We start from the raw sequence: 72,089 nt of genomic DNA, 5'->3' as shown, positions 1-72,089 counted from the left end.
TACTTATTTTTTATAACTACTTGTGTGGTGTCCCTTTGTAGTCTCCTTCACTGTGTTACTGTGTATGATCATAAATGCTTTACACACTGCCTCTGAGATAAGCCTAACTGCTCGTGCTACGTTACCACAGGGTTGAGCAGGGGTTATCAAAGGGTGTAGCCCCCTTACTCTGACTTAGGAAGAAGGGTCCCTACTTGGACTGTAGCCAGCCACTGCCAACTAGAGACCCCCATTTCTAACACGTGTAAATTGATGCCTTGCATTACTCTGTGGCAGGTAGGCATTCCATGGGTGGAGAGTGGGTGTTCCCACGCATCCACCAAAGGATGCTGGCGCATTCCCAGATTTATCGTTAGTGGTAGACTTGGCAATGCGTCAAAATGCTATGCCTCCCCAGGTGAGGGGTAACAAAAAGAAATATCTGTTTCTCCTCGTTTGTTCCTCTTTCTATGTCCTACATTCTGCAGCACACATAGAAAGAGCAGAGTGCCTCTCAGGATACCTTCCTGCACAGAAACAATGCTGCTTACAGTGCAGGCACTTGCGTAACATGACGGTAGCCAAAAATTTGCGAGCGCTAGGTAAGGAAAGAAATGTGCCGTATAATGTAAAATATGGGACATTCCTGTCCTTTTCTTTTCAAACATCGCTGCAAGGTGGCTTTCTACCGTGTGCCGCATGAAAGATTGCTAAATCTGCCCCTTGATAACTCACATTAGTAGTTCCCAACCTGTGGTCCAGGGACCTCAGGGGGTCCGCGATGCCTACTTAGAATGTCCACGGCTGCTCAGAAAATTCAATAATATTAACAGACTGCTAAAGTGTACATAAATAGAGAAGTAAAATCTCAATTGAAAAATGTCAACTATTCTATATATGTGAAGGAATTGAAGGCTAAAAATAAAGTTGGCATTTCCAGGTGATTCAAGGGAGCAATGCAGTGTATTGAACCCAAAATGATATATGGATGATTTTTGTATATTGTTTTGCCTTTCAAGTCATCGAAATTGCTTATGCTGCAGTGTCGGCATTGAATGAATGAATGAATGAATACTCATTTATATAGCGCGTGGTTACCCGGAGGCATCCCAGCGCTTCAGTGTACCAATTCATCACCCAAGAGATTACAGAAACAGGAAGGTTTTTAGCATCTTTCTAAACCTAAGATGGTTCTCTTCCATCCGAATATGGTCCGGCAGGTTGTTCCAGAGTTTAGCTGATTGGACAGAAAAACGTCTGCCACCCATGCGAATTCTCCTTATTCGAGGGACTGCCAGGAAGTTCTTACTACTGGATCTAAGGGTCCTATTGGTTTGGTAAGGACAAAACAGAGATTGAGTTAGAGCGGGCCCTGTCTTAGTCAAGGCTTTATGTACAATAGTCATAGCCTTAAAATCGACCCTTTGTTGTATTGGCAGCCAATGGAGTTGCCTGAGTGCTGGTTTGGCAGAAGTTCTACGCGGTATCTTTAAAAGCATCCGAGCTGCGCAATTCTGAACCGTCTGTAAAACCCTGAGTGTCCCTAATGGTGCTCCTAAATATATTGCGTTAGCATAGTCCAGGCGAGTTAAAATCAGGGCCTGGACTAATATCTGCCTTGCTTCAAAAGGAAGCAATTCAATAATTTTTCTAAGGGACCTCATCAGGGCGTAGCAGTTCGCTGCAACCTTCTGAGCTTGCACCAAAAAATTAAGTGCTGGGTCTAGCCAAACCCCTAGACTTTTAATTTTCTTTTTAGGGGAAGGGGGGAGACCCAAGGTGGTAGGCCACCATCCGTCGACCGCGGAGGGAGCATCATGTCCCAACATCATGATCTCCGTCTTTGTTCCATTAAGTTTCAAGAAGGATGCATCCATCCACTCACGAACCTTACTAAGACAGGAAGAGAGTTTATCATAGGATGACATCTGGCCAGAGAGGGTGATGATAAGCTGCGTATCATCTGCATACGTCACTAGTTGCACTCCCCAAGGTAACACCACCTCAGCCAAAGGCCTCATATAGATATTAAATAAGGTCGGGCTGAGGGATGACCCCTGGGGAACGCCACAGTGAAGATGCACAGGTGGAGAAGAGATGTCATCCTCAAATACCGAGAAAGTCCGGTCCGAGAGGAAGGATAGCAGCCATTTCAGCGCGGTACCAGTGACACCCACATCACCCATCCTTTGGATCAGAATAGAGTGATTAACGGTGTCAAAGGCCGCGCTGAGATCTAATAACAGTATGGCTGCACAACTGCCTTCATCTACAATCCTTCTTGCTTCCTCAATAACTGCCACCAGAGCCGTTTCAGTGCCTTGTTTGCACCTGAATCCGGTCTGGGTAGGATGCAGTAAATCCTGGGTTTCTAGATGGTTGGAAATCAGGGAATTGACATATTTTTCTGTAAGTTTGCTAATTGTGGGCAGCAGAGAGATAGGGCGATAGTTAGCCCAGTCGTTAGGATTGAGGTTGGGCTTTTTAAGTAGTGCCTTTACTCTAGCATGTTTCCAATGAAGGGGGACTTCCCCCGCTGAGAGTGAAGTATTGATCACCTCCTTAATCACCGGGGCCACAACATCAGAGACCAAGTTGAGCATGGTGGGGGGTGCCACATCGACCGGTGAACCTGATTTAAGGTTACTCAGAAGTGATTGGACCTTGGGGCAATCAAGAGGGGGAAATGTCTCAAGGAGATTCAGCTCAAAACTCGGGGCGAGGTTGATATACATGGAGTCTCATGGAAGGTAGAATAGATGTCTGTTATTTTTGATACAAAGAAATTAGCCAGTTCCCTGCAACGAGTAGATGCAAGACTGGGGTCAGCAGTGGAAGTAGATGGGGTTGCTAAAGACTTGAATATTTTAAAGATTTCCCTGGAGGAGCTGGAGGCAGAAGTAATTTTTTCCTGGTAATATTTGGATTGAGTGGATTTAATCAGATTTTTATAATTACGAAGAGCAATCTTATAGATATCCTTACTAGTTTTTTGGAAGTCTTTTCTCCAGAGCCTCTCTTTCTGTTTACAGAGTTGTTTAAGGGTTCTAAGCTCTGGGGTGTACCAGGCTTTTTTGTTTGCTCCGATACGATGAGAAAGCTCAGTCTTAGGTAGGGTCTGGTCTAGGGATTCCTCTAGCCAACGATTATAACAGTCGTTAGCGTCGGAGGGGTCATTGTGAATTTCAGGTACAGTTTCTAAAAGATTGAGTGTCCATTTCTCAGTGACTAGTTTAGACCAGGGTCGCCTAGTTTTTTTTACAAAACAAGCCTGGCCTGTCTGTTCCTGGCGGGTAAGGGAGAAGGACAAGAGTGAATGGTCCGACCAGGGAATTGAGGTGGATTTTATAAACTCGAGCGCGCTTAAATTAGTGTAACAATGATCCAATAAATGTCCTGCCTTGTGTGTAGGGCCATGGATAATTTGTCTAAGTTGGACTGTGTTTAATGCTGCCAGCAGATTCTGACAGATGGGGGTATCTGATTTATCTAACTGGATGTTGAAGTCTCCCAAAACCGTAAAATTGGGGGAGTTGCAGGATAGGTTGATGACTGAGCTTAACAGATCTTCGCAGAACTGTCCTGTCGCCCCTGGAGGTCTGTACACCAATAGGCCTGAAAGCGTACATGTAGGGGAAAGGGTGACAGAGAACATCATACACTCTGCCCCAGGGATACAAACTTTCTCTGTTCTACAACTTATAGATTTTTTGTGCACAATGGCAATCCCTCCTCCTCTTCCATCAATCCGATCTTGCCTCACCATGACATAAGTAGAGGGGAGGGCCCGAACAACATCAGGGTCGGACCCATCGTTAGTCCACGTTTCTGTGAGGAAAAGAACCTCAATGTCTGTGTCCTCCAGTAACATGGAGATCTCTAGGGCATGTTTAGGTAGGGATCGGCAGTTCAGAAGAGCCAGTAAATAAGGAGGTTGCTCAGAGGACCTGATGTCTGGGGTAAAATGATAATAACACCCTGAACAGGAATCGTGATGCTTATCGGTATTTAACCGGATACAGGTCGGTCCGACCTTACCTCTTAAATGCAGGAGATGATTTCTGGCGTAAGCAATCATAGGTCTGTTTCCAGGTGGAGAAGCAGGGGGGCCGGCCCCTGGGCCCGGCGCGGCCCGGACGGGCCCAGACGGGCTTGCCTTTGGCGCGCCTTCGGCGCGCCACCGGCGCGCCCGCTGCGCCCGCCCGCTGCGCGGGCGAGATCCTCTGTTCATTTTGTAAGGAAAAAAAAGGCGGGGAGGGTGGCCTGACAGCTGGTGCGGGGATCGGATTTCCCTCCCCTAAGATGGCGTTCCTCCCTTCTTTCGCCGCTCTCAGAGCCTAAATCGTTCTGGGCGGGTACCAGGGTTCGAGGCCAGTGAGTGCCACGAGAATCCTTGATTTTATAAAAACACGTTACAACACAGTAAAATATTCCCCAAGGATTCAGGCAGTTAACAAGCGAAATTTTAAAATACTAACCCCCGGCTTTCCGCCTCAGGGGACAACAACTTAGCACACAGGTCTGAGTGGGCGCGCTGACGCTGCTTAAATAGCCGAGCAGGAAAGCGGCTGACAGCTGGTGCGGGGATCGGATTTCCCTCCCCTAAGATGGCGTTCCTCCCTTCTTTCGCCGCTCTCAGAGCCTAAATCGTTCTGGGCGGGTACCAGGGTTCGAGGCCAGTGAGTGCCACGAGAATCCTTGATTTTATAAAAACACGTTACAACACAGTAAAATATTCCCCAAGGATTCAGGCAGTTAACAAGCGAAATTTTAAAATACTAACCCCCGGCTTTCCGCCTCAGGGGACAACAACTTAGCACACAGCACACACAGCCCCACATAATGATTCAGTGGGGGGTACCGAGACTACAAGTGGGCGTTCACAGAAGTTAAAAGGTTTAATACCACTGTCTAGAATGCTCGGCCTGACCACTGTGTGTGCCTCGAGCCACACCTGTGACTACTGTGTTCCTGACTGCTCCTACTGGTCATGACACTGGGGAACATCCTTTACAACGCAACTTTTACCACGCAGAGCCTTTACGACGCAACTATTACAACGCATGTCATTACAACGCATTGTGCTGGGGGCGCTCTAGGATAGGGGATAGTTTAATTTACTATCCAACACCTTCCCTACTATCCACGGGGACTGGAGTTGGAATAGTAAATTAAACTATTCACTATCTAGCACCCCTCAACACTATGCGTTGTAAAAGCATGCGTTGTAAAACTTGCGATGTAAAGGTATGCGTGGTAAAAGCATGCGTTGTAATGTCATACATCCCATGAAACTACCCACTTGTGTTGTGTATGACTACCATGCTTCGGGCCCCAGGTGATCATGCAGGGATAGCAGAGAATCAGGGCAGAGCACATTAGGGGGCTCTGGGTGGCTCATGACACTTTGCTTTCATTGGGTAAAGGTCTTGAGGTGAAACTGAGGGGCCTAGAGATCGTATTATTTCTAATATTTGACGTGTCTTTTAGATGAAAGATGGCGAAAATGTTGCCCACTTTCATTAAAACAAAACTAGAATGGTGTTCATATTGGTGAACTCAGCGCATCCTAACATTCAGTGCCCGCGCGCATCACATCATTCGCCACATGCACCGCACCATTATTCCCCAAGGGGTTAACTACGTAGCGGTACCTAGCACCATGTCATGAAGGTGGGATTCAGTCAGTTCCGGTTTTTCAGCCAATAGAGCTGAGCAAGCCGGGGCTTATATGCCCAGACCTATAATGGGCCAAGAAGAAACTACAAGTCCCAGCATGCATAGAAAAGCTACCGAAAGACTAGAACTGGATAAAAGTTGCTTTCAGAACATGGACTTCGCAGGCAACAGCCTTTAACATACTTACATAACTGTCAGCTATCTACCTTCAGCAGAAACATTATGTCTATGTATGTCCTCACTGTGCATAAACAGAGTTCATTCACTAGGTGATGGATCGCTCTTTCAAAAGTTGCTAATATCTAGTTCTGAGAAGCCAAGGGATAAGAAACTAGATCTGAAATAATATTTTGAAAGTCTGGAAACTGTTTTGCTTCCTAAGGCCCCCATCCTCTCGTGTCATTGTTGCTTCCACCTGGCCCCCTTTAACATCTAATCGAAGAGAGTGGCAGGCTCGGTAAATGTGCTCCTTGGGGCCCCTTCCCGGCTACATGACAGTCGGGTATTCCCCACAGAAATAATATCATTACATTGAAATACCTTATCTAATTGTTATGCTCTTTCTTGCGTTATGGGAGGCTTAATAAATACTTCCCTGCGGCCAGATTCATTTGCCGTAACGTTCTCAATTCTCAGGCATACGTTATTCAATTATGTAATGTTGTCATGTGAGAATGGGGATTTGGTCTAAAACAATAATCAGCAGAGTTTTGCCTTTCACCTATTTGTATTGAAAACATGAAAGATATAAATCACCTTAAAGGGGTGAATCAAAAACAGATGCACGGTATTAGCCAGCATGCGTTCCAGGCCTCTGAACTGCAATATATGTTCTGTGAAGTCACATCCCCAATGATATAATATTCTTGAATCTTTTCCAGTAAACAATATTGGTCCACTTAGATCAAGCCGTGAATTATCAATTTGTTGACTCTGGCCGGATCAGTTCTTGATTTAGCAACTACAAAATCATCGAACTGTGCACTGAGGGTGGACTTAATCCGATTCCGCGTAGGGCGTGGTACTCACTGGGTTAACTACTGCGGATATTCCAGACTTCAATTCCTTCTTCCTAAAAGCAGGCTTAAAAACGTGGAAATGGTTAAGATGCTTCTACCAAGTCATGTTGGAAGAGCTACAAGGGCCATTAAGATTAGACCCGTTCTCCAGTTTCACTTGGGTAAACTTTATAACTTTCTGATCTAAAAGTCATTTTCCCCCCTAAAATGAGGTTGAAGGGGCACAGCTGTGCAAAGCAAGCAGTTTTGGGTTGCAAACTATGACTCACAAACTCACAGGGCTGGACTGGCTATCAGGCATTCGTTCCAAATAAACCATACAAAATGAAGCGCTGCAAGTAAGAATGTGGCCGGCAGGTTCCAGGAAAAAAGCAAATGTCCGCCACAGTGGTGAAACCGGCCCTTCTCCTGCCAGCTCACTGAAATACATGGTAGCCAGTCTGGCCCTGGCATGTGATAGCAAAATGGCTTTTTATTATTTAGTCTCAGCGGCTCCTCTGCTATGGCGTGAAACGGCATGAAAGGAAAAATAAAACGATAATAAACACTCGTTTTATTTTTTCTTTCCTGACAATTTTTGTGGGCGGGGCCTGAGGGGTGACAGCCACTGAGTGGAGTGGTAGGAGCACTCCCTTCACTGCGCATGACAGTTTGGCCGGCTGTCCCAGGCCAGCCAAACCGTCATGCGCAGTGAATGTTCTCAACATCCCAGCAAGGCAGCTGGGTTGGAGAGAACAGGCACAGACTCACAGTCTGTCCTGGAGCGCAAGTCGAGGGCACTCAGGCCAACCCTGAAGCTGCTCTCATTTTTTTTGTTGTAAACAAACTTTATTAGGTTTAGCAAACATGACATATATATTCTGCAGACATACTTTTATCTCCCTCCCCTGCTGAGGTGCGCAATCATATGAACATAGGATCTGTGGCCCATTAATATAGAATTTCACTTCTACTACCCTAGTGTATAAAGACCATGCAATAAAGGGAATAATCTCTAACAATCCAAATATCCATATAAGGTGCATCATTAACCCTAACAAACCTTAATCTAAATCTAGCTACCCCCCCCTCCCTCCAGACATGTCACATCCCATGCTACTCTATACTGATCAAGAACTATGAGCAGTACGCAGTTGGTGGTCTTCAATATTCAAACAGTACGGGCTTGTACGGACTACTACTATAGACTCGCTCAGCGTATATATGTTCGGTGCGATTGCATACCTACAGCTACTCTGTTTCCGGTGCTCCCGGATCAGTGTCCTCCTTTCTCTCAGTCTCACGGTTTTTCAATAACCCCTCCAAGTGTTCCCACGCCCTAGCAGCCTCAAGCGTTCTCTCACCTCCCATTCTTTTTGCCAGTTGTAGTCTAACTATTCCATCACACTCCGCCCATTTAATAAACTCTCTCTTCCAGTGTTCTAGGCTCGGGCCCCACTCGCTTTCCAATGCATCGTAATTTCCCTTTTAGGCAACACCAAACCCATATTTATGAACTTACTGGTGATCTTGGTCTTAGCCGTGTGGGCGAACCAGTGCAATATACGAGTCCCCAATGCCAGCTTCAGTTCTCTGTCCGTCACCGCCTTTAATAATTCAAGTAGTCCATTCCAATATCCAGCTAGCAGTGGACACCTCCAAATCATGTGGGGGAAGTCCGCTTCTTCTCCTCGACACCTCGAACAGTCGTCAGAATCAGTGTTGAAATATGTTTTGATTTTCACCGGCGTGAGGTAGGCACGGTGCAGAACATAGAAATGAAGCAACTGGAAGCGGGCATTTCTGGTGCCTTTCCAAGCTTGCTTCACCACTACAGCTCAAGCTCTGGCCGGTATCTCTCCTCGTACATCTGCTTCCCACTTTTGCTTAAGTGGGCACAAAGGGGGCAACTTCCGACGAGTCATAGGCTTATACAGACATGTGATCGCCTTGAATTTCCCCGCTGCTGTCACTATATATTGACACCCTAATGAACTCTTGGGTTCGGCCTGGCCCTCTTTCCACTGCACTCGAATAGCCGCAGGGCGCGCTGCATGGAGCAAGAAATCCCCCCTCTTAGGTCAAATCGCTCCTGTAGGACACAAAAGAGCAGCGCAATTCCATCCTCATAGAAATCCCCAATTGTAGATAACCCCCTCTTAGTCCAATCATTCAACTCCCGCCAAGAACCCCCATGAGGAAACACCTCACACATAGAGAGCGGTATATCAGGGGCCAACAGCACTTTCAGACCTGCCCTCTTGCGACTCCTCCTCCAGCATTGTCGTGCTGTTTTAAGGTCCTCAGGGAGGGCACCTATCCATGTGGGAAGGTCCAGTACTATCTGAGTGAGCTGCTGCAGTTCCAAGTCTCCCCCGCTCTCCCCCTCCGCCCCTCACAGTTTCATCGGCACTTGTTGCGTCAGCCAATGCAACTGTGCAGCTAAGTAACAAGTTCCGAAGTCGGGCACCGCCCATCCGCCCTCTGACCGTGGACGCATCAGCACTTTCAGGGAAACCCTCCTTCTCCCGGTGCCCCATAAAAACCCAGTGGTCAGGGACCTAAGTTGTTTTAATATCCACTCAGGTATCCAAACCGGCAGGGTTCCAAAATAATACAGCAGTCGGGAAAGTGCCACCATTTTAAGTAAAGACACCCGCCCAGCCACCGACAATGGCAGTGTGCTCCAAAAACTGCCCGCTAATCCTCTCACCACTCAAACGATGTTGCCCTCCAGTATATCTGACCTACAATGAAATACCTGGACTCCCAAATAGGGGAGGCACCTACATTCCCTTCTATTGCCATCCATGGGAAACAGACAGGATTTAGCCCAATTGACTCTAAGGCCAGACATTTCCCCTAGTTCATGCAGTACCACGTTTGCTCCTAATAATTCACTCTCTGCATCGTCTAGAAACATAAGCAGGTCATCCGCGTACAGGGCTATATTATGAATTTGTTCCTGTATCCTCAGTCCCTTAAAATGTCTCTCAGACCTAGCTTTCACTGGCAATGGCTCGATAGCCAATGTGAACAGCAGAGGGGAAAGGGGGCATCCCTGTCTTGTGCCCCTGGACACTCCGCAAGTTTCAGATATCACCCCACCTGTCCGGACCCGCGCTGTAGAGGACTTATATAGCAACGCCGTCCATGCTATGAAATTTCCCCCCAACCCAAATCGGGTCATGACGAGAAAAAGATAAGGCCATTCCAAAATGTCAAAAGCCTTCTCTATATCAACAGCAAATATCGCAGCGGTGGCCTTGGGGTAAGTGTCCTCTTCGTGTATTAACAGCAACCTCCAGACGTTTAGGGCTGTATTCCGAGTAGGAATAAAGCCAGCTTGGTCACTATGGATAATAGTTGACATGTAGGGCAACAGATGGGTGGCGAGGATACGGCTCAGTATCTTATAGTCCGTGTCACGCATGGATAACGGACGATACCCCGTTCTGTCCCATGGTGGCTTACCAGGTTTCAGAAGCGGGATAATAACTGCCTCTCTCGTGGACACAGGGAGATGGCCCAGGTGTCTCGCCCTATTATATAAAGTCACCAACCTCGGCGCCAATTGCTCAGAGTAGGTAGCATAAAACTCTATTGGCAGCTCGTCTGTTCCCGGCGTTTTGTTCCATGCCATGTATTTGATGGTCGCCCCACTTCTCTTAATTCAATATCCCTGCAGAGCGCCTCAGCTTGATCAGCCTCCAGTTGTGGGAGCTGGAGTTTGCTCGTAAATCCCTCTAAATCATCCCCAGCCTTGTCTAACTTGGTCTTATACAACTCCTTATAGGAGTCCTAAAATAATTTGTTTGTTCCTGAGTGAAGCAGGTGCCCCCCTGGGTGTCACGGATCTCTAAAATCGGTGACCCTCTGCATGATGGGTTGGCCAGCCAGGCCAGCAAGGCTCCCGACTTATCCCCCTCGACATTTGTGCGTGCAATATGCGCCTTATGATCAAAGCATCGTAGGTGCTCCACCTGTCCTGCCATTTCCTGTTGTCTATTAGGTCTTTCGGGACGTATTTTCTCAGCATCTCACAAGCGTTTTCAGCCTCATTCCCCTCCTCCAACAGCACTTTGTGCACTCCAACCGCTTCAGATATGCAGTGCCCCCTGAGCACCGCCTTAAAGGCGTCCCATACCACTAATGGGGTGGAGGCAGTCCCCTCATAATCCCCGAAATAGTGGGTAATGGACGTACCCACCACATCCCTAAACACTTGGTCCTCCAATACCACCGGGCGGAGCCGCCAGGTATGTATCCAGGCCCGGGTCCGCGACCAGCGCAACTGAAGAAATACGGGACTGGGGTCCGATACCGTTCTAGCATATTCACTACTTTGCACACCAGCATGTACGTCCGGAGTACATAATAATTCGGCCAGGCGCACATGAAGGTTGTTCAACGCCGAGAAATAGGAACACCAAACCAGTAAGATATGGCGCCAATTTCGTGGACAAGTGGCAAAAAAGTGGGCTGCTCCGTATTGGGAGCAGAGACACTACCTAGAGCAATGTCACACCCATCTAGCCTCCCAAGAACCAAGACAAACCAACCCTGCATAGAAAAGGCACCCCCGCTCTTATCCAAATCAACACTCCCCTGGCAAAGGCAGAATAGGTTGTATAGTATAACTGACCCCGCCAGCGCTGCTGCAACGCTGCCCCCTCCTGTGCCTGCAAATGAGTTTCCTGCAACAAAGCAATATGAACTCCTTTCCGCACTAGATATGTATGAAGCTTTTGTCACCGCCACATAGTATGCATGCCCGCACATTCCAGGATATACACTTCAGATCATTTGTAGAACCCATCGCAACTGCATCTGGAAAGCAACCCTGTGAGCTAGGCTAGTGACACGTCTGACCCTGTTAACCCCTAATACTGAAAAACAATCCCAACTCCCCCACCCCCGGACAGCTACTACAACACTAGTACCCATCCAAACCATAAAAAACAACACACTCAAATGTCCTCTGACGGATTCAGAGGCGCAGGGGATTGCAACTGGCACAAAGAAATCCCAATTAATACACATCAGCCTCAATCAATCTACGTCAGTCCGGGTCTATCACCCCCCATGATAGCAGTACCAGTCCGCGGTCTCCAGCTCCCCCAATCCAGCTGTCCTCGACTTTAGACTATGTCATCTGCCGACTGCGGTGTCACCACTGGCATCTGCTCTTCGCCCGTTAAAGAGGAGTTTGATTCCGGCCCAACGGATCCGTCTGTGATATTGCCCGTCTCTTCATCCGACATAGGTGCTAGGGCTTGCGACAGTTCCACCACTGCTGTTATAGTGCTGCCCCTCGCTCACTAGCCGTTTGTGTAAGCGTGGGCTTCTTCTAAGTCCTGTGTACGCCGACGTAGCTGTGCAGGCCTATTGGCTCCCTGGTCATGCACCTCTCCCAGGGCACTGCCTCTCGGCATTTCCTTCCTATAGTTCTCTAGCCAGTCCCAGCGTCCTGGGAAGAGTCAACATAGTTAGTATTCCCATCCAGAATAATACGCAGCTGGGCTGGAAACATCAGGGAGTACTGGAGGCCCTCATCCAGCAGAACCTTCTTGACCACTAAGTAAGAGGCGCGCCTCCTTTGCACCTCCCTCGTATAATCTGAAAACAACGTGACTTTGGCATTGTCCACTGTAAAGGGGCCATCTGCTCTTGCCTTTTGCAAAAGTAGGTCCCTATCCCTGAAATTAAGCAGGCAGGCCACCACCGGCCTCTGGGGCCTCCCAGGGGCCAATGGCCGGGCCGGGACTCTGTGGGCCCACTCAAGCGTATAAAAAGCTGTGAGTCTTTCCGGAGCGACCACACTTCTGAATCAAGCTTCCAAGAATGACACCATATCGCCCCCTTCTGATCCTTCCAGCAATTTTACGACCCTCACGTTGTTCCTCCGATTACACCCTTCTGCGTCTTCATCCCTGCGTTCCAGTGCAGATACCCTGTCCGTTAAGACTTTCTCTTGCTGCGCTACATCTTTGTGCGCCGGCGCCGTTTCCGTGATGTCACATTCGATTTTCTTAACCCTCTCAGAAAGTTTCTTGTGCTCGTTCCGCAAGAGGCCAAGCCCTACTGCAACCATGCTAATGTCCTGATGCAGGGTCGCCTTTGTGTCTGCTATGGCCGCCAGGATCTGCTGTAGTTGCCTCTGCACTGGGTTTGGATGGAATTAAAATGGATCTGTATTTTTTCACCTAGTTACGTAGCAGAATTGCAGGGACCAGTGGAGGAAGTGGAAGATCATTTTTCATATGTTTTGCTTTTCTTCCATTTGTTACACAACTGACTGTGGTGATGTTCTCCAATGATGATAGACTCCTATATGCGTTGCATGAATCTGAATTAAGCTTGATGGTTTTGGCCCACTGAACAATAAAATTCAGTCTGTATTTCCGAAGAGCAAACAAATCTACTAATAATTTAATTTCCACTAAACTTCAGCACAGGTCATTTTAGTCCTTACATAATTGTTGTTGATTCCCTAAAGACTTGAGTACATTCACTATTCGCCAATGGCAGCAGGTGCATAAGAGCGTCAGGTAACTTACCACTGCCTGCTGTACTCCTGGTGTCTCATGCTGCGTGCAACATCTACTGACTCACCAACATCACTAGATGCCTCCTCCTCTTATCCAAGCAGGGGGGCTACACATGCAATGGAAGTGTACAGGTCTGAACTACAATCCATCTACAGAATGCAGAGCCACTACTTGGCAATATGCAGGTGGATTCTGTGTTGCACAAGTGTCAGTGTCATACCCCTCTCACACGCACACTCCATTGTGGACATCATGTGTCTGCCTGAGTTGCATTGCATGTTTTGCTAAATGGTACTAACACCAGATGCTTATGAAACCGCCAACCAAATTAACTAGAAGCTGGACAGGGCAGTAGGAGCAGAGTCAAGGAGATGAGAGCCAACCGTAAGCCCTATCCTAACATCTGATAGAACTGAAGTGCCAGCCTTATCAGAAGCTGAAAGACCTTGAGGTGGTTTTTCTGCTTCTTGATCCTACCTCAGCTGCTAAGCTTTCCAGTCAGTTATAAGGTTGATTGGATCTCTCAAACAGCTACAGAGCAATGACGCTACTGAGATCAGCGAATAAGGGTGGAAGAGTGGTCTTGCAGAACAAACTAGACTATCATAAGGGAATGCCAACGTTTGTTGGATTATAAGAAAATGTATGAACTGTTAAAGGCAAACCCTACCCAGGCCTTAAGAAACAAGATCAAAGTACTGGTCGACTTTGCAGAGATGAGTGGTCACATTTCCAAACAGGAGGCGGATTACTTGGTAACAGAAGAAGAGAAAATCCCCTATTTCTACACGTTACCCAAGATACACAAGAACAGAACCCCTCCTCCGGGCTATCCTATCGTCTCGGGTATAGGATCCCTGTTGGAACCAGTATCATGGTTCTCTGACTTTTTTATGAAACCGCAAGTACCGAACACCACGACTTAACTTAAAGACACTAAGGGCCATATGTTGGTGGGGTAATACAGGCCGGTAATGGTGAAATTCGGTAAATTTCACTGTTACCGACCGGTATTTAGGAATTTCAGATGTAGGTGGCAGGATATAAGGTTTTAGAAATTTACCGATTCTGTAATTTAAGGAATGGGTAAATTACTGAATCCTTAAAATACTGAATCGGTAAATTACTGAATCCTTATATCCTATGTAAGGAGCATTTTTCATTTAAGGATTCGTTATTTACCACCAACTACAAGTTGGCGGTAAATATCGAAAACCTTTAAAAAAGCAATTTTGTGCTTTTTTAAATGTGCCATGTGGCAGACATACATGCTCCTATGGCATGTATGTGTGCCACATGTGCACACATGCATGATTCAGGGGTGTAACAAGGTGTCTATGTGACACCCTGCCACCCTTGAATATGTTCCCCTATTACCGATTCGGTATTTACCGAATCTGTATTAGTAAATGGCTTCCCAATCATTCCTATGGGCCTCCAGGCCTATAGGAATGAATGGGAATTACCGAATCGGTAAATACCGAATCGGTAATAACGAATATTACCGATTCGGTAAAATTTACTGATTTTTTACCTACATACTATTTACCGATTTTCAATTACCGAATCAATAAAATTCGGTATTTGAGAATCGGAAAATCGTGATTACCTACATATAGGGCCCGATGTAGGTAAACTCCAATTTACCACTTCTTAAATACCGAATCATACCGATTCGGTATTTGAGAAGTGGTAAATTGGAGGGGGGGGGATGTGGGTATTTCAGAATCGGTAAATACCGAATCTGTAAGATTCGGTATTTACCGATTCTGTAAATACCGAATCGGTATCCCCCATTGATTCCTATGGGCCTTGAAGCCCATAGGAATCAAAGGGCATTACCGAATCGGTATTTACCGATTCGGTAATTACCGATTTCTGCAAGGGTGCAGGGGGTGTCACTTTGACACCCCCTAGCACCCCCAATACAGGCTTGGGTGCCATGTGGCAGGCATACATGCCCTAGGGGCAGGTCTGCCTGCCACATGGCATAGGTGTGCATGCACACATGTGCATGCACACCGGAATCGGTATTTTACCATGAAGTTGTATTTCATGGTAAAATACCGATTCGGTAACACCTGTGGGACTCAGAATAGTCCCACCTACATTAGGAATTTACCGAATCGGTAGAATTACCGAATCGGTATTTTACCGTTTAGGTAATTTTACCGATTCGGTAAATGTGCAGTTACCTACATATGCCCTTGGAAATGGGCACCTACATACCAAATGGCCATTTACCGGTCGGAAACGGACGAAATCGCCGTTTCCGACCGGTATTGGCCACCTACATCGGGCCCATAGTGATTACCTACATATGGGCCTAAGAGCCTTCTGAACAGCCTTAAAAAAAATCAATGTGGACAGTGTTTCGACCCTCCTAGTGAATCTCAACATTGAAAGTCTGTACACTAGCCTCCCACAAGATGACACAATTGAGGTCATCAGCAGAGCTTTAGCTGAGGCTACCTGGGAGTTTCAGAACCCCAAAGCATTTATCATCGAGTGCGTGAAACTAGCGCTTAAAGAAAACTTTTTTAATTTGAGGGTGACCTGTTCCTCCAAATAAACGGGACTTCAATTGGTAGTACATTTGCCGCGAGTGTAGCAGGATTGTATGTCTACGACTTTGAGAAAAAAATCATCCTTCATGACAACAACCCCTTTGGCAACCAAATTACCTTCTGGAGAAGGTACATAGATGACGTCCTGCTAATTTGACAAGGAACCAGTGAAGCTCTTCAGGACTTCCTGGAATGGATCAACAGATGTGACAAAAACCTAAAGTTCACCCACTCTATTGATGAAAAGGAAATGGTTTTCTTAGAAATAACCATCACGAAAGAACAGGGCAGATTGGAGACTAGAATGTATCATAAAGACACTGCTAAAAACAACCTGTAAAACTTTGATAGTTCCACCCCAGAGTACTAAGGGAAAATCTACCTTATGGACAATTCTTCCATCTGAGGAGGAATTGTAGTAAGTTAGAGGACTATCAGAACCAAGCAGCAGATCTGTCTAAAAAACTGGTGACCCGAGGCTACCCAGACAAAATACTAAAAAAAATTCAAAAACTGGCTAGGAACCAACCACAGGAGGCACTTCTTGAAAACAACCCAAGGACCACAACTGAAATCCAGCTAACATGTATGACAACCTTCAGGACTATTTCTAACTTAGTGACGAAATCCATAAACAAACACTGGAAAATTTTGCAGACAGGCAACAGAAAAAATTATTATTTAATTTATTTAAAAAAGCAAGAAGCTAAAGGGACTTCTCAGTCTCCACCATCTCAAAAAGGTGGACATTAACCAGATTACTTCAGTACTCAACGCCTGGGTCCTCCCCAATGTGACTGGACACTATCCCTGCGGTAACTGCATTGTCTGTCACCTCACGGCCCCCAGGAAAAGACTAGACTTAGAACCGAATAAGACCTGGACACTAATGGTGCACACCAAGTGCAACTCAGCCAATGTGGTATACTTCATAACCTGTCAGTGTGGACTGAGGTACACAGGGATGACAAGCAGAAAAGTGAAACGATGCATCTGCAAGCACCATAGTAACCATAGGTGCAAAAAAACACAACCAAAATGACAGAACATTTCCTACAGACAGGTCACACAACCAATGATCTAAGATGGACAATCATAGAACAGATCAAAACCTCAGGGAACACACAGACTTTCCTCTTAGAAAAAGAACAGAGATGGATATATAGGCTCTCAACTCACAAGCAAGGTCTTAACGACAATATCCCCTGGAACTCATTAAACCGCAGATAAAGCACCAGGAACTGGTTCTCTTACCTTGATCATACACAATCACCCCATTGCGCATGATCTTGCCTTGGACAAGGTCTAACTCATTTTGAAGACCACGCCCATCTGAATAGAGGACAGAGTGCAACCAAACATAGATGGGAGGTGGGTGGACAATTACATTTATACCCTCAGCTATGTAATGGTCATGTGATCATACACATAAAGTTATTTGAACATGGGTTCCTATTCCCCTACCTGAGGGTTGATAAAAAATGTCTGTGTACAACTAAGAGAGGTTGTGTTAGTAACAGAAAATATTCCACACTCCTAGTTACACGATTTGTCCATTTTCTATTTATCTTAGGTTGGTTGTTTGTGAACAACTATCAAACGTCGGGATAAGCCCGCCATATGAATAAAGTTTTTTTAACAATAAACAGCATCCAAGTACATCTAGGGTTAACTTCTCAGACATTGAAGCTACCGCGCTGCGGTCATTACACGCCGGGTGATGACGCACACGTGACTCAGCCTACACCAAGGCTTTTAAGAAGCCCGGCCGGGGAGGCAAACTATCCTCGGAATCCCAGGCCAGGACGACAACAGGTGCAACAAGCGGGCACTGACCTTGATGAAATAAGTAGGGCTCCGGCCTGGCCGCACGCCAGCCTACAGGAACGTTTTAGGCTTACCTGATGCCTCTTACCTTACTTCTAAAGTTTTACAATAGGCAACACCCCCAGGCAGGATCCATGGGGTTCCCCATATTTGCGTCTTAAGTAAGCTTTCCACAATTGCGTGTCTCCATGTTTGTATGATTAGAAGACAACAACATAGTTTTACTATGTTTTTTTTAAAAAACACACTTCAGTTTTTACTGATCACTTTCATCTCCTTGATCACAACAGGGGAGTGTGGATGGAAACATGGAGTAACTTAGCATTTCGCAGTTTTCTCCAGAATACACACCGCACAGCATTTTCTCACTTGTGTGGGTGGAAGCATGCGCATGACCTATGACTGAAGAGGGCCACTTGCAATCACGGATTGAGGGACACGGGTGATGATATATGTCTGCTTAAATCCAAGCACGTGGATCTGTATTTATCACCAGCTGCGCTGATGAGTTGTATTACTGATGTGGAATGCGTGAGTTCCCTTCTTGAATGTAATAATCTCATGTAAAAAAAATTCTTTCAAAAAGTAATCTTTACGAGCAGAACCGTAAGTTTGCAGTTAGTCTTGCACAACGTGTCTGCACCTTAGCGAATAAACACCTGACTGTTCTCACTGGTTCTGAAGAAAGCCTTGCGACAATGCTGGAGAAGGCTGAAACATGTAGACCTCGTCACAAGTACACCACGGATGTCTATGGTCAATATAACCACATAGGACATCCACCTACTTTTTAATCTTGTCCTATGACCCCACCATTAAATTTCTAGGTTTCATAAAGACAATCTTAAATCACTTTTCACTATTCACTCACTTTGCACACAAAAAACCTGCTCTGCTGTAATCAGGTGTCGCAGCACATCCGGGAGGCGTTCGCCCCTCGGGTGGGAACCCTGTGATGAAGCATGTCACCAACTATGTTGGTGAGTGAGGGTTCTTCTTAAAAAAGGAATTGCTTTCTTTTTCCTTAAATACAAAGCAGTAATCCTTCCTGGAATTGCTCCTTTTTTGTTGATTGCATTAATTGTTATAGGGGACCAGGAGCCGTTCCACTATACCCTTTCTCTCTTTGTGTTTAGGTATAATGAGCCAGCAAAGCAGCATCCAACCATATGTTGCAGTAATCCATGTAAGTAAATGATGAAAGTGGCAGATTGATATTTGAGCATTGTTAGACCTGCATCCTTGGTGTTGGTTTTCCCCTGACTTTTTGCCTCTGCCTCCTGTATTTTTTGCTGTGTGCTGGATTTCACCTTTGCTTGTCTAGATGCTTTGGGCCAATCAATGCCAAAGTGCAAGTACTCCCTCTGTAAATTGTGCATGTGGATTAATGTTTCCATGATTGGATTATTTAACTTACTACTAAGTCCCTAGTACAGCACACTGTGTGTGCCCAGGGCCTGTAAGTCAAATGCTGCTAGTGGGCCTGCAGCACTGATGGTGCCACCCACACAAGCAGCCTTTCAAAGGAGTCTCAGACCTGCCACTGCAGTGTCTATGCGAAGTCTCTACTGTCATGTCGACCTGGCAAGTGCACCCACTTGCCAAGCTCTAACTTTCCCTTTTATTACATGTGAGTCACCCCTAAGGCAGGGCCAAGGTACCACTGTGGGCAGGGTGCACTGTATGTGAAAGGTAGGACATGTACTGATGTGTTTGACATGCCCTGATAGTTAAATGTAGTGTATTTCGTTTTTGACTATTGAAAGGCTATCTGTCCCATAGGATAGAATAGGAGTTTATTTATAACATCTTATAAGTATAACTTCCCATTGGGACAAGATAGAAAGATGGAGTTTAGTATACCTGAACTCAGAATAAAAAATGCATCTATTAGTAAAGATGATTTTTATATTGTGTGTTTGAAAATACCACTTTTAGAAAGTGCTTAGTCATCCTGTGTGCCTCTACTGGTTTGTGGATTGACTGTCTGGCTTTGAAGTGACACGAACTGGGGATGAGCATTCATGGTAGACAGCCACGGGGGGTTTAGTTGTGTCCTCCCTTTCCTGGATGAGAGAGGGCTGGGCTAAATAACCCTGGCTGTATTTAGAGTAGGGGGAGGAGTTTTACTTGCACCTGAATGGGCCTGGTCTGCCTTACACAATGCTGTCTCCACCTCCTGCCGGGAAGCTGGACCAGAACTAGTTTTGACTGAGCACAGAGCCTCTCTGCCACAAGAGAACAAAGAGAAGTTTAGTTTAAATATTGGTGCCCAGACCCCAGAACTTAAGAATACTTCTGGACACAAGAGGAACCTCTGTTTGAGGACCCCGCTGGAGGAATTGCACACAAAATGGGAGGCTGACCTGGGAATGCCTATAGAGCCTAAGCCTTGGGAAATGCTGATGGAACGGGCATGGAAGTGTTCCCGAAACGCGCGATTTCAACTCATCCAATTCTACGTGTTTCATCGGGCGTACTTCACTCCCTCTAAACGTAACACATTTTTCGGCTCCCACATGTTAGGGTTTGCTCTAAACAGAGAGCCTGTCCCTTTTCTTTCCATTAAAGTAGCTTATCTGTGTCCCTTATCGTGTTCTTAGTATGATTGATCCATTAGTGCTTGTATTGTTTTATGTTAAGTTATTTTATTTATTGGTGCCCTTGTTGCTTTCCTGGTTCCGTGCAAATTGTACATAAATATGCACCATTTGCTTTAAACTGTGCTTCAAGACCTTTGGGTGTGGTACAGGCATCAGGATCTGACTCAGCATAAGTTGGCACCTCACGTGTAAACGCTTCTCCCGTTTATACGTGTCTGAAAACCGACCCCACCCTCCTGCGCCTATAAAAGATGCTGCTGAACAAGGAGAGGCGCTTGTGTTCGTTTGTTGTTGCACGCTCACCTGCGGTCCAGCAGCATCCTAGGCGGCGCTTCACGACGGAAAGCATCTCCCGCAGCCCGTGTTCTTGGATTAATTTCTTGGCGACTTTCCTCGGCTGAGACGGCTTCCGGCAGCGCGTGGTTCGTCCTCTCCAGTCCTCCCCACGTCTTCCAGCGTCCTCCTCCAGCTTCCCTCTTCGTCTTCTCCCATCCAGTCTCTGATCTCCTGCAACCCGGAACCTGTAAGAAACAAAGACAAAGGCAAACCGGTAACATTTCTTTTGGCGAGTGCACTGCCTAAAAGAAAGTACATTTGGCTAAACAGACAAAACTTTATTTCGGAGTACATGTTATGCGTTTAAAAGTGTTTTCCTGCAAAAGCAACCAAAGACATTAACGAAGGCATAAAAAAGAAAGGCACGAGTTCACAGCCACAGTTTGGAAAAGACATTGATCTTGAGTAACATGCTCACACCTTGTTTTGGACTTTGATTAGTAGTTAAGTGAGCTCATCTCGAACTTTTAGGCTACTGAAGATTTGTAGAAGCAATATAACCTTGAACCCTCTAGGTATCGACAAAGACTCAGAGTCATTTTATAAAACTCAATCTCTTTATTTCATGATTGTATGCATCATGTTTTGTTCTTTTCTCCTTTTGTTTTAGTTTATGTTAGGTTTCTAGGAAGAAACAGCTAATTCATACCACAATAATCTGACTGGTGATTTAGGAAACATCAGCGTAGAGAGGAATTCATTTGGATAACATTGTTTCTTGTCCAGTTGTTGGCTCATTTTGCTTACTGTACTTAGAACATCCAGACAGATCAGTAATTGTATGTTTACCACTCTTTATTTAGAACCTTTGTTCTTCCCTGAAGACGATTCGTGCTCGCAAGTTGACAGGTCAAGAGCTAGGAAGAGTCAAGAGGAGCAGTGTTCTCTCTTTTCTTATTTTATCCACTTCCCCCTTCCCTTGGGCTTCTGCTTTTTTTTGCATTGTGCTCTAAGCTATGCAGAGAGAGTAGAGGTCTGAGAGAGTGTACGAATAATCATCTCGTCTTCTGGCAAAACAACTGGATGTGCAGGTGAGTGGGGTCTAACAGAAACACAAGCCACAATATCCCTGTTTTGCCAGACGATGGATGTTAAGGGAGACCCAGAGAGTATCTTTATTGAAGATATGGCTTAAGCGTCAAATGAAGACATAACAGAAAATAAGAAGGTTACGGCTCTTTTACAACAACTACAAATGGAAATTAAGGAATTCAAACAGGAGAATGTTTCATTAAAACAAGACTTAGAACGTTATAAACCACAAGACAACCCTTGGGGTAAGGCCTTTCCCTCTACTTTTCAGGAATCCAGGAAATTGGGAGCCAGGTCCAAAAACATTAGTCCAGAGTCCTCTCCAGTGGAGATCACAGTTACTTTATTTATTTTATGCAATTTGTTGAGCCCACGTTTACCCAAGGGTGTCTTGGCGCTTTGACAGAAAAGAATTGAAGGTTGGGCCCGGGAGTAAAGGGATCTAATAATTGATTAGCCACGTCTTCAACTGCTTCCTGAATGATAAAAATGTTGGAGCGTTTTTTAGATGTCTTGGCATGGTGTTCCATAATTTAGCAGCAGCTACTGCAAAGGATCAATCTCCCCAAGTTGCTTTTTTAGTTTTAATTACTTTTAGAAGATTTGCATCAGCAGATCTAAGATTATGTAGTGGTCGATAGGGATAGAGGGCATCCTTAAGAAAGGCAGGTGCTTTTTCATGAATGCTCTTGAAGGCAATGCAGAGGGCTTTGAATTTGATACGTTGTCTGATTGGCAACCAATGAAGCTTACGGATGATATTGGAGGTGGGCTTGAATTTTGGTATACCTGTGACGAGTCGTGCGGCCGCGTTTTGGACCAGCTGAAGTTTGTTGACTACGTGTTCTTGGGCGTTAAGCATGAGTGCATTGCAGTAGTCGACTCAGGACATTAGTAAGGTAGAAATCCAGGTATTTATGGTATTTAAAGGAAGATAGGGCTGGATTTTTAAAATAATTTTAAGTATGAAAAAAGAGGCAGAAACTATAGAGTTGGCTTGTTGAATAAATGAGAGTTTGTTATCAAAGATAACACCAAGATTTCTAACCTTGGTGACAGGATTGGGCGGGGCCAAGATCTTGTGGCCACCATATAGAAGACCATGCAGGGGTGAGTTTCCCAAACACCATCACCTCGGTTTTATCCGAGTTAAGTTTCAGACAGTTTGAATTCATCCAATTACATATGGCAACCATTCCTTTTTGGAAGTTATTGGCAACCTCCATTCCATTGTTGTTAATAGCCAGGACAAGCTGTGTATCGTCTGCGTACGATGCAACTGCTAGACGATGAGCTTTGATGATCCTCGCTAAGTCTGTCACATAAATGTTAACTGTACCCCACGCTGTACCATTGGCGGCACCTGAGCGTTTTTATGGGGATAGTAATAAATTTCACATGTTCTTGAACCAATGTCAATTGCATTTTGTCTACAAGCCACAACAATTTCTGAATGATGCTACCAAAGTGGCTTTTGTGCTTTCCTATTTGGGGGGCACAGCTGCCAATTGGTCTATTCCATACGTGGATAGAGACGATCTCATCCTTCATGATTGGCAGTTGTTTAAAAGAACGGTGACTCGACTCTTCGCTAAACATACATACATGCAGGCCAGCAATAATGAGCTCTTAAATTTAAAACAAGGCTCAAAAGATTTATTAACCTATCTTACTGTATTCAATCGTTTGCTAACTGAAACACAATGGCCAGAGGAAAAGCGTACATCCTTGTTTTACAGGGGGTTGAGAGATGACCTCAAGGATGCGCTTTTCTCACATTGTAGATCTCCCTACAGAGTATTCAGAGTTTGTGGATCTGGTAGTCAAATTGGACCATAGGTTAGGAGAAAGAAAGGGTGATAAGGCGAAATCAGACTTGAGATTTGCATTTGTAAAGCATGACAAAAAAGATACCGAGCATAAGTTGCCAGATCCAGAACCCATGCAGAAAGGAACCATCAAGGGTCCCTTATCCAAGGAAGAGAAAGATAGAAGGAGAAAGCTTCAGTTGTGCCTCTATTGTGGTAAGATGGGGCATTTTTCTAAAGATTGTCCAGTAGAACCGAAAACACCCCAGAAGGTCAATGCTTTACAGGACACTTCCTTTGACACAAAAAAGAATAACCTCGATAAAGAAGGAGGTCCCTTGTTCGAGGAAAGGTTGGAAGCAGGCCTCACACTATGGATCCTATACTGTACCTCATATTCCGCGTCATTTTTTAATTCAAGTCATTTTAATTGTATTGGCTCAGTTACGACATTCATTGCCTGTATTGCTCGATTCTGGTGCCACAGGGAATTTTGTAGATAACAAACTAGCCAGAACCTTAGGGTTGCCCATACAGAAAAAGAGTTGTCCGGAATCGGTCTGTGCAGTAGATGGCTCGGAAATAACCTCAGGGTTAATAACTCAGCACAAGGCACCCCTCGGGCAGTTCTCCTAGAACAACAAAAGAAGGAGAAATCAGAATGCCTACCTGTGGTTATGACATACGATCCGTTGGCCTCGAAGGTGCGTCAAGCCATTAGAAAACATTGGCACATCTTGTCCACGCAAGAACACAAAATGCCCCCACCACGTTTTGCATTCCGGAGAGCCCAAAACCTCAAGGATAAATTGGTCCATACAAGGATGATAGAGAATTTACCAACAAAAACCAATGTCCCAAATGGACATTATCCTTGTGGGAATTGCTCGGTATGCCACCTCACGAAAAAAAGCACTACAGTTGTGTTAAAATCAGGGAAGACATGGTCGTTGCACCACTTCAGCAACTGTAATACTACAAATGTTGTGTATAGATTGAGCTGTGAATGTGGCCTTGAATATATTGGATTGACAACGCGCAAAGTCAAGCTCCGTATTCAAGAGCATCTGAGCACGATACGACAGGGCAAACTGACAACCAAGTTGGTGGAGCATTGCCATCGCAACAAACACTCGTTCACCTGGGTGGTGTTAGAACGAGTAATAGGCGATACACAGACCATGGAAAGGCGCCTTTTGACTAAGGAGGCACGTTGGATATACCAAGAGCGGAGTGAACAACAAGGATTAAATGAACTGCTAGAATGGAACAAGTTGCGCTGAAACATATACTTAGATGTTCCTTGGCCCAGCCTTATGATGGTTTGTTAACTGCAAAACATGACAAATTTCTGAGTCCCGTTTCACTTAGGTCGTTGACCTGTTTATAATCCCTTTAAAAACTGCTTAGCAGTCAGCTGTAAAGTTTCGTATAAAGCTTTATTGAAATTTGACATTATAAATATAACACAGTCCACAATGTGTACAATTACACCGATTGTAGCTATTTATAAATGCCGAGCTCACAATGAGGGATCACCTATATTTTAAACAAAGTGAATCCAGGTACTTCTATTGACATCCTAGTTAATACCCTAGACCATTCCAATATGGCCGACCGATTGCATAATACGACCGATACCATCTGTAACAATTGTAATTCACTTTAATTACTAACTCCTACTCAGAATAACACCCAGTGTTATGTGCATAAACACCGTGTTCGGTATGTAAATATCTGAATTGACGGGAACACACGGACTCTATTGACATACGAACCACATGACTCCGTGAGCCAATCACGATCCAACTTCAATGACCAATCACGGCCCGAGTTAGGACGAACCAGGAAAACAAATAGCGCACACCTTAATCGCTCGGCGTTCCGGTGCTGAGAAGACGCCGAACGAATATTCTCCACGGGTAAATGCCGAGAAAGGGACAAACCTTGACGGAATAGAAAATCTGGTGAGGCTAGAATTACTATAACTAATGTCCACCCCGGGTGGCGTCTCTATTTTGTACTTCCCTTATTAGATAAAACATAAGGGAGGAAAGACCATACTTACCGATCGGAAGTGGGTTCATAACGTGGCTGTAATGGTATGAAAGCAAAAACCAAAAGCTAGGTAATTGGCATTCCGTTTTGGCTGGTGAAATGCAATATGGCACGTTTGTGTTTTTACACAGATCAATTAGGGGCAGTCTCCCTTACACACAGTTTCTTTTGATTTACAGCACGCTAAACACAGTATTGCTGGCAGTGGCTTTTCAATAATCTTTGCCCTGAAGAAATTGCCTGAATTTTTTACCAAGGCAATGAAACATGTCGGCAGCGAGTTGAATGCGAATCGATAGGTAGTATTCGCTTCTCTCTATTTTATGTTTATATGTTTACTGTTGGCACACAAGAGAATACAAATAAAGGAGTTCATAATCTTGTATGCACAGTATTTGTTGTGTTATATGTTGAACGTTGTTAGTCCTTGTCACATATAAGTTTGTGTACACTGCACCATTCACTGTCTTCTTTTCTTTACTTTTGGGAGTCGGACACGTTTACGTTAAGCTAGTTGACACCGATGATGAGAACAGGGCCATCCTGGTGAGTACCAACCAGGGGCCCCATTGGTGGTGCGCCCGTGAGGTGTCCTCTAGCTACTCACACCTTTTTTTCAAATGTTGTCCCTCTAGTGAATGTTGGTACTGTGTTGTCTAATGTCAGACTGATCAGAGGTTGGCTATTTTTACCCTGTGGCAATAGTCTTGAGCATGACACTTATTTCTGTAATGAGGAGTGTGAGTGGAATGATCTTTTGACAATCCATATATGCCCTTAGATCTATAATAATCATTGCCCTCAGGACTAGGTCTTTGTGATTTTTGATTGATTGAGTGGAGGGCGACCTAGTCCGACGAGTCCCTCTGAACTCCTAGTAGATGAATATTTAATAACTCAGCAGACTGGACCCCTCATTATGGTATGTCAGAACGGACATACGGAAACAATTTTCTTCGATTTAATTGACACCCCTACTTTTGGTCTGATTTTAGGAGTACCTTGGTTAGTCACGCACAACCCAAAAATAAACTGGGTTAGCAGAACAGTGACTCTGGACTCAGCTCATTGTAAGATAGGATGTTATCAAGAGGCAGTTGACGACCTCTCGACAGTTGTACACTGTGCTAATGTTAGTATGACATCAGATGTAACGCTTCCTCCAGAATACGCTGACTACAAAGACGTCTTTGATCCTGTTAAAGCTTGTGTGTTACCTCCACATAGGACGTACAATTGTCGGATAGACCTTATACCAGAGCACTGTTGCCTAATAGCAGAGTGCATGCTCTTACTGAGGAAGAGAATAGATATTTAAGAACATATCTTGATGATTTGTTGCAATCTGGCTTCATTCGTCATTCTACGTCCCCAGTCTCTTCTTCTCTGTTTTTTATACCAAAACCTGATGGCTCTTTGCGCGCCTGCATCGACTTTAGAGGGCTTAATAAAGCCACCATTAAGAAGAAATACCCACTCCCGGTAATACCTGTCCTCTACGACACTCCTCTGTGTACACTAAGTTAGATTTAAGAGGTGCTTGCCATTTGGTAAGGGTCAAAGCGAACGACGAGTGGAAGACGGCTTTTAAAACTTCGGGGCCTATTACAATTGCACTTTTTCCGCATCCTCTGGCCCGGCGGAAGCCACCGCCGGGCCGGAGGATGTGGAAAAACCGCAGCGGACCCACCAAAGACCCACCGCCACATTAGGATGGCTGGAGGGTCCTGGTATCCGTCCGCAGCTTTTCCACCGCGGTTGGCTTACAATCGCGGCGGAAAAGCTCTAATATGGTGGCGGTGTCTCTCAGACACCGCCAGCCATATTAGGATGGGCTTTAAAAAATGCTTTTCCGCGGCAGGTGAGTGGGGTCTAACAGTCCCACACTGCCTGCCTGCGGTGCAGACTGGAAGATGCAGCGTTCATGCACATGTTCTGGGATTGTCCACTGCTTCAGGGGTACTGGGGGAGGTAATGGCCAAATTGACTGAGGTAACGGAGAGGGTCCTGGAGCGTACTCCAGCGGTGTGCCTGCTGCATTGGTTTCCCCATACTGCCCGTAACAAAACCACTAGTAGGTTTCTGGATTTGGGGTTGGTTCCAGCCAAGCATGAAATCACTAGCCACTGGGAGGCAGTAACAGCCCCCAGTACGGCGCGCTGGCTCAGAGACTTTATCAAGTGGGTGGATTGTGAGGGGACCCTCCGGCTCCACCTAGCAGCACCCACCTAGCACAGAGATCTGACAATGACAAACTGTGGGACATGGCGAGAGCCTGGGTGGCGCTGACAGATCTGCTTAAAAACCCGATTGACGAAGAGGACTGACTCTTCCAGCCCTGAGCGCCCCCTTGGCTACATGGGAACTTAGCCGTCGGTGGAGGAGTGAGAATTTGGGCAGAGAGATCACTTACGTGGATGCATCCTCCCAGATGGGCCATGGGCTACGGCCATAGGAATTAAATGGAGTGTGCTGAACACATACTGAGCAACAGGCACGATGTTAAGGTAGCGACATGTCTGGGGGAGGAGGGGGATGGGGCAGGGGGTGGAGGGGTGGGTGGGAAAGGAGCCCAGGGATGGGGATCGAGTTGGGGGGGTTGTTTTCTTTGTTAGCTGTTCTGAAGAAAGGATGCAGACAGTACTTGTGTAAGCGAGTAGCAACCCGATTGAGCCCTGCAGGGCCATGTCGCATGACAGTTGAGGTATGACTCTTGACCCAGACTTGGCTGTATCCCGCATGCTGTTAGGGCAGGCGGACTAGAATAGCCAATGCGAGGCGAGGTAATGTTATACTGTGATCAAACTGGTTGGAAGGATCTTGCAGGACTACTGTACATTGTATGATTCCATGTTTGAGCTGTACGAGATTGGTAAGAAATATCAATAAAATCTGTTTTAAAAAAAGAGGAACCTCTGCCAAGGAGAAGAGCTGGGAAAGCTGAAGAAGTACTGCCCCTTTGCTGTGTGCTGTCTGGGGTTGGCCTGCAGTGGCTGTTTCTACCAAGGAGAGAACAAAGACTTTGCTGTGTGATGTGTATCCTGCTTGAAAAAGATCTCCAAGGGCTTGAAGTAGAGCTTGCCTCCTGTTCCGAAGTCTCAGGGACAAAGACTTCTCCACCAGCTCCCCTGAAGTTCCTTGCTGGGAGTTCTGACCTGCCAAGAGGTGCCTGTTCCTGTGTTGGGCCTCTGGAGGTTCTTCCTGCTGCTGGGAAAAGAGAAGCAATTAAAGAAGTGTGACACATCTGCACTTGTTTCCGATACAACACCGTCTTGTGGTAAGAATTCCCACGCATCTCTATTGTGCCGCTAAAGAAACCGACACAGTGCCTGCCCACAGCTAGAGAAATTGCTGCAAAAATTAAACGGGGGCCATGCTTCGACAGGCCAAGCGATATGGAGCTGACATTCTTCTCCCACAGGAGACTAATCTATTGGGTAACAGAGCGCCTTGCTTGGTCCAGTTAGGATACCATACGATATACCGTGCTGGGTTTACACAGGGATCTCGGGGGACAGCTATACTCATTCTTTGCCGGGTCCCCTTCATTCATACAAGGCATTGGGTAGATCCGGGAGGTAGGTATATTCTGTTGTCAGGTATGTTCACGGGGGACATATTAACATTGTTAGCATATACGCTCTCCCCCCTTAGGGACCACATTTGTAGACAACATAAACCGTCTATTGGGTGGGCTCCCAGATGGGATAACCCTTTTAAGAGGGGATTGGAATGATGTCATGTAGCCACTGGATAGGAGGCACGGATCTAGTTCTGTCCCTTCCACAGCTGTATCTAAACTGTCTTTATTAGCCAGCGCACTGGGATGGGCTGACATATGGCGTGAATATCACCTCGCCGAGATAGGGTACACAAATATGTACGCGGTCCATGGGCTTTTTCCCGGCTAGATTATATGTTCATGCCGTGTAGTCACATCCATAGGTCCTCCCAAGTTTTCCACCTCCTCAAGGGGCTGTCGGATCACTCCCCGGTCACTGTCAAACTACTTTTACATGTCCGTAAGCCTCCATTCAGGTGGCAGATGTCCTAGATTATCGGGAGTCACTTACCACGGCTATCCAGGAATACCTGGACATAAATATCAACTTGGTCTCCTCCAGGGGAACCCTCTGGAAGCTCTTAAACCCACAACTCGGGGGTGGACATTATCTACTGTGTGAGTGAGAAATGTAAACACTCCACCCAGCGCGCTGAGATGGAGGCCCAGCATACATCCCTAGAGACACAATACATGCAGGATCCCATTCCCTCCCTTCAGCGTCAGTTACTTCTTACACAACAGCAGATACATCAACATCTCATGGACGAAGCAAAAGAGATATGGATGGCACCGCAACCTCGGATTTATAAGTGGGGGGATAAGTCGAGTAAAATGTTACACAGCCTGTGCCAGGCTGAGCGGTCCCTGGCTGCTGTTCCATCTATTCGAGGGACTGATGGCGTCCTACATACTTCTTCAGAAGCCATGGCCGCAGAATTTGCACGCTACTTCTCTGCACTATACCCACGGCGGGAGCAGCTCTCGGAGACCCTCATTGCAGAGTTCCTCAGAGATTTTCCCCCGTGACTCACTGATCAGATGAGAGACCAACTCGATGCTTCCATTACAGTTGATGAATTAACGGCGGCACCAGTTGCGATATGCCCAGGGCGGGCCCCTAGCCCCAATGGGTTTCCCATGGTGTTACTTCGATCTTAAATGCATACAGTGAGCCCACATCTGCTGGCGGCACTGCAGGATGCCCTTGAACAACATTTACCACAGGACTGGTGACAGGCAGAGATTGAGCTTTTCTTAAAGCCCGGCCACCCACCAGAAGACCCATCCTCGTGCCGCCCTATCTCCTTAATTAATTTTGAGCCTAAAGTATTGGGCAAGGTTTTAGTGGATCCCCTGCGGACTGTTATCCATCCGGATCAATCAGGCTTCATGCCACATCGAGCCACTCGCACAACATTTGCCGGGTTCATAATGCCATGGCTTTAGCACCAGAGCTGGGATGCCCCACAGCCATTCTCATAGCCGTTATCGATAAGGCGTCTCTAAGTTGGGAATATTTATTTCAATTCCTGGAGGCAGTTAATTTTGGACCCACTTTCTAGCATACACTCGCCTACTCTACACTGAACCACATGCTTCAGTACGTATTGCAAATCATCGCTTGGCCCCCTTTCCTAACGGTCATGGCACAAGGCAGAGTTGCCCCCATCCCCACTTTTATTTGCCCTGGCGGTAGAGCCATTGGCAGTGTGGGTACACCGGGATCCAGTCCTGCGGGGATTTGAATGGCCATGGTCACAACCTGACCGCATTGCATCATATGCGGACGATGTCCTGTTCTTTATGACCGACCCATGGATCTCGGGACAAAGGATCCTGCATGTCGTCCAAGTTTTTGGCCAGAACACTGGGCTCCATACCAGTTCCTCTAAATCTGTGTTATTTCCAGTGTGTGGCCACCAGGGTAGAAGTACATGGGCGGCCTAACTAACATAACATACGCGATGGAGGGATTTCAATATTTGGGCATCTTTATGTCTCCTTGCCCAAAGACCTCATGGGCGCGTAACATTAATCCACTTCTTACCGGCCTCCGAGACGAGACATCCATATGGTCGTCTCTTCCCCTCTCGCTATGAGGGGGTTCAGCAATTTTTAAGACAGTCTCCCTCCCAGAGTGCTGTATACCTGCAAAACCTCCCATACCACATACCGCGATCTTGGTTTGTGCAAATAAATGCTGTACATAACAAATTCTTATGAGGTGGGGGGGGCGGGGCGAGTGGCGCTACAGATCTGTACGCAATCGACTTACTGCGTTGGCATCGCGGCTGGGGATGTGTTCTCTTACTATGCGGCTTCCCATTAATTGGTCATAAATGAAAGGTGGTATAATACACCACTGGACCCGGCGTTCACAATACAGCATGCAGCGATGGAGGGTGTTCCCTTCTTCAGCTGCTGTACAGCGCACAGATCCTAGATTTCCTGCCTTCGGCTAGCAGAATGCAGGTTCGGCTCTGGAGATATACCACCCAGCGGATGGGGTGGCACGGGTGCTTGACGCAGGCATCTCCCTATGGTATTGTACCCACCTGCGCCAAGAGGCGGCTCTACCGGGATTCCGCAAGTGAGACCTGGTGGGCATATCTACACTTGGAGATGTAATGAGGGCCACTACCTTAAAGTCCTTTCAACAGTTACAGGAAGAATTCCAACTACATAAAATACAATTTTACAAATACCTCCAATTGCATCATGCTCTTTCCCCCAGGCTTCTCACCCTGTACAGTCTTCCCAGGTTTAACCCTCTTAAGGGCAGCCTCTTCACGTGGGAAATTTGGGAGCCCATAAAATCCGACAGATTTATCAGATGTTGACAACCACTATGACATTACATAAGACTAGAAGGTCATGGCAAGACGATATACCAGATCCAACTGATGACGACTGGGCCAAAGCTATGGCTAGCCCCTGGGTTGCGGCAGTGTCCTCTAGATACCGTCTCATCCAATTCAAATATTTTAATCGAGTGTATAATACGCAACTCTGACTTTGGAAGATGGGGGTTATCCCATCCCCCACTGCTTACGTTGTGAAAAAGAGGAGGGAACGTCTATGCATAGTGTCTGGAGTTGCACGGCTATACAGCCCTTTTGCCTACTCTTCCTGGCCCTCACTGTTGCTAAGCGTGATATTGCTCAGTTGTGGAAAGGGACTCCCCCCCCCCCCCCCCCCCGCCCCCTCCCCGACATTAGGTAAATGGCAAAAAGACCTGGATAGATGCATGGCTGCTGAAATTGCGGTGTTCCAGGTGTGTGGCTGTCCCCAGAAACATAGGAAAATATGGTCCCAATGGCCTACATTTCGGGGTATCGATCTTCCCCCCTGCCTTCCCAGACTATTGATGAGTAAGCTCCCTCATACGTCTTTGGCCACGTTGCTCTGTAGACAGCATTCTTACTGTTACTTACACGCATACTCATCCACGCACTTATACTGTATATGGGGAATGGAACTGCCTGTGCAACGTTTTGTTGTTATATAGACATTTGTAGTCAATGTTGTTTATGCGCTTGGTACTTTGACATTAATCGGTCTTCAACATGTAAATGTCGGGCTGCTGCCCAGATGGTACCATTAAAAGTCAATAAAATATGTTTACAAAAAATATAAATAGCTTGTATTTCAAAGCAAAAATTTAGCTTATTTATTCAAAAATCTGTGTTTGATGATGAATCAAAATTATTTTTTAGAAATGAAAAGTGTGTTTTTGACTGTCAAATGCATGCACCTTTGTAAACTGACAACCAGATGTTTGATGTATAAAAACTATGTTCCTGCTCACAGGGGCCTTACCTGGCATTTTGGGCTGCACTGACCCTGGAAGATCAATGCTGATTTACATGTGGCTGGACCCTGTTAAAGGTGTCATGGTGGGCAAAAAAACAATGGACTGAAATGCAGCCTGAGTACTTACGATAGGTTGAGGTTAATTCAAGCATTCTATCCATCAATTAGATTTTTCTTAGTGAGACATCCTAAGTAGGAAAGGTATGCTAGACGTGTGTGGCGTGCTCACTGTGCCATAGGATGAAAGCTGAACCTCACTGACGAGTACCAAAAAGGCCTACACCAGTTTAGGATTGCAGGGTTTCCTGTTCAGAGGGAATGTGGCATGGAAGTTTGGGCTGGATTGTTGCTATTATAACAGGAGCAAGGCTGATATGCATATGGCTGGTTCCTGTCTGAGGTGGTACGTTGGCAGCAAAATGATGGACTGGAATGCAGCAAAAATAATTATCAGTGACTGAGATTAATGCAAGCATTACACATCGTTTCTTTTTCTGAACACATGAATGGATATACATAACAGAGATTTGCAAGATGATGCTTTCCGCTGTCTGAAATTCTATGTTGTAAAATTAACCCTTTTTCTGCCCATACATTTTAGATCCATGTAACCTTGGTAACAGCACCGCTGTATGAGCGTGTAAAACCTGTCTAGCTTTGCTATTCTGTCTATGATTGAAAGATTTATGTATAATTCTTTCCTGCCACTTCTAAAGAAGATTTGCTGTCATGATATATGAATGAGAACACCCATTGAAGGTGTATTATAGGAAAATGAAAGGAAGTGCAATGTAGCTGTGTGGATAGATGCTATGCTACATAATATGGTACTATATTGCATTTTCTTGACTGACTGTATCACCTATGAATTTGTAAGCATTGTATAGCATAACTGTGCTGTAAATGCACCATGCCACCATTTCCTCATAATGATCTTGGAGCAGGTGAACTTGCAATATTCCCAAGGAGGGTCAAGCTAGCTTGGTACCCCATGAAGGTACTGGAATATTTTATGAGTGCCCATTCACAGCCTAGGCTTTCAGCAAATGTATGTGAAAATTGTGTGGCACAATGCACTACCTAAAATGCTTATGAATACTTTGTTACTATTGTAATGCCAATGCCTGAGAACTCAACAACCCCCATATTCTTCTGGAGATGGACCAGGATTTTTCCCCGCCACATCCAGAGAGTGATTCTGTATTATACAGTTCCAAATCTTGATCTGCAGAAAGTGGATGAGTAGGGGGGGGCATAAACGCAAATGGTGACGAGCCATTAGCGGCAATATTCCAAAACATTGCACATGCATTTTCACAACCTGCCTTTCATCCATGTTCCTCCATTTTGATGCACTTCCTGTCCTAGTAGTAGTGTGCCTTGTTACACAAAGCTAACAAAGCAAGTTCCAACCTTTATTGTTGAAATCTGTTTATTTTAGATAAGATGGTAGATTATGTGACAAGTTCAGTAATACCAGAACTGTGCTGAAATGCCACAGCTGCAGAACCACATAATTCCAGCAACCCTGCCTGAAATTAAGGAACATACATCCCTACTAAATACTTGGCATTATTATGGGTTAACTTCCTTCTGACTGTGCATTGTTGCATACCCTTTTCTATGGCACAAGGTGCTTTGATTACAGGTCTTCAGTCCCCATGTTAGCTGGCAATTGAAATTACCATTTGTACATCTCAAAAACATAGACCACGTGGCCTGGTTTTTTGGTTTTGAAACTGTGGTCACTGTATACTTGCATCTCTATGGGATATACTGTGCCTCTAGGAGATGCTCATGTGCATTGTTGGAGCAATGTTTTAGCTTTCTGCTGTCTACCTGAAGGAAGTGGCCCAATTAACGTCACCCGGGTCACTAATGAACACCTCTCAGCCTTCCATACTAAATGAAGACAGTAGAAAATACAAACCAATAACTGTTTATTCATATACACTCAGAGCGGAGCCCAGTCTGGCCAATCTAGGAGTACTGCAGAGGGGACTGAAGTCAACAAGCATAAAGATACATAAGTTACATTTCATAACTGGGCAAAAACACGCCCACAGTGGATTTTTCCATGCAGGTGCAGCTAAACCGTGAAATACAAAAAAAAGTATCTATTCCAAGGTCGTTCCATTCAGGCCCATCACCAGACTAGTGGGAGAGGGCCTCTATATTGTGAGAAAGGTATGCACTAATAGGAACAGTGTACTCATTACGGGAACAAGTCTAACATGGCAGAAATAAAACTTATAATGGAGCATGTCTCTGAATTGAACTAGATCAGTTTTGAACATCCTAAAATGGCACCTGTAAAGAAAATGGTGCAGCGAATGCTAACTTAAATAGGGCAATTCGCAACACATGAACATTTCTATGCTAACATGCCTCGGAAGTAGGGACAAGCTTGTGCACCACATAAGTGCTGGCGGAACAAAGCAATGCAGCACCTACACAGCACAAGAGTCTGCTGCACTCCCTCCTTTGAAAGGGTGCCAGGGTTTGCAGCTCTCACAATTCAAGATCCCACAAGTACAATAAAGAAACGAAGAGGAAGCCCCTTTCTATGTGGATTAATACAACTGGTGGGCCATAAAATGGCCATATGCCAATGAGGAGGCAAACCTACATACATCATGACTGACGGTTACAATCAATCATCAGCAGTTGAATGTGGGCTCTTCAATAAGTTAATGACGCAACTACCAATCGATGAAGTGGGTTAATCGTTTGACCCTCTTGCTGTATAGTTTAAGCTTTTCTGAGACAGCTAAACTATCTTTACTGATGCCTAAAAGGATGTCAAGGAAGCAGGCACAGAAAGAAGAGAGGGACTTTTCGAGGTAGAGAGAATGGGAGTTAGGTAGAGAGGTTGGAAAACATGATTTCTGAAGTCTTCAATCTTACTGCATCTTGTTTTATCTTGTATTTATTTATGCCATATATATGGTATGATGTATTGTGTTAGATTTTGTTGCTGTCATGCCCTTGACCATGTGAACTTTAGGATAGGCTAGGGCCCTCTTTGCATGCCTCTGAGGATCCATCGCTTCAGACCTGGAACAAGCTGATGCCACATTTTACCCATGTTCCTGTTTAGCTCCATCATGCTGTCCAGTGTTGACTTGTTAGTACTCATCAGCTCCAGAATTCCAGTCCCAGCACATGCCTATTGAGACGGATAAAGATGATTACAGGGGTGAATGGAAGTAAGAAAAAGGTAGTGGAAGAGAAGAGATTCAGGAAAACCAAATGAGGGTGTGAGAAAAAACCAGGTGGTGGTAAGTAGAAAAGTTGACAAAGTTTGAAAAGGGAAGCAGATAGAAGAAAAGTGGGCTACAGAGGAGAACATGAGATGGGAAGGAAACATTGAAGTGACAACTAAGAGGAAATAAATCGATAAGAGCTGTACAACAAACATGAAAAAAGAAAGTAAAAAACAGGCAACGCGAAGGCCACAAGTGTATCCATCTGTTGCTCTGGACATGTAATATATGGTTTTTAATGTATTAAATATGATGCTTAAACTAGGAGAAGGCTCTAAGGCCACCTCTTTTACCAGTAGATGCAATTCATATTCATACAATACAAAATACTGTTATTTTACAGGCTAATCTCAAAGGTGCCTGTGTACAAATGGATGAATCTTAGTTTTGCATGGGATTTTACATTGCTTCATACAATAAATAAAAAATACCCAAAAATGGAAATGTGCCAAGCCTTTGGCTTTTCCACTATTACAATATGACGTATGTAATTCTACACTATTCCCTTTCAAGCCTGGTAAAATATTCAGGAAAGCCACAATCAGATGGAGGGTGATTGGATACGCATTGGAAAGATTTCCATGAGTCATTGTGGAAGCTGTTTTCTGCGCTGAACAATCAATATGGTGGGGTTAATCAAGTGCACGTAGAGCTGTGACTTACAAATGTACACTCATGACTAACTGTATAATGTGCCGTGTGGATGAAAGGCCGGTACTTCAATTAATCGGGAAGCAGCACAATACGTGGAAGGCCTTTGAGGATGAATTCCATGATGCTGTCATGACTGGGCTCAACGCCAGCCATGACAATTAATTCTTACTAAACAGGAAATGTGGCTTAATTTGCCTCTGCCCAGCAGCATTATTTATTCCTAACCAAGGTTTTTTAAATTATTCTGCAACAGGCAGTGGAGCCTTAATTGCAAAAGTAATCTGAATCTATGGCACTTTTTAATTAACGTCCATTAGTGGATTATGCTAGTTTTATTTATTTGCTAAACGTCTTTATCTAAACTGGTGCAGTTTGTGATTGTCATAAGGAACATGCATATATTTTTGTAATCTACTTTAAACACACTTACACCGGCTTCAATATCCCTAAATGTATATATTTTATGCAATGTGTAAAATGCATAACTTAGTGTTCACTATTTACTCTAACATTCTTTCTTTACTAAAACTGCCCCCTCAAACGCGAATAATAAAGTGTATTGTTTAGTGTAAAGCCCTCTGGCAGGCTTCAGGTGTAATACATGCTCCAGGAAAATAACTTAATAGGAACTTAATCTGTTTGGTGCTACTCAAAACATAGGGCAGTCACAGGCCTGGCAAAATCTGGCATAAGTGAGTGTAAAGTCTGACCGCATAATATACTTGACCCACCCAATAACGACCTTTTGTCTCAGTGTGTCAAACACTCGCCATTGACCTCTGCAGTCATCTAAATGTCAGGTGCTTAAAAGCCTGAAGGTGCTCTTATCGATTTCCGAGTTTAGTAAATAGTGTATTATTATTATCATCATCATCATCATCATCATCATCATTATCATTATTATTATTATTATTAAGCATGCCCTTATATTTGTGCTGGTCAATACTTCAAACGTTAACCCTTTGTCTAAAATCATGTCCCATTTCATTATTTTCTCACTTTTTTTCATGTGCATTTTTTCATCGGGAGTGTAAAAAATTATCAAACAATTGAAGTTACAAGTCCTAGACTTGTACTCAATAAACCAATGTTATCGACCTTTTCCCTGCTCTGTGCATAAATAAATAAGCGACCTTCAGGCAGGTGTTTGAAGAATGAGGCTTTATTCATGTTTCCAAAGCTATTGCAAAAAACAGAGCATACCTACCAGCAGCCTCTGATTTTATGGCAAGTCACAAAGGTTAATATTATGCATATCCTCTATATTGCCACTCATAGCAGCAACTGAAGCATTACACTTAGGGCCAGATGTAGGTAATTTCATTTTACCGACTCCAAAATACCGACTCATACCGAATCGGTATTTCAGAATCGGAAATTGAGTTGTAGGTAAAAAATCTGTAAAAATTACCGATTCGGAATCACTCGGAATCTGAAATCGGTATTTACCGAATCGGTAATTTCCGATTCGGGAAATTCCGATTCGGTAAAACCCATTCATTCCAATGGGCCTCATGGCCCATAGGAATGAATGGGTTATACCGATTCGGAATTTACCGATTCGGAAATTACCGATTCGGTAAATACCGAATCGGAAATTTGAAACTGACAAACATGTGAGCCTGTGAACCAATCAGTAACACCAACCACACCCAAAAACAAAGCTACAGTGGAATCAACCAATCAGAATCAAGCACCCCTCCCCAGTACCTGGGAGTGGCCACACCCATGCAGGTGCAGAAACCAACAGTCAGGAGAACAGGAGGACAGACAGAGGAGCAGGCTTCCCTGAGCTTACCTGAACAGCACCATGGAGAGTCAGGATGGGCAGAGGGATGCAGCAGAGCGCAGGAGAAAAATGAAATTCAGCCCTGAAGAACTGCAGGTGCTTGTTGCAGAGGTTGTGAAACATTACAGCAAAATATTTGGGAAACAATCACTGCATGTTGCAGAGTCCATCAAGCGCACTACCTGGATTGATATTCAAGCAAAGGTAAAAGCCATTGGTGTCACCCACCGTGAAATTGACGATTTAAAAAAAAGGTGGTATGACCTTCGCATAATTACCAAAAATAAACTAGCTGCCCACAGAAAAGAAGCTGCAGCAACAGGGGGAGGCAGAAACCGAGCACCACGACTCACCGACATTGGGGAGCTTGTGGAATCCACCCTTGAGCCGGAATGCATCCAAGGGGGAGGGTGACAGCTCCGCAATAGCTGCAAAGAAACAAGGTAAGATGCATGTACATCAACATTAACCCATTTACCTATTCCCCTTCCTCACTCTGTGTGCCTACATCACACTCCAGAACAGGTTTTACTAATGCCCAGCAATGCATCATGGGAGACGTAGTCATAGGTAAATAACTCTATGCAGTCAGCATACCATACAGCAAGGGATGCGACACACTACTAGCATAAGCAAATGAGGAGTAGGCAAATGTGTGATAGTAGTGTGATTTAATCAAGACACACAGGTGAACTACTCCACTGACACAATGTCCATGTCTGTCCACAGGAGAGTCACCGCGCAGCACAGCAATGGATAGGGAGAAGAGGAGAGAAGAAGCTGGTCCCAGCACAGTACAAGGAGGTAAGGACACAGAGAAGGCAGCCAAGACACCTGAGGACACAACCACACCACAGCCTCAGTCTCCTCTTTTGTTTGGGACTCAGGAGTCAGGAGCAGCTGGACAGTCCCCCACACCAACAACTCCGTCACCTGTGCGGGAAAGGGCAAGGCGGCTTCATGTGCCCCCTCCCCGCATTCTAGAAACATCTGAGGAGGAAGAGGAGGAGGGTGACATGGCAAGCAATCCACCAGAGTCAGCCAATGCTGAGCAGCAGCCCACTCCAAGAGCTGTGCGGGCCAGTGTCCGAGGACGAAGGGTACGGGAGAGAGCTGAAGGGCAGGACGGTCAGGGAGTCTTCTGCGGTCTGGAGGCCACCATGGTCAAGGTCCAGCTCCTGCAGGCAAAGGCAATGATGGGTGTTCAGAGGCAGGCGTGCAGCATCAACAACAAGCTGGAAAACATTGACAAGGGCATAGGAAACATTTCGGACAGTATGCAGTCGCTGGCAAATGGCATGACAGACATGACCCAGTGCATGACTGTCCTGTGCGACAAATTGGACAGGGACCACTTGGAGAGGCGCAAGGCTCCTGTGGATGTGCGGCAGCAGACAAAAGCCTTAAACCGATTTGCAACTGCAACCTCCCTGCTGTGCAGATGGTCAGTAGCGATGCAGGGTGCTATTGTTCAGTGCTGCACCAATTTATCTGTGGGGATGGGCAGAGTGACCTCTGCCATGGAGCTGATGCTCACACAACCGACAGCCACACGAGGCAACACATGTGTGGCTGAAAGTGAAGAATCCACCAGCAGGAGTGGCGCAAGCACTCCTGTCCCAGAAATATGCAGGAGCGGCAGGCGTCATTCGACAGAGACAGGCCACACCGAAAGCCATGACACACAGCCACATCAGTCCCACCCTGTAATCTGTGGACGTAAATATTGACTATGCCCCCCACCCAAAGGACAGGTCACGGTGGTGTTAACTGTGACCAGCCAGTCATGGACATTGATATTTTGTGTAACCATTGTGTGGTATCATTGCACTTGCGTAGTGAAAATTAAACTACGTACATCATAATCTTAGCTTGTCTGTATCTCATTACTCACTCAGAAATATTGCTGTGTGATCTCTGCCCGTCTTAGTATCCCATCTGTAGCTGGTGCTGCTACTGTAGCATAGGGCTCTGCCTGTTCTGTGTCATCATCAATGTCCTCATGATGTGTGATCTCCACCTCTGTGCCTTCCTTGGTGGCGAGATTGTGTAACATGGCACAGGTCGCAATGATTTTGCAGCACAGGATTGGAGTGTACTGGCGTGCCCCTCCACTCTTGTGGAGGCAGCGAAACCTGCTCTTGAGGAGTCCGAATGTGCGCTCCACAACGTTGCGTGTAGATCTGTGAGCCACATTGTAACTTCTTTCACTCCTGGTGGATGGGCTGAGGTAGGGGGTGAGCTCAAAGGACCGCAGGGCATATGCACTGTCGCCTAGGGGGGAGAAAGTATGCCATTAGTTGTATGTACATGATACATTAATCTACTGTGAGTGTCAGGGTGTGTCAATGTCATTTACCTAGCAGGTATCCGTTTCCAAATTCTCCGGCAACTAGGTGTGTGTATATCCCACTATTCTGGAATATGTACGAATCATGGGTACTCCCAGGGAATTTCGCAACGATGTCTGTGATGATGTTGCCAGCGTTGCATATGACCTGCACATTGATGCAGTGCGTTGACTTCCGGTTCCTGTATATGTGTTCTGTGGCTGCAGGTGGACAGAATGGTACGTGGGTGCCATCTATGCAGCCTATCACGTGAGGGAACTGTGCCAGTTGATAGAAATCAGTCTTGGTCTTTGCAAGTTCTGCAGGTGTGTCAGGCATTGAAATGTAGTGCTCCATCCTCTGCATCATGGCGCCAAGGAACCTCCTGAAGAAACGGGACAGGCAGCTCTGGGACACACCACCCACTGCAGCTATCACACTCCCAGAGGTAAGCAGGTGTGGGCTGCACAGCACCTGCACATGGGGTGGGATGGCATGGGCCCTGGGTGTTGGGTGCTCCAGGAGTGGGTGTAGGTCCCTGATCAGGTCCTGGATGGTTTGGGATGTAGCCTGTACCTGTGGAGTATTTCTGGCTCTGTCAGTTGGAAAAGTGTCATCCTCTGCCTGTACACTTGTTCCTCCCTTTGCCATTCCCTCTCTCCTGCTGCCGGTAGTCTTGGCCGCCTTGCAATGACGTAGAAAACCACCATTCTGCTTACACTGTTGCATTTAGGGACTCTTTTTATAGCCTTCACCTGGTTACCACCTGCATTCAATCCATGGTAAATACCGACTCCTAAATACCGAATTTCCGTAAATTCGGTATTTTTCGTGTTTCCTACATCTCCATGCCCATTATTTTACCATTTCTTATTTACCGATTCGGTAAATAAGAATTCAGTAAATGTGAAATCAGCAAATTCCGCATCGGTAAAAAACCGACTCATATTTACAGAGTCGGAATTATACCGACTCATATTTACCGATTCGGATTTATATCGACTCATGTTTACCGATTCGGAATTATACCGACTCATGTTTACCGATTCGGAACTATACCAACTCATGTTTTCCGATTCGGTAAACATTAGACTCCTACATCTCATTTCATGGATAACGGTCGGTAACGGCCGAAATTACCGATTTTCGACCGTTACCGACCGGTATTGGCCGACCTACATCTGGCCCTTAGAACTTAGAATGGGATTGTTTATAACATTCAAATTCGCTCTATAATCCTGAAAGAGGTAGCCATCTTCCTTCTTTGCTGCTGCTCACGCTCAAGGTAAATGCTCTGACTGTTATTTTACAGTTGTTTGTCAAAGGATTTGTTTTTGGTTATTATATGTGTGAGTTAATGCATGAGTATAATTATACATTGGTCAGGAGTGTGTTGCTGTGAGGCTAACGATAGAGTAATTGATTCGATAACATGGTGTTTTCTTTTTTCAGTGCAGATGTGAGATTTTGGTTAGTGGCCGCATGAGTTTATTGATTTACTGCTAGGTGCCCACTGTGTTTGTTTTCAAAACAATGGCCACGCACCTGTAGCCGGCAGTTAAAGCCAGGCACAGTACGAATAGGGTGGCGTTTGCACTCCCTCGTTTTCACTTGTTTAGAAGCCCACAGGCGCATAAAGATTGAGGCGCATGAGGCTTGCTAAAAGGTGATTAACTTCAAAGCCAGCACTCATATAATGTTGGAGATGTGTGCGGCATGGCAATAGAGTAAGAGTTTTAACCCAGCACGCGCATAACAATGGAGGCGCACATGGCTTGCCGATTACCGATTGAGTATGCAATTTAAGTCTGCGCATGCTTTATGATGTAGGTGCATGTAGTTTAGCCATAATGGTTTGATTTTTCACAGTTTCAGAATGTCTCTTGCTCAGAGGAGGCAAACCAGTCTGTCCTAATAGACTTGCAGTAGGTGTCTTGATGCAGTGTTGTTAATTATTTGATGAGCATACTTTGGGCGGAAAAGATAGTTTTTCTTGTCAGTCTCATCGCAATGTTGACTGAGGGGAGATGCAGGTAATGAAAGCTGGTTATTGAGGGGTTTTTTGTGTTTAAAAGGGAAATATTTATTGAAATAAATTTGCAATTATAACACAAGACAAAACAACATATTCATTGAGCATATACTCACAGGTCTGAAAACAAAACATAACACCATCAGGAAAAGATAATAGTAATTACATAACTACAATAAAATAGTCTATATAAATTAGGTAATAAAACAAACAGATAGATCAATTTCATTAACAAAGAACAGGTTTTGGAGGTTGAGGCACTTCTTCAATTCTGGGTTTGTGAATTTGTGCTTCATGAGCAGATTTGTCCAAAAAAGAAGTAACTGGTAGCCATAAAAGATCTCTTTTAATAGCTAATGTAACAGGATAGTCATATGCCCTATCAAGTCAGTGGTGGAAACACACTCCATACCACTATGCTTGAAAGGATACTTGAGACGTATCCTTCCAAGATTTAGTAATTTACTGAAAGGCTACCGCAAGTGTAAATCTACTATATAATAATCTTTGGATTGAGATGACTAATAGTCAGAGGTCCTGCCCAGTAAAAGGTTAATAAAAATAAAAGGGTGTTGTCAATTAAAAATAGAGTTTATCTGCTTCCAAACCTTCAGCCAGAAATCATATATAAAGAGACATTCAAACAACATATGTGTAAGATCTGCCGACGGTTGAGAACAAGACCAGCAATTGAAAGGAACAATAGAATCCAAGTTATGTAATTTAACAGGTGTGATCAAAAGTTTATTATAAACTAAAAAATAATGTTTGAGTTGTATTAGCCGCCCTAGAAGACTTTATTATTTTGGTCCAAATTTTATTCCAAAAAGATCTGTCCATAAAGGGATAGGTACAGAATCATTGTCTTGTAACAAAAAGGAAGATTGTTTAAGACAAAAAGCTAAATGATATTTACAGAAGTCCAGGAAATTTACCCCCCCATATGTTTTGGTCTTTTAAGTTAACAAAGAGACATCCTAGATGTTTTGCCATTCCATAAAAATTTAGATGAAATTGAATATATCTTTTTGTAGTAAGATTGGGGAATACTAACAGGTATATTTGAAATATAGAATAATATAACAGGAACAAACATCACTTTGATAGTATCAAGACAACCCCACCAAGATAAAAAATAAGGGGTTCCAGCGAAATAGCAAAATTGTACATAAAGAATTCAGGTTTAGAGCGTTAGAATTCTTGACAGTATCTAAGAACCATAATCCAAGATATTTAATTTTATCCGGATTCCAGTGAAAAGAGGATGTACTGAAATCAGAATGAAAGCATAAATATTTAATGGAAGAATTTCACATTTATCTGCATTTAATTTATAACTTGCGACAGATGCATAGTTATCAACTTCTAATAGAAATGCTGGTAATGATGATTGTGGTTGAGACATAAATAACAGGATATCATCAGCATAAACAGAGAGTTTAAGTTGAGTAGTTCCATAAGAGAAACCTGTGATTTGTGGATTAGAGCGAATCTTTATTAAAAAGGGTTCTAAAGCGAGTATAAAAAGTAGGGGACAAAGTGGACAACCCTGTCCTATTCCTCTATGGAGAGGGAAAAACAGAGATAATAAACCATTAACTAAAATAAAGAAATTCGGTGATGAGTATAGTACAGAGACCTATTTAATAAATTGAGAACCAAACCCAAACCAGGAAAATGTAGCAAAATAAAAGACCAATTAACTCTATCAATTGCTTTTTCTGTTTCTAAATCGATCGCTGCCATAAAAGAATTATAAGATTTGGATTTTCTGATAACATTAAAAAATACATGACTAATATCAGAAAGATGTCTACCCTTAATAAATCCACACTGTTCTCTGCGAATTGATTCTACAGACGAAGAGCCAACATTTTTGCAAAAATCTTATAATCTAGATTAATTAAAGAAATTGGGCGATAATTCTTAGATAATCTACGGTCTTTACCCACCTTGGGAAGAAGGAAATAAAATAAAGATAAAGCTGATATAATTTAGGTATGAGAAAAGAAGAAAAATACGAGTAGAATTCAGTAGTAAAACCATCAGGTTCAGGGGCTTTACCTTGCTTAACAGATTAGCAGACTAGCATTAGAAATATCCTGTATTTGAATATCCCATTCTAAAATAGAGCAATCTATGTCAGGATGTGTAGGCAAAGGAATGGACAATAAATAATGAGAGGGATCCTGAGTACCAGACTTGGACTCCAGGGAATAGAGTGTCTGATAAAACTTTGTAAATTCCAACAGTATATCTTCATTCTTATGTAGATTCTGGTTAAAGGAAGTATGAATAGAATCAATTAGAGTGCGTTCTTTCTTAATTTTCAGATTGTTGGCGAGATGTTTCCTTGCTTTATTTTGACCCCCATAGTATTTGGCACTGGCCTTGAGTGAATAAGCGCTAGCAATTTCTGTAGAGATCTTATTAAATTCAAATTTGGTGCTCATTAGATAATTCAAGATATTTTTGGAGTGGGATCTGTAAAAGGAATGTTCGAATAGCTTGATATGTGAGGTAAGAGTCTTTAACTTAATGGCAGCTGATTTCCGTTTCTGAGAAACAAAGTTAATAATAAAGTCTCTAGAGGCGGCTTTGGAAGTGGCCCAAATCACATGAAGAGATATCTCAGGAGATTAATTTTCCTTAACGAATGTATGAGCAAATTGTGCGAAAGTGTGCGTAAACTGCAAATCTGACAAAAGAGAGTTATTAAACCTCCACCGTCGAGTTCTCTCAAGAAGGGTAAGAAGATCCAAGTCGAGAGTTACAGGCGCATGATCGGAAACCAATGTGGATCCTATATCGGAGTTGATAACTCGCTGAGCAAGCATAATGGAGATAAAAATGTAATCTTTCCGAGACTGAGAAGAATTGGCAGGGGAAAAGAAAGTGTACACTTGAAGCTTTGGATTGCATAAAAGCCATGCAACAACCAGAGACTATTGAGCTAGAGTTGCTTTAAATTGAGAACGCATGTGTGAAGGTATGAATCTAATTTTGGAGCATCTGTCTAAAACAGGATCAAAAACCATGTTACAATCACTGCCAACAATCAAATACTCATCAGTGTAGGCCATCAATTTAGATAATACTCCCGGCCAAAAGGATTTATCTGGCGTAGTAGGTGCATAAAGATTAACAATAATTAAAAGGAATTTTATCAACAAGAAATTGAAATCCATCGGCCATCACAGTCTACATCTTAGGCAAGAGTTTCTATGTTCAGAAGCTTATGGCATAACATCGCTACCCCATTGCGTTTCCCTGAGCCAGGAGAAGCAAAAACATGACCAACCAATTGTCTTTTGAGCTTAGAGACTTCTTTGTCAGGCATATGGATTTCTTGTGATAAAACAATATCCCCCTTTAAATTGGAAATATGAGTCATAACCCTCTGATGTTTTATAGGGGAGCCTAAATCTTTAACATTCCTTAAATGATTCTTAAAGACATCTACAACATAATATTATTTCAAAAACATTACAATAAGTAAAAGTAACTAGTGTTTTATGAGAAAAATACGAATATGATAAGAGATAACCTTGGAAATGTAACACTATAATAAAGTACATTGCAAGTGAAATAAAAACTAAATATAGAAAGCAGGAGAGAGTTGAGAAAAAAGTAATAGATTGATAGAGAAAAATAGAATCAAAAGACAAAAGAGGAGAAAAAGAAAAGAAAAGAGATATTAAACAAGTGATGAAGACCATCTGGAAAAACTAGAAAGAGGGAAGAAAGACAGGAGGGACAGAGGCAAGAAGAAGGAAAAATATACCAACCATATATAAGATACAAAAAATAACATACCAAAAAACACACAAAAATTTGTGGGTGGTGGAGCCACAAAGGGACTGTACATCAACCCAAGCTTGTGGAACAGGTACGAGAGGAAGACAGTATGACCATCAGACAAATGGAAGATCACATGTACGTCTATGAAAAGACTGTACCTAATGAGAAACAGAAAGGAAGTAAGTTACACAAATAATAACAGGTACAATATAAAAACATATAAAGAGAAAAATATATTAGAAAAAAGTTAAACAGTGGATTTAGTAACGTCCATATCCTCCAGTCTCCAATTGTCCAAAAATCATTGAAGACATGGGGATCCTCATAGGACGTAGTCTTATTTTTATATGTGACCTTAAAGAGACATGGGTGAATGAGACCAAATCTGGCATTGATGTTCTGTAGCGCTTTGGCATAGTCCTGTGAAAAGAAAAGAGCAGAGCCTTGCCAGGAGATTTTACCTTTGACCTTAACTGATTGTAAAACCTTCAACAAATCTGTTTACTCTAAAAAATACAATATTACTCCTCTAGGTTTACTTGAAGAGGCCGTCGAATGTGGAACATGACCCAAACGATGAGCTCGTTGAATGTTCAATGGAAGAGATTCCGGAATCTCCAGAAGTTTTGGAAGAAAGGGTTGAAAAAAGGAGAGAGGATTAGTGCCTTCAAGACCCTCTATTAAACCATCGATGCGTAGGTTATTGCGTCGGTTGCGATTTTCAAGGTTTTCAACTTGCTTTTGAAGATGTGAAATCTGAGACTGCATAGAGGGAACCTGAACGGCGACAGAGTGGAAAAAATCCACTTTGTTCTACAACTGAACAACTCTACTCTCCATATGCACCCATTTATCGTCTAGTTGCTGAAGACGAATATTAATCTCTTCCATGTATGGCTCAGGAGCCCGAATTTCCTCAAAAATTAGTTCCATTGAAATTGGAGGTGGAGATACCGTTGGTGAAGGCGGGTCTTTTTTTACCCTTTTCACAGATGACAGCGTCAATGTGCCAGGCAACTTAGATGTAACTATGGATGTAGGTAACAGAATATTCGTTAGTGGTGGGTTTGATATTACCTCTTGCTCAGAGTCTGCCATGTTGTCCTGGAGAACACTGAAAGGATTGTAATCAACCACAGAAGTAGAGGAAGTCAACTTAGAACAGTGAGCAGGTTTTGTTCTTCCCATACATAAATGTCACAAAATAGCAGGTAACAAAAAGACTGGAGAGAAGTGCTGTGATACAATTTTCACCATATATAAAATGCCAGGAAAAAACCAAAGGTGCCAGAGGTCAGTAGAGATGAATAGAGATTTCTCAAAACCATTCAGGAGGTGTAAGAATAAAAAAAATAGAGCAGGCCATCATTAAGAACCTCCACAAAGACAAGAAAACATTGATGCCTCATAATAATAAGGAATGTTGCAATACCTCTTGAGGAAAAACAACTTGTGATAAAAAACAAAATGGCGGATACGAGTCTTGAGAAACGCGATATAAGCTTTCCGCTTACTGCGAAGTCCTCAAAAAGACAATAGCGTTGTGGCCAGTGGGTTCATCTTTGCAGCAGTTCCTCTCTGAGGGGCTCACGCAAGCTCCATCCTCCGGGAAACTGCTATGGCCTACACGACGCCTGGGAGATCACGGACGTGCAACCATTCCGATCGGCGTCCAAGCCACCCACCATCGGTTATTGAGTTTTTAAAGAGAGCTGAGCTAATTTGGAAATTATATTGAAACAGTGCAAGTTCTGAGTACGATAATTTTAGGCCTATGTTTTTAAGTAGTAGAGGCCATTATGGAAGGAATTAGCCCAGTTGGCCAAACTTTCGATGACAAGGTACAAGAATGTGTTAATAAGGCTTCTTCTTCTTTGGTTAGTCAATTTGGAACAAAATTAGATGATTGTATGGAGAAGTTAGAAGGGTGATTTATTAAGAGTGAAGATGATCAGTGGAGGAGGTTGCAGTTAAGGGGTGTGGAAAAAATGCGGGTAGTAAAGTGACCCAGAATAGAAAAAATCTACACAAAGAAAAGAATTTACATTCACAAGCACATTACGGTCCTAAGGGAAAATTGAGGGCAACTTAGTTGGGGTTGGAAGGGAAGGCTATAAAGGTCACAGAAAGGGGTCGCAGAGCAGTGGCTTATGACAAGCATCAAGCAGGGGTGACATTATAAATACTTGTTCATCTGATATGGGGGTATGGATGATGATGAGGTTGATAGGAAAAGGAAAAAGAGATCCATAGAAGGCAAGGAACAAGTAAATAATGTGAAGGATCTTCTTGGCGAGTGTATTGGATCCTCACACAATTCAGCATTTTTTATCCCCACAGTGGGTTTCGACAGACCATGTGTTGGAGTATATGGTTTTGGTGGGAGTTGCCTAAGGAGGTGAGAACTAAATTGCCTTCTGTGTGTCCCAGACCATCTTTAAAATAAAGAAAAGGGGTAACCCTGTATCCCTCAGAACCTGAGTAGTTAAATGACTAAACAAAAGAATGGTTCTGTTGGGTAAGACACATTGCTTTGACACTGCTTATTACTGCAATCAAGATTTGGTGCTCTCTGGTATTATACAGGGGGCAGCCCTGTATAGATGCAGCAGACAGGAGGGACGCCGCACCTCCGTCTCCGCCGACTCTTCTCATTTCACGAATTTCGATACGATTGGCCACTGTGCCGTGCTGATTCAGGCTGAGACTCGCCGGTCTGAAGCAAAAACTGTCTACACCATTCGCACACCTGTCTTGAGAAAGACCTGCTGCGACCAACAACCGGGGCGCATAAGGGTCGAAACGTCGACGGATGTCATAGGTCCAGAACCACCAGGACCCTTATAGGAACACTGGGAATCCTTGGTTGCAAATCAGCATCTGGCCATTGAAAAACTTGTATATATTTGTACATAGGAAATTCCTACTCACTGTATATTTTCTCACTCATTGAGCACTTGTCACCTAATGTCACTCTAACTGCACCTATTTTTGACGGTCTTATCATGCTTTAAATGTATTCATTGAATGAAGCAATTCAGACAAAATATGAATGAATTCTGATATAAATTGCCTGAAACAATTTCTTGATCCGACAACTTTTTATTGTTTGAGCATTCATTTCTGAAATTAAATGTGTACCAGAGAGCACCGAATCTTTATTGCAGTAATAAGCAGTGTCAAAGCAATGTGTCTTACCCAACAGAACCATTCTTTTGTTTAGCCAGATCATCTTTAGTCAACGAAGTGGCTTAAACTCCTGAATTAGATCCACAAATGTTGGCTTTATTAAACAAGTCAGGGCGTGACCCTAGGAGAGGTCTGGACAAGGTTTGAAGGGCTGTCAAGACAGATTGCTTGATGTTTTTGGACGTTTATCCAAAATATTTTACATGTGTGAGGAGGCATATTTGCAGGAGACATATGTTGATATTCAGGAACTGTGAGAATGGGTACAGCGAGCTGTATGTTTATTGGGAAATGCCGCTGCGCGTGGGGAGAGTGTCCTGATGAAAATTGATCCAAAGCTGGCAGAGCTCACGAGTGAGGAGTCAGGGCAGGATGCCAATGGTATGCTCCTCGGGGAAGAGTTGTAAAAGTGATGGCAAAGTAGGCGGGAGCCTTGAATTCCATGCTGAAGATTCACGAGGATTTAAGAAAGGTTTTGGATTGGGCCGGGAGAATGCGGAGTCCGGACTGTGGATTTTGGATCACGCGAGCGTCGTTTTCGTGAGGATATAGACCCTCAAGATATCAATCCCCAGGAATTTTTCCTCATAGACATAGAGTAAGATCTAGGGGTGACAGGAGGGCAAGAGGACAACAACGTATGTTCAGGAAAAGACCCTTTGTGTACCCCAATAAAGCTGGGTGGCAGACTCGCCCACTTTTTAGAAGGATGGAAGTAGATAACTGCAAATCCTTGTTTTTTGCAAACTGTACAGGGTTACCAAATAGATTTTGTGGGGTTCCAGTACAGGTAGAGTCGCCAAGGGTGTTAAAGCTTCCAAAGGAAGAAAAGAAGATCGTAAGTCAGGAAGTAGAGGAACCTTTCAAGACGGAAGCATTAGAGAGATCAAAAAAACAATTCAGTAGGTTTTGAAAGCAATTTGTTTTTAGTGGGGAAAAAGGACACAGGAATGAGACCTGTAAGAAATCTGAGAAGTAGAACAACTGAGTACAGTACAATCACTTGAAGATGGAAGGTAGTCATATGTTGAGGGATCTGTTAAGGAAAGGAGACTGATTGACACATCTAGATTTAAAGAATACATATTTGAAAGTTCTGCTTTGTCGGGAGAAGAGAGATTTTCTGAGATTTCAATGGTAAGGAACAATGTGGAGGTTCAAGAGTCTCCTGTTTGGTCTGACATAGGCTCAATAGTGCTTCACAAAGGTGATGGCATCAATATTGATCTAGCTGTGGATGAGAGTGTATCCATTTGATAGTGTATTTGTACAACATTCTGATTAGGTCAGAGAGCAATGATTTAGCTCAGAATCAAATGGAGTTGGCATTTCGGGTTTTAGAAGACTATGGGCTTGTAGTGAACAGCAAGAAGTCATGTCTGGATCCAGGTCAGAAGATGGTGTATTTGGGCTTCAGATTCAGATGTCGGAATGTGTGTTGAGATTATCAGTCGAGAAGGTGAGGAAGATTCGCAGAGAGATAAAGAGGATGCTGGTATGCAATTGGGTCTCATTACGGCCGATATCAAGGATGTTGGGTTTGTTGTCAATGTCAATACAGGCAATTTTCCCTGCCCCTTTACAATACTGAGCTTTGCTGAGGTTGAAGGTGAGGTATCTTTGCAAAGGACTCAGATATTCTCAGAAAGTGCAGATGGATATAGAGACTAAGAATTGTGGTTAGGAAATCTGGAAGCATGGAATGGATAGGCAATTTTTGGCGTGGTGCCAGATATGATTATAGAGTCAGATGCCAGTCTTCTTGGTTGGGGAGTGAGATGTGGTTCGCTAACAACAGGAGGGAAGTAGGATTTCCAGGAGACGGAAATAAACATCAACTATCCAGATTTGCTGTCAGGGTCCTTTGCGATAAGGAGTTTTGTCAGGGATCAGGTAAAATGTTGTATGCTGCTGAAGATGGACAATGTGTCTGGTTAGGAGGTCCTCGGTCAAAGTCATTAGCGGATTTAGCAAAAGAGTTTTGGGGTTTTTAGTCTATGCAAAAATAATATGGTTCAGGCTCAGCACATACCGGATCTGAGCAATATAGTGGTAGACTGGAATTCCAGGAAGTTGAGGGATTCCAGTGATTTGATGTTGAATGGAGAGGTGTTCAAGGCATTGGGGAGCAGGTGGGGCCCACTGGAAGTGGACTTGTTTGCAAACAGGTTGAATGCACAGGGACGCAGATTATACAGGTTGAGGCCAAACCAAGAGGCTGAAGCAGTGGATGTATTTCTGCAGCAATGGGGGTAGCCCACAGTTATGCTTCCCCTCCTTTTGCACTGATTCAGAGGTTAGTATGGAAAGTGAGAAGAGAGCGCGTAGAAATGGTGCTGGGAGTTCCTTTCTGCTCATTCCAAGTGTGGTTTCCGGATGTCATGGAGTTATTGATAGACGACCCAGTACTTCTGCCAGATGTTTTGAATCTGTTAGTGAACCCTGTGGGAGACGGTCACAAACTGTGGCTGCAGGGTCAGTTGAAGTTGATGGGATGGTTGATTTTGGGAGAGCTTGGCAGGTGTTGGGCTTCTCACGAGAAGCTAAGAAACCTATCAAGGATTCCTGTGCTCTAGGAATGACAAACGCATTTAAGTTGGCATGGAAGAGATGAATATGTTGGTGTGCTTCATGGGATTTGGATCCCATTTCACCACCTGTGGTAAGTGTGGTAAATGTTTTGACTAAAGTATTTTTAAGAGAGAGTTCCTATAGTTTAGTGAAGTTGAGTAGGTCAGTGATTTCGGAATGTCATGATCTGGTGAATGGTCTGCCTGCAGGCCAACATGATGTTATGAAAAGATTGGTAAGGGGCGTGCCTTTGAAAAAATACTGGGGCCAATATATTCTTCTCAGTGGGATGTTGGTTTTAAGGGAGTTGGTTGATTGAAGAGAGAATGCATTTTTGGATTTAAAGTTTTTGTTGTTTAAAATGGTCATGCTTCTTTGTTTAATCTCTTTTAGGAGAGTATCTGATGTCAGGGCTTTGGAGGTTTCGTCACAGAGATATCTACCAGAGGGAGTGTGGACAATGTTTTATTCGAGTTTGGAGGAGAACTGGAAATTGTGTGAGGTAAGGTGGAGTGTGCTGTGAGGAATATTATGGCAAGGCTTTGAACATGCCTCAGTGCCTTGTCATAAATTTCAGATTTTCCACATCAGGGGTGGGTAAGAAATCATGACTTTATTAAAGACACGGAGGCCAATATTATCCCACCCTACTGTTGGTGCCCACCCTCTAATATGTGTTTTGTGTTTCAGGAGGCACTGCCTTCAGGAAGTAATTCAGAAGATTGGAGAAGCTTGGTACAATTTCTGCCATGGAAATGATGTTGTTTTTCAAAACGGAACTGTTTCTGTTTGTTCGCAGCAAAAAAGAAGGAAGATGCCAGGTTCAGGATTATAAAGTGGATTAGAATGTTATAAAATTCCTATTCTACGTTCTAAGTGTGATGTTCTAGTTGCTGCTGTGAGTGGCAATGAAGAGGACATGCATAATATTAGCCTCTGTGTCTTTAGTAAAATCATGATTATTTTCTACCCATCCCTGCTGTGGGAAATCTGAATTTCCGTTAAATTGACACCATCTCACTGCATCACTGCGTACTCCATTACGACTCACACAGAGAGCGCATATGATCACTACAATATGCCCTATAAAGCTACATATGACTGTAGTATTATATTATGTAGTAAGAGAGTAATGCATTGAACTCCATGTACATTCAGTAGCGGCTGGTGGATTTTAAAAGAGGTGGGCTGAAACTCCTGTGTATAATACATGAGCAAGTTTGAACTGAAAGAGGTGGGTGTTGGGTTTGGGTTGAAAAGTTTCTCCCTGTATGAACATTTTGAAACAAAATGGAATCAAGTTGACGATTTTGCATAAAATTACTTCATGTAATGTATGCATTGTTGACGGCTTGCATACTAGTGCCACATTTTAAATACGTAGACAATCAGTCATTTTTTAAACCATTTCTAGTTTCTGTGCATTTATATCAAAACAATGATTTATGATTAAGAAAGGAAAAGTCCTGAGACAATTCTACAGAAAACAGCAGCAAAAACATTTGCAGTGAATTTGCTGCGGTCATCTGCGCCATGAAGAAATAAGCAAGTTCAAATCACCTCTGTAGTCTCTTCTGCTTTGTTTCCAAACTAATAACCCATTTAAATCACATGTGCCTTATACAGTTCTGGAGTTAATTGTAAAAGAGCAATCAGACTCCTCCTTCAGCCTGCCCTCTTCCCTGATCAACAAGTCCTTGCCACCAACTCCTACATTGCCTACATCGCCTCCTGAAGCCCTGCCCAACCTCTGGCCCTTTAAATGAATGGAATGTAGTTATCTCTGCCCTGGGCCATTACATAAATACCCAAAATGCAACGCTATAGACGTAGTTAAACTTTAAAGTGCTCTCCACTATGATGTAACAAGGTGGTTTGTACCTTCAGGTCGAAGAAGACCTCACTTGGCCCAGCATATGTGCAGCCAGCCACCTTCAAACCCCTCCTGCCCCTCAAGAAAACAAACCTAACAGATTCGGTTCACTTTTAACACCAAACAGTAAGCAGGCATCTCTTCCCAGCTGCTCTGTGTTTTATCCCTTTTTCTTTCCTTTCCCGCTCGGGCTAGTAGGTCGGCGCACATCACGACCAGTAATACTGGCCGCCTGTGTACATTTATGAATTCTGAGCACAGGTCATGGACTCGTGTCTTCAGTGAAACCTGATGTCCTGGAAGCAGCATACTTATGATAGGTACTGTGCTTGATTTGAAAAAAAAGCGTGGGACCTCAAATTTTTCTTACAAATGGCATACAAGGAAACTAACTGTTGACTAAAAGAGAGAGAATCCAATTTAAATCTAGTAATAATGTTGCAGTTAATATCCAAAGTACAATATAAGCACAGGCACAACCAGAAAAGCACAATGTTTACAGATGATTTATCATCCTGGTGCTGCAGCGGTTTAGAAGAAAGGTATGGTCAAAATGTAGGAAATTAAGTTCTGGTAGCTAATTGAAGAGTCACGTTTCAGAGGTATATTCTCAGTATAATGGTCACTAACTTTTTGTCAAAACTGCCTCTCATCAACTGTCAGGTACAGACGGAATCTTGAGGAACAATGGCAGGGCGCACCATGGATAGAAGAGTGTGGGGGAGGAAGAGTGAGACTGAAGAACAGGAACACTTGAAAGGGGAAACCGAGGGAAAGTATATGTGACAAGCACTAAATATACAACAATAGGAATCTCACTTTCCAACTTTCATCCATTGGTAATATTCCAATATTGTTTAATCGTTGAATGAACAGTGGTTGATCAGTATTGGCAGTTTGGTAGAACAGCCCACAAACAGATGTCCAACGAAGATAGTGCATGCTGATGTACCATCATTGGTGACTAACTCTTTATAAATATGTGAATAGCTTTCTAAATCCAGCTTTATCTAACCACTTTAATTGTATTATGAATAGCAACAATCCAAGAGGCTCAAACCATCCATAGTCCCTGAAACTCGCTTATTGTGTCTGAGTGGTCAGTAACATTTCAAAGCTAAGGACAGTTTTACCATCTTGAAGGTTCTAAGGGAACCCATTCTTTCCTGTAAGGATTGGGAAGAAAAATCATCTACTTCCAGTAGTTATAGAAACTTTGGAATTGTTCATTATTTGTTGTATTTAGTTATTTAGGAGAAGGATGAAAATCTACACATAACCTAGGCCACTTGGGAGTGCTCACCAGAAAAAGGAACGAATAGCAAGTCGCCACTGGGTCGTTATACTTGATTGCGTTTCTATTGGAAAAGCATTTTTTGGGTTGCTTATAACTTTGGCACCATTTGACAAATCTTCCAAAAACATTCCAAAAAAAGTCCAGTTCAACTCTGCTCCTTCCTAGAACATTTTGCGGTAATCCGTCAAGCATAAAGCTGAGAAAAAGGAGTGAGAGGGATGCCAAAATGTGTTTTACCCATTCATTTTCCATATGAAAATTGAACTGCAATACTGCAAAAACTGTAAACAGAATTACCACAAAATTAAAAGAAAGGTTGATCTTGGTTTAAAAAGAGTGTTTTTTGTGATTCGTATAAACCCGTTCAGTCATTTTAAGAAATTAAGGCTCCAAAATATTGCATATTTTATGCCGCAGAGGATCCATGGAGCTGACAGAAGTTAAGATAAGACCTAATTGGTTATGATCACATCACAGTTCCCAGTCCTCAAAATAAGGTTACAAAAAGATTTAGGGGGCATGGTAGGGATGCTGTGCCTAGTGATGCTGTGCCCCCGAGGCTTGGCAAGGGATGGGGACCCAGTGGGACCCCCAGGTTAAAAATATTTTCTTTACATTTTACTCCAGTGGCTCCCCGTTGGGAAGAGGGTGACCTTCAAACTCCTCACCCACGCCTACAAATCCTTACACAACACCGGACCCAAATACCTCAACGAGAGAATATCCTTCCACGTACCCAAGAGGAACCTTCGGCACGCCGACCTCGCCCTGGCAGAGGTCCCCCGCATCCGCAGACACAGAACTGGCAGGAGAGCTTTCTCCTACATCACAGCCAAGACTTGGAACGAGCTCCCTGTGAACATCAGACGCTCCCCGATCCTGCACACGTTCAGGAAGAACTTCAAGACCTGGCTTTTCAACTGAATCTGGAGCCACCCCCCTTCCCCCAAGCGCCTTGGGACACTTACGGGTGAGTAGCGTGCTATATAAGCCCCTGGTTGATTGATTGTAAATATGCCCTCTGGACTAAAAATACGTTAAATGCAACTTAACCTTTACACATTAGACACAACATGCTACCCTGACTAGATATGTTAAATCAAGTATTATTGATTACAGACCTTTCAAGTTCTAACACATTTAGTAAACCTGCTCTTTTTTATATGAAGTTACATATGTGCTTTATTATTTTTTATATCGTGTCATCATGCGTGGAAACCTCACTTCTGGGTGGCAAACTTGCTTTTGCTGTCAAAGCAGTGCCTGTGCCAATGCAGTGTGCCAGACACCACAGCGTGTGCCAGTAAATCAGCCTCGCAGAACTACAGACAGCCTCTGCATACCGCACGTGCTTGTGTGCCACAATCCGCGCCGATAGCTGAGTAATGCGTCTCACTTTCAGGTACCTTTCTTTCTGTACTGGTCTCCTTCAAGTGTAACTAGACCTTCGCAAGAGGTCTGCACAAAAATGTCATCTATACATCCATTTAACTTTATGCAAACAGACTATAAAGAGTTAATAGAACAAAATATTATTTTAATAAATATTAGAGGAAATCTAATGGTGGTTTTACAAGAAATGGATTTCCTAAAATTCAGAATTATGTTAACCACATGGATGCAAAATAATCACAGGTCTCTTTTGTTCTCAGCACAAGGAAAATGCCTTCTCTCGAAACTGCATTGGATTAATCTCTGAACTGGTTCCACTCTATGGCCTCGAATACCAGCGCACCTGATTGGAGAACAGAAATATTCACTGGACACGGTAAATAACACCACCGCAGGATGAGGTATTCACTGGGTCAGAAAAAGAACTTCTATTCCGATTTTTCTTTCAGAAATGCGGCTTTACATGTGGAATTTAGCCCCTACTATATATACCGCATGTTGTCACGTACTTGTGATGACATGCCCGCGCACTGAGTTTACACTGTATTTGCAAGAATATAGACAGTGCCTGGAAACCAGGAAGCGAATGTCCTGGATATTCTGCTCCCAATGCAGAGCAAAGAAAGTTAATTACCGGATATGACTTCACTGGAACTTCCACCTCCATCGGTATCCCCGATTGCAAAGTTCAAAGACACACATTTAGATTGCTGTAACACTACAGTTTCCCTAAACGTAAGCAAATCATTTTCTTCGGAAGATGCCTTCCTAGAACTTGGCAGGCAGAGGAAAATACAGTTAACAGAACAGATAAGGTATGCACTGGTCAAAGAGTTCTGAAAGTGAAGTCGGAAATATTTGGTGCCCAGTTGGCCAGTAGAAATAATTAAATGTGAGCTGTCAGCCAGCTCTGAGCGCCCCCAAATGCAGGGTAACCGAAGCAACAAACTGAACATACAGTTATGACCTTCGAAGCTGGTGAAGCCGCTTCGAGTCTCGGCAGGGGCGCTCAACATCCTGTGATTCTGGGCAAATCACTTGATCTCCCCGTGGCTAAAAATGAATGAATCCGTCTGTAACGCAACTGGTGCTCATACCTTCGGGTCGTGTTCACCATATATAAAACTCCCCCCAAAAAAGCTGCCTTGTACAGAAAGGACAAAAAATATGCAATGTAAAGAGGACCTCTGAGGCGTTTCCTGACACAACAGGAGTGGTGTGAGCAAAGAAGCTCATACACTTGGGCGAGGGTTCACAAATAATTGTATATATCGGTGGAAGTAATTGAATGCGCCAGGATGCCCCTTTGCTGGGGCATCTGTGCGCTCTACAAATCCGGATAACATAACATAACATAACATGTGACTGAATGCACATGTGTGTATGCAAACCGCCTGTGCATACACAATCTTGAAACCATTTTGGAAGTAGCATGCAGAGCTATGCAAAGATTTCCCATTCACACCTTGCATACCAATGACCCTAGAAGAATCTCTTTAACAGCAACAAGGCGAAAAAGGCCGGGGCCATCATCAGCCACGCCGCAGGTATAGCAGGGCACCGACCCCACTCGCCTGCTCTCCCGGGTGGGGCACGCCCCGCTGCGTCATCATGACGCGGTGGACACGCATCTTCAGGGATTGGCCCAAAGGGGGCTCCCCCTTGGCCTGGAAGCAATTGAATCGCTTCCGGGTCAAGGGGGAGCAGAGGTCAGGCCGGTTAGAACCGGCCTGGCCAGTATGGGGCTTAAAAGGCCGGGGAACGCGGGAGTCGGTCTCTTTTTCCCACGCTCCCAGGCCTGCCTCACCCAGCCTCTTCTTTTCTTTGTTGTTTCAGGTCATAGGCGTGACAGATGCGGGCGATTTGTCTCCTTTCAATACGGTGGAAGCACTTCAGTAGACTGGACAGTGGCCAGCTTTTTCCTCTTTCTTTCCCCTCTACAGATCGTGGAGGTGCGCCGGAGAGCGGGAGCGGGAGCTGGCGTGGACGTGCTACGGAGTACAGAAGCCGGCGTATTCCTGGTTCGAGAGCGGAGGGAGTGTCGGCTGCAAGCGGCGCCTCTCGTTTTTTAAGTAAGGCGCATGCAAGCACCTTCAAGGTACTGAAGGACAGGGCGGGTTGTCACAGGTGGGGGGTAGACGTCATTGTATTGAGCACGGGTGCTCAGGCGACTCACATTTTGAGATTCTGGGCAAAATCATTGCAGAATCGTGCGGCAGTGAAAACGGGGAGGGGAGGGCGGCGCGGTTACGTAATTGAAGTAAGCAATAGTCCACTCAAAAGAATCTGTAGCCGTTACACTGTGATCTGAGACAGACTGCTCGAGGCCAAGTGCTCATCGCGCTTCCGGGTAGAATTCAGTCTTTTAGGTCGAACTTCGGGCACAAAAGCTTAACTGGCTTGAATAAAAAGCAACAAAAGGGCTGTTTGTAAAAATACACACTGAAAAGTTTTTTAAAAACCCAGTGCTCCAATAACTCAAACAATGGCTTTTTAGTGATGCCTAGAAAATCATCACATCTTCCTCAGTGCCAGAAGAACTTGTGGGTCCAGAGACGGTGCATTTAAGTGGCGTTTAAAGTTACATCATTTGGCAAGATAATTGTGTGTGGCACCTAGGAGCTAATTCAGTGAATGCCACGACTGTATGCTTTAAACTCCAATTTATATTGTTTGTGAGTCCATAACATACGCTAACCTTGTTGATTTCCATCATAGGAGTATGCAGAGGGTGCTTTTGACGCTAGGCACAGAGGACATCGCTCTAAAGGGACACAGACAGGCCTGCCCTTCACTGCTTCTGTGGGCCGCCAGGCTAGAGTTTACTCACCCAACACCCAGGCTAGCTGGTGTGGCGCGGCTCCAGTTGCGTGGTGCTTATGGCCAGTTTGTGTACCTCCAACGTCGCAGGTAAGGACCTGGATAGGTCCCATTTAGGTTGCAGATAACATTGTGCTCGCGGTGTTGTAACCTATTAGTGTGTAGGTTAGTTTGAATTTGTGTGGTTAGCAATTATGGCTAGTAAACGTGGTGCTAAGCGTTCCCGCATGGAGCATATGTTGGAATCAGTGATGCGTAGAATGGCAATAATGGATAGGAGATGGGGAAAGGTAGAGCAAATGGGGCAGAGCATTGCGGAGCTTAGACAAAGAGTGGATGGGCAGAATGGCCCAGCGGGCAGGCCCGAGCAAACAATAGTGCCCCCAAAACCCAGAGGGGAATTGGATCCCCCCCCCCCCAGACGGGTTAGACCCAGAAAGGAGAAGAATCAGGACACCACACCAGGACAGCCTTTGCAGGAGTTTCCTTCAGGGGAGGGTCCCTCAGGAGTTCCAGTGACACTGGCGACCCCTGTGCCTATACCAGAGATCCCGGCAAGTGTCCCTGCTCCTACCCTGCTTATGCCTACACCAGTGGTCCCAGCGATAATCCCTGTGGTACCCACACCTAGCCCGCATCAATCCCGGTGGTCCTCATCCTGAATGCAGTGGCCTCCACTCCGGTCCCAGCACCAACAGGGGTAAATCAGGTACTGCCAGAGCTAGAGGCTCAGATAGCTGCAGTTCTCCAGTGGTTAGGAAAGGGGGGAATGCTACCATCTTCAGTGGGTGCTAAAGAAGTAGGGGAGGACCCGTTGGCAGAGGCACAGAGGATGGTGGTGAAAATTATTGCTGCACCAAGCGAGGTACCAGGCGAAGGGTCAAGCACTCCAATTTGACCCCAACCAGCGGTACAGGAGAGTGACACTGGAAAGGACAAGATGGCAGAGCCAGCTGAAGTTGGGGCAACAGGTAAGGAGGTGGTATATCCAGCGCTGGGTGTGCTACCCTCTAGGAGGGAACATCAGGCTAGGCATGTAACACGTGAGGCTCAGGAATTGGTATGGTCAGGCGCTTACATTAATATGTTCTCCTTGCTGGTGGATCACAGAGAAATGGAGTATGGTAGTGAATGGCGTGTTGAAATGTCGAGATTCAGGGTAGAGGAGACTTTGAACAACTGGATTAGGGCCTTCTCTGTATTTATGGCTATAACAACTGAGCATTCGCTTAATCTGCAAGCAGAAATGGCGTGCTACCAGAGCAGGGTCACTATGATGCATCATAAATATGGGGGTGTAGAATGGAAGGATTATGACATGAATTTCAGAAAGGCTAAAGAATTTGACCCATCACTTACCTGGGACCGGGTTGACTCAGTCTCGTGGTTTGATCAGTTCAGCCCAGGACAGCCTGGTAATGCAATGCAAAACTGGAGCAAGGGTCACACTCCCCAAACGCCTCAGCCCTTTCGGCCATCACAAACCAAGGGCACAGCCCCTAGTCCGGGGAGCAGTGGGGGACGGAAAGGGGTATGCTGGGATTTTAATAGACTGTTATGCACCAGGGCACAGGGCGCTTGTAAATTCAGACACGCATGCTCCATATGTAATCACCCTTCCCAGCCAGAATCAAAATGCCTCAACACAGTCTCGGGAAATAGGGGAAGGAAGAAACAGGAATAAGGAGAAGGCACGAATGGTAACACATTCACCCATTGACGTTCTGGCTATGACTCCTTGGTTAAACAAGTACACAGACCATGCCACGGCTAGGATTTTATAAGAAGGTTTTTTGTATGGCTTTAGGATTCCGGCAGTTGATTACACAGGGACACCAGAGTGTAAGAATCTGCCGTCTGTTAGGACCAATCCGGGGGTAGCAGCAGAAGAAAACTGCAAAAGAATTGCGCCTGGGCAGAATAGCGGGTCCTTTTGATCACATCCCTGTGCACAACTTTGTTTGCTCACCCCTGGGGGTGGTCCCGAAGAAAGAGGAAGGGGCCTTCAGGTTGATCCATAATCCATCAGCTCCTTGAGGCAATTCATTAAATGAAGCCATCAACGAAGAAATCTGTAGCGTGAAATATGCCTCTTTTGACCAAGCAGTGGATATGGTAAGGGTTCTGAGACCAGGGGCCTTGCTAGCCAAATCAGATATTGAATCTGCCTTCCGGCTATTGCCTGTACATCCTATAGATCACCACCTTCTAGGCTTTTCATTCCAGGGCAAATTCTACATGGATATGTTCATGCCCTTCGGTTGTTCTGTTTCCTGCGCGTACTTTGAAAAATTCAGTTCATTTTTGGAATGGGTTTTGAGACAGGCAACGGGGACCAATATGTCATGCATTATCTGGATGACTTTCTCTTTCTGGGGTCGGCGGGCTCCAGGGAATGCGCTTGGGCATTGCAGGAATTTTACGTGCTCATGCGTGCTTTTGGGTTCCCTCTGGCGCCGTGGAAGAAGGTGGGTCCAGCAACCACAATAGAATTTTTAGGCATTGAGTTGGACTCTGTAAAAGGGTGTTTCCGGTTGACACAGGAAAAAATATTGAAATTTAGAGCATCACTCCGGCAATGTTTGGCAAAGGATAAGGTAACATTACATCAGCTACAACAGACAGTTGGCCAGTTGAACTTTGCACTAAGGGTAATACCTATGGCATGACCGTTCTCGCGTTCCATCTCTCAGGCCATGACAGGCCTGCAGGAAAAACACCATAACACAAGACTGTCGTCTGAGGTTCGCCAGGACGTGCAGATTTGCATCGCATTTCTGGAGGGTTTCAATGGCATTGTATTGTGGCCCGGTCCCCCCACTACTTCCGCTGAGTTAGGTTTATGGACTGACGCTGCGGGCAGTGTGGGTTTTGGTGCCATACTCGGGAGGGAGTGGGTGGCTCAACATTGGCCGGCGTGGTGGGTTGAGAATGGTCTGACAGCCATTATAGGTTTCTTTGGAACTCTTTCCCATATGGGTAGCACTGTCGGTTTCGCCTCATCATTTGCGTAACCAATATGTGATTTTCTGGTCAGACAACATGACATTGGTAGAATGCATTAACCAACAGGCTGCCCGGGGGAAAATGATTCTCCGCCCGTTGAAAGAGATAGTGCTGTTGTGTATGAAGCTGAACATACAGTTTAAGGCTAAACATGTCCCGGGGGTGCTGAATAATGCTGCTGACGCACTCTCTTGCTTCAAGATGCAGGTTTTCAGGGAACACCTACCGTCTGCAGAGGCGACACCAACACACTTCCCGGAAGTACTCTGGCAGATTGGTGCCCCCAGCTACAGAACCTCGTGGCAGCTAGCTTAGCACCCAGGTCCAGGAAAGCTTACGAAGGGGCGTTTTGGTCTTACTGCGCTTTTTTGGGACAGGATTGGGCGGATAGCTGGCATAAGTCAGGGGCATTCCTCCAGTATTTAGACACTTTAAATAAGGAAGGGCGCTCTGCGGCAACAGCCAGGTGACATGTGGCAGCAGTTTCATTCTTTGCACAGATCAAGAACACCAAGGACCCCACAAATAGTTTCATTATGAGAAAGGCACTAAAGGGGTGGCGGCGCCTCCAGGAGGCCGCTCCTGACACCAGACAGCTGATTGGTTTGGAGCGGCTGACGTCACTGCTAACAGCCCTCGGTGGTATTTGCAGTTCAATAGGGGAGGCATTACTATTCAGAGCTGCCTTTGCACTGGCCTTTTTTTGGGGCATTTAGGGAGGGGAACTGGTGGTGTACAACAAACAGGATGTGCAAGGTGGGCTCCAGCTGGAGCATGCAAAGATACAGAGAGACACTTTGCTAATAACCATAAAAAAATCTAAAACTGGGGCGTGGCCAAGATGGCGGCCTGAGCAGACGCAGGTTTGCGTGGCTTCCCGGCCCAGACCCCTTCAGTGACCCATAATCAGCACATAACCCTCCCCCCCCCGATTTGCAGGTACCTTTCGCCCCTGGCGAGCGTGACTGCTCCGAGCTCCTGCCTGGCGAGACGATTGCGGCGCTGGCCCCTGGAGATCGCCCATAGCTCCACAGCGGCCGGCCGGCGCCTGGACTCAATGGCAGGCAGAGGCGGGCGATGCTGAGCCCGCACGGCGATCACGAGTCTCCTTTGGCAACCGCCCAGTGGGGGCACAACAGCGGACGCACCTCCCTGCCCCCGGGGCGGTGGGACGCAGCACCGGAGAGGGGTAGCACGGAGAGTGGAGAGAGAGGCGACAGCTGCTGGTAAGCGAGCCCGAGCAGCCGCATGGTTTGGCAGCCGGAGGGGAAGACTCAGCCCGGACGACAGCGACTAGGGACCCCCGGAGGCGAGCACACACTCGGCTGAGGCAGTAGAGGGGATTGCTTTGTGGAGCGGCAGGGAGCAGTGCGGACAATGGATGGGGAGGACAGCGCCGCACAAACTGACTCCCGCTAGGTGGAGCGCCCAAACGGCAAGCGCGAAAATCGAGGCCCTGGGCTTGAGGCCTACCACTACACCGGAGAGGTGGTAGGGAGAGCGGACGACCGCGAGACCCACCTGACACACTCGCAGGAGAGAGGCGCTCCGAAACGGCACGGCAGCTCTAGCAGGACATTGAGGGAGGTGGCCACAGCGGGGGCAGTGAAGCGGGCCTAGGCAACCACCGAGGCGATTGCCCTGAAAATCGAGCCCGATGATTGGGGCCTGTCCAGGCCTGCGCAGACCGCGCACTGGGGACGAGAGGCCACACCAGCATAGAGGCCAGCCCCCCCCCCCCAACTGCGGAGGCAACCACCGACGGGGGCCCGGGACTTTATCACGGCCTCCCGGCTCAGCATCCCTCCGGAGACACCGAGGCCTGCAAGCGTGGAGGAGCAAAGGCCGGGGCCATATCCACAGGTGGGCGTCCTCCACACCCCCCGACGTCTTGAGACTGAAAGAGGTCGACGCAGCTGAGGTGTGGGCCCAGGGACGTTGTTCTCACGGACTGATCCCGACTGCAGTGGTGGCCGGTGAAGGACCGAGGCTCCGGTATAGGAGGTGAGAGCAGGCAAGACAGCTCAGCGTGGGGGAAGCGCAGCCACGGCGGCGCGCCATCTAGGCCCGAACACCTGGCCCAGAACGAGTTATTTATCGGCGGTGCAAGGTGGAGGCACAGGGTGAAGAGACAGGGCGACCGGCAACGCGTCCCCCCAAGAGATAAGAAGCACTGCAGGAACCGGGAGAGGACGAGGGCAGTGACGGGTGCCTGCTGCACACAGGGCTCCCCTGCTGAGGAGTGGGTCTGCCAAAGGGAATAGGGCCCAGTGAGGCTAGAGACTTGAGGACCGGGTCTCCCAGAACTGGACAGCGGGTACGTCATGGCCAACGCAAATCGCAGGGGGGTCCGCACCATCCCAGAAATGCTAGCCAAGGGCCCCCCCAAGGGAGAGAAAAGCCTGCCCACTTCGACGACTTCAAAGGACCCCGTGGACCAGAGGATGGCGAGGCCCCGATCACTAAAGCCTTTTTGGAAACACTCTTTAGAGAGACGATTTCCAAACACTCAAACAAGACGTGGCTGGGGAATATAGGGAGCTACGGCGGGACGTGGATGGCCTGGGGGAACGAGTAGTGGCTGTGGAGGAAGCGGACCAAGCTAGAAGTGAGGAAGTGGAGCAGCTACAACAAGAAGTGACCCGACTCCGTGAGCAGCAGTTGGACTTACAAGCGCACGCGGAGGATCTCGAGAATCGCTCTCGACGCAATAACATACGCGTTAGAGGCGTTCCGACCAAAATGGAGGGGAACAGTATGACCGGCTTCCTACAAGGACTGTTCCGTGAGATCCTGGGGATGCCCGAAGACTTTGAGATCCGCATTGACAGAGCGCATATGGTGGGTCTACCGCGTCGGGCGCCGGCCCCTCCACCTGACATTCTGGTCTTCCTACCTGACTTTCCCCTCAAAGAAAGAATCATGAGGGAGGCCCGCCAGAAACAACCCCTGCAATTTCAAGGCCACCCAGTAGCACTATATCAGGACCTATCGGCCATCACCTTACAAAAAAGGAAAGCGTTCCAGGTAGCAACAAAGTTCCTGCGCGACAATGAGACTCCCTACTCCTGGGGCCAGCACCTCAGGCTCATCTTTAAGTGGAAGGGGACCCTGCACCAACTACGCTCCCTGCGGGACACGTGCGAACTGAACCAGGGGATGCCTTGTCAACGGAAGGAGCCTCGCCATGGCCAACTCAAGACAAGTCCTCGGACACCTCTCGGCGGGGATGGCAGCTAGTGGGCCGCAGACGCCCATCCAAAACAATTCTTCGACCGGACCCAGCGACGATGGCCCAGGAGCAGGCAGCAGCAGTCCAGGAAGTATCCAAGGACACAGCAACATTGAACTGAGGCACTATTGATCGCAGGGGGTTTCATTTTCGCAACGACTCTCAGCGGGTGCATTGGGGGATGGGCCAGCGGGGTCGCCACAGCCACACACTCCTTCATTTCTCTTCGCCACAGGTCTGAGGGGAGTAACAACAGATCTGGGACAATGGTTTGCAGTTGGGGTCCTTGGTTGGGGTTGGGGAGGGGGGTAGTGGGTGGGAAGGGATGGTTCTGGGGTTTGGGAGTTTGGTTGGGGCCTGGGGTTGAGCAGGGGGGGCGGGAGAACTCCGATGTGGCATTACACAGGCAGCACAGTGGGGATGATGGGGCTGGGATGGCTAAGATAGATGGGATCCCTGGATCCAATCCTCTGGGGCCGGACACGACACTGCAGGTTCTCTCCCTCAATGTAAAGGGACTCAACAATCCCATTAAACGTAGGGCTATCTGTCCTTCTTAGAAAATTCCGGGGCAGAGATTTGTCTATTGCAGGAGACTCACTTATTATCTAAAGATTGGCATCGCATGTGCTCTAGGGCGTTTCCGATACATTACTACTCTTCCACTGCTGACAAGAAGGCAGGGGTGGCCATCCTATTTGCGCGCCACTTCCGGGTCGTGGTGGGGGACAAAGTGGCAGAAATCAGGGGGAGGCTCCTCGCCTACAAAGTACAGATAGGGGGGTGGTCAGCTGTGATAGGCTCGATATATGCTCCTAACACCAAACAAGAACCCTTTCTCACCGGGGCCCTTGCAGACACGCTCGCCCACAACGTCAAATCCACGCTTATCGGAGGCGACCTTAATCTGGTAATGGACACCCACAAAGACAGGTTCGGGCAGAGGTTCGGGTTTACAGGAGCGATGTCTAAAGAGGGTGGACACTGGCTGGAAAGCAGGGGGTTTGTTGACATCTGGAGAGCACGACATCCAAACACTCCGGGATACACATTTTTTTCCCACACACACCGCACATATGCCAGAATAGATCACTTTCTGGGCTCCACAGAGGTGGTGGCCTTGGTCACGGACACTGAGATTGTACCTGCAGCCTTATCTGACCATGACACACTGATGGTGCACGTTTGGATCCCCAAACTCAAGGTGCAACGGGCAAGTAGCGCCTCAAAGAGGCGCTTCTACAGCGCAAGGGGGTGACTCAACACATTAATGCGCGTATAGTAGAATATCTAGCTACGAACGACACGCCGGACGTCTCCCTCGTGGCGCTATGGGGAGCTTTAAAGGCGGTGGTTCGAGGAGAGCTGATAGCGATTGCTGCAGAAGAAGCTCTGGAGCATCGGGAAAAGAGGCAGGCACTGTCCGACCAAGTGCTCGAACTTGAGGGGGTCCACAGCAGGACCAGGGCGCCAAGAATTTGGCGTCAGCTCAAAACAGTCAGGGCCCAACTGGCGAGCCTCGACCTGGACCGCGCTGAATACGCGGCCCTGCGCCACACATATTATGTGGGCGGAGACAGGACAGGCCATCTCCTGGCCAGCAAGCTTAAGGTCAAGGTCTTGCTCTCAAAAATCGCATCCATACGTGACACTGCTGGGCTGAAACACAGTGACGATGACAGGATAGCAGCCACGTTTCGGACGTTTTACGAATCCTTATAAGCTGCAGAGCCCGCCTGATGGGGGGGACGTTGAATCCTATCTTGCCGGGGCAGCTGTCATGGCCCTTAACGAGGCACACGCAAACTCCCTAGAGACGCCGATAAGAACGGAGGAAGTCATCTCCGCAATAGCACGCCTGAAGCCGCTCAAATCTCCGGGACCGGATGGCTTCTCGGCGGGTTTCTATTAAGCGTTTTGCCCCCTGATAGCCTCGGTCCTTGCCCGCCTGTTTAACTCGTTTGAGGGCCCGGGCTCCATCCCACGCGACATGCTGGAAGCGGACATTACTGTACTGCCCAAACCGGGGAAGGACCCTACAGCCTGCCTAGAGACCCATATCACTGCTCAACCTAGACCTAAAGCTATTTACCGGCATCCTGGCCGCGAGATTGGGCCCATGCCTCCCTGGCATTATCGAACCAGATCAGGCAGGCTTTATCCCCGCCGACAATGCGCAGACAACACAAAACACCTATTGCATGTTATAGACAAAGCCCTTTCAACGACTCGGACGCGGCCTTGCTGTCGGTGGACGCGGAGAAAGCATTCGACCGGGTCGACTGGGGGATCTGGATGCCACCCTGGAGCGCTTTGGCATAGGAGACTGCTTCCGGGCCTGGGTAGCCGGCTGTTACTCTGCTCCGCATGCGACCATTAGGGTCAATGGGTTTTGTTCCCAACCATTGATCATTCAGAGGGGGACAAGACAAGGTTGCCCCCTCTCTCCGCTGCTTTTTGCGCTCTAGGTAGAACCTTTCGCACAAAAGGTCATGGACAACCCGGCGATCACCGGCGTCAATTTGGGGGTGAAGCGCAGACCATAAGCCTCTACGCGGACGATATTCTTGCAGCCTTGCAGGACCCTGTCAACTCGGTACAGGCCTTTCTGGCGGAGATGGAGTAATTCGGGAAGGTGTCGGGGTTCAAAATGAATCTTGGGAAGTCGTTGCTCCTCCCATTGGGTCGCAACGCGCGCACGTCCAGCCCGCTTCCCCGAGATCTTGGGGGGGCTTTCCTACAGTGTGTCGGTGCCATACCTGGGCATATCTCTGACTCCGTCAACGGCCCAGACGGTAGAGCAGAACTATACCACCCTCTTTAGCCAGTTGACGGGCGACCTCACGAGGTGGCGGCAGCACTCCCTCTCCTGGTTGGGGCGGGTGGCGGCAATTAAAATGTCCCTGCTGCCAAGGGTGCTATATCTGTTCCATACACTGCCGGTCACCCCCCCCCCCCCAATCGGAATGCTCACAAAACTCCAGGATTCCATCAGGCAATTTGTCTGGGCGGGCAAACGGCCGCGCTTGCACAGGAACCTCGCTCCCGCACCACGCCCGAGGGGGGGCTGGGGGTCCCGGACCTCCTACGGTACTTCCAGGTGACACAGCTCAGATACCTTTTAGAATGGAATCGCCCCGAATCGGAGAAGAGATGGCTCTTTCAGGATCGTGCCATGGCTCAGATGCCGCTGTGGTGGATCCCCTTCCTCAGACGTCAAGACAGGCCCGCGTACATGAAGCAATCACCCATCACTCGCACTACCTTGCAGGTGTGGGACAGGGTGGGGTTGGCCAGAGGCCTTACCACCTACCCCTCGCCTCTGACGCCTCTATTCGATAATCCGGCCTTCCCACCGGGCATGGTGCCAGGGTCCTTCCCCCAGTGGCAGCAGTCCGACTGCAGAAAACCTCAATGGTTTTATGATGCAGCAGAACCTTCAGGACGCCTATGCGCTCCCCCAGCTCCCGCGCTTTGAATATTTCCAAGTCCGTCATTGGCTCCTAGGGATGGACATGCTACCTCAGACCAGCAGACGCCTCACCCCCTTTGAAAAATGGCTGCATGTCAAGAAATCAGATAAGCAGGCGATATCGGAACGATACACATTGCTTTGCCCCCCTCGCCCTCCCTCACCGAGATCCGCGGGCCAGAAAAGGTGGGAAAGAGAGCTAGGCAGATCCCTCACGGATAAAGAATGGCAAGACATATACTATAGGGCACATCACACAGCCACGAATGTAGCTAGCAAGGAAGCGGCAGTTAAGATCGCTTACTACTGGCATCTGACACCTGTGAGACTGCACCAAGGCAACCCGTGCAGAGATCCTTTGTGCTGGAGGGGTTGCGGCCAGCCTGGCACCATGACACACATATTATGGGACTGTTTAGAGGTTCAAAGCTTTTGGGACCAAGTCCTCAGGGACATAGACCAACATTTTGACACTGAAATACCTCGCTTCCCGGCATACACATTGCTTGGCCTACCCAACAAAATCACCTTCCCACTCAAATCACCAAGAGGCAAACAGATGGTCCTAGCTTTAGGGGCGGCAGCACACCACATATTGTCTCTCTGGGGCACCAAGCGAGCACCCACACACACAGGGTGGCTTCATAAACTCTGGTACACGATGGGGATGGAAAGGATACAGGCCTCTTTGACACAGACACAGGAATCCTTCCTTGAAATCTGGCAACCTCTAGTAGAACTACTGGCTGGCGAACTCACATGCCCGAAACACCTCAGAGTCCTACGGCTTGCTGACGAATTCCGGAACACTTCAGGCGCCCATGCCCCACGAACTCCAGCCTAATGCACTAACACATAGCTCCATTGCAAATGCCCACATCGGAGGGGGAGGTCTGGGAGGTTAAGGGGGGGACGGGGGTGGGATGGGGTTGTTGGGGTTTCTTGGGACTTGCTCGGTCTACGCCCAATCTGCACCCACCCACATGGACACATTGCCTCGCACGGCCTTCACCATCCTATGTGGGAGCGGTGGGACACTTGAAAGTGCGGGAGCCTACCCCGGAAATGTGTATCATTCTTCTGATGCAATGTCCTCTTTGTTTGAAAACAATCAAAATGATTTAAACAAAAAAAAAAATAATCTAAAACTGATCAGGAAGCCCGTGGCGAAGGGATGGTACTTCACCGCCACGGAACAATCCATGCTGCCCAGTGATGCACCTAGAAGCCTTCCTCCGACAGAGGAATGGTGCAGTAGGGGGGACATTATTAATTCATGCTGACAGTACCCCGCTTCCCATGTTCCAATTTAAAAGGGTATTGGCCATGGCGATCGACAGGGTGGGCTTGGATCCAAAGGGCTTTGGGACTCATTCATTCAGAATAGGGGCTGCCACAGAGGCAACCGCTAGAGGGTTGCATAGCAACAGTGTAAAAAGTATTGAAATGTGGTCTTCTAATTGTTACAAGCGCTATGTGCGGCTGCACATGTTGTAAGGGTACCAATGCAATTGTGGACTGATGCCTGTCCTTTTTGTTTGTTTGCATTTCAGTTTCTCGAACCTGTCACTCAGGGGGGAAACTGCCGTCGGCGCATCACCAGCAAGATTCTTCACAACGGCGGCCACATGCACAGGACAAGGGAGCACATGTTGTATTGGTCATTGGTCATTCTTATATACGGCATATGAAATCTGTTTTTCTTTCAGGTAATTACAGACAAAGAGCCGAACAGGATGGCTTCAAGGTTTCTTTCCATGGTAGAGGGGGTCTCTGCCTCAGTCAGTTTAGTTTTTTTTTTTACTGATCTTTTCAGTAGACACAGTCCTCCACCCACGATAGTTATCTTGCATTTGGGTGGGAACAATCTGGTAAATCTGGGGAGAAGGTTCTTGATGGAGGACATAATCTCGGAAGTGGGCTGGTTAGCTATGACATGCCAAGGTTGCACCATAGTTTGGTCACAGATGATACCCAGATTCAAATGGAGGGGGGAGATTCTGTGAAAGCGTTGAATCACTCGCTAAGCAGGATCAACAATAAAATAGGGAAATTGTTCAGGTCCCCTCAGTTACAAAACATAGCGCATGGGTGTGTCAGGGGGAACTGTGCTTCTTAAAAGATGGGGTCCACCTGACTAGGTTAGGTAATGAAATCCTATTGGAAAACATAATGGCTTGGCTAGGGAGTGTCAGGGCTGGGCATTACATTTCAGTGTAGGAGGAGAGGGGGGCAGATAGTCAGGCAACTACGCTGGCCTATGGCGGAAAGGTCATGATTGGTGAGCAGTAAATGTAAGGTCCTTAGCGGGCGGCGCCATTCTTGAATAGGGTCGCCCAGGGGGAGGGACAAGTGGTCTTTCCTAGAACTCCAGGAGCGGTACATCCGGTTGGCTGGATGGGTGCGGGGGAGGGGGGAGTCACACTTTCTTTAGGCTGGTTGTCCACCCCGCACGGGCACAATGACGTCACTAAACGGCACAGAGTGCAAGGGCCCCCTTTTAATGGAGTTCATGGAGCGTACGGGGGAAGCGGGGGGGGAAGTACCCT

This window comes from Lissotriton vulgaris, chromosome 1_1 (assembly GCF_964263255.1).
Source record: "Lissotriton vulgaris chromosome 1_1, aLisVul1.2, whole genome shotgun sequence".
Lineage (NCBI taxonomy): Eukaryota > Metazoa > Chordata > Amphibia > Caudata > Salamandridae > Lissotriton > Lissotriton vulgaris.
Note: the sequence above shows the minus strand (reverse complement) of the source record.